Genomic DNA, 70,733 nt, shown 5'->3' with positions numbered 1-70,733 from the left:
CACTTGACCACCAGGGAAGTCCTGTTCCCTGGGAAGCTTTTAAGACTATGTGGGAAAACTGGGCACTTCAGAGTTTGAGAAAAAGAAGGGAACACTATATCTGTGTTGTGGATGATCTGAAGACTTTGCCTGTTGATTTTTAAAATGTTATTTTTGGGCTTCCCTGGTGGCTCCGTGGTAAAGAATCCGCCTTCCAGTGCTGGAGATGCAGGTGTAACCCCTGCTATGGGAAGATCCCACATGCTGTGGAGCCCGTGTGCCATAACTGCCGAGCCTGTGCTCTAGATCCTGGAAGACACAATGCCGAGCTCACATACTGCAACCACTGAAGCCCGTGAGCCTGTGCCCCACAACAAGAGAAGCCACTGCAGTGAGAAGCCTGCACACCACTAGTTATGGCCCACGCTCACCCGAACTAGGGAAAAGCCCACACACGAAGACCCAACACAGCCAAAAATAAATACAATTGTAGAAAAAAAAGAAAGAAAAGAAAAGAAAAAAAAATGTTATTTTCAGGTCCTTTACTTACCAAAGGAGACCCAATTTCACTCAAATGTTTTGAGAACTATGTTTAAATAAATGCAAATGAAGAAAAGAGAAAAAAGCAACAAAACCACCACAGTCACTTAGCTTTCCTCCTGTATTTTCTTTTTTTTTTTTAAAGATTTATTTACTGGCCATGGTGGGTCTTCAGTGCTGTGCGGGCTTTCTCTATTTGTGTTGAGCGGGGGCTACTCTTTGCTGAGGTGCATGGGCTTCTCTTGCAGTGGCTTCTCCTGTCCTGAAGCAAGGGCTCTATGTGCACGGGTTCAGTAGTTGTGGCTCACGGGCCTTGTTGCTCCACAGCATGTGGGATTGTCCCGGACCAGGGATTTAACCTGTGTCCTCAGCATTGGTAGGAGGATTCTTAACCACTGGACCACCAGGGAAGTCCATTCGAGGTACTTTAGAAGCAATGCCTCTCCTCTCCCCATCCCACATGCCTCACTCTGATATTGTCCCCCTACTAGATATTATCATATTTCTAAAATTTGCATTAATTATTCCCTTGTGTGTGTGTGCTAAATCGCTTCAGTCATGTCCAACTCTTTGCAACTCTATGGACTGTAGTCCACCAGGCTCCTCTGTCCATGGGATTCTCCAGGCAAGAAGATGAGTGGGTTGCCATGCCCTCGTCCAGGGGATCTTCCTGACCCAGGGATTGAACGCACATCTATCTCTTCAGTCCCCTGCCTGCAGGCAGGTTCTTTATCACTAGCGCCACCTGGGAAGGCCCCCCAATTCCCTTACTTTTCTTAACAGTTTTCCCTCTTGCATATGTAATTTAAAACAAAATATTAGGTCAGACCACATGAAATTGAACATAGGCCATCCACTTCCTCTTCAGTAAGGCCATTTGGGTTGGTTACAGTTATTTTTTTTTTTTTTAACATTCCTACATGGGTCCAGGTACACAGAGTTCCAAAGAATAGCAAAGAGAAATAAGAAAGCCTTCCTCAGTGATCAGTGCAAAGAAATAGAGGAAAACAATAGAATGGGAAAGACTAGAGATTTCTTCAAGAAAATTAGAGATACCAAGAGAACATTTCATGCAAAGATGGGCACAATAAAGGACAGAAATGGTATGGACCTAACAGAAGCAGAAGATATTAAGAAGAGGTGGCAAGAATACACAGAAGAACTGTACAAAAAAAGATCTTCATGACCCAGATAATCATGGTAGTGTGATCACTCACCTAGAGCCAGACATCCTGGAATGTGAAGTCAAGTAGGCCTTAGGAAGCATCACTACCACAAAGCTAGTGGAGGTGATGGAATTCCAGTTGAGCTATTTCAAATCCTGAAAGATGATGCTGTTGAAAGTGCTGCACTCAATATGCCAGCAAATTTGGAAAACTCAGCAGTGGCCACAGGACTGGAAAAGGTCAGTTTTCATTCCAATCTCAAAGAAAGGCAATGCCAACGAATGCTCAAACTACCACACAATTGCACTCATCTCACACGCTAGTAAAGTAATGCTCAAAATTCTCCAAGCCAGGCTTCAGCAATATGTGAACCGTGAACTTCCAGATGTTCAAGCTGGTTTTAGAAAAGGCAGAGGAACCAGAGATCAAATTGCCAACATCTGATGGACCATCGAAAAAGCAAGAGAGTTCCAGAGAAACATTTTATTTCTGCTTTATTGACTATGCCAAAGCCATTGACTGTGTGGATCACAAGAAACTGTGGAAAATTCTGAAAGAGATGGGAATACCAGACCACCTGACCTGCCTCTTGAGAAATCTGTATGCAGGTCAGGAAGCAACAGTTAGAACTGGACATGGAACAACAGACTGGTTCCAAATAGGAAAAGGAGTACGTCAAGGCTGTATATTGTCACCCTGCTTATTTAACTTATATGCAGAGTACATCATGAGAGACACTGGGCTGGATGAAGCACAAGCTGGAATCAAGATTGCCAGGAGAAGTATCAATAACCTCAGATATGCAGATGACACCACACTTATGGCAGAAAGTGAAGAGGAACTAAAGAGCCTCTTGATGAAGGTGAAAGAGGACAGTGAAAAAGCTGGCTTAAAACTCAACATTCAGAAAACGAAGATCATGGCATCTGGTCCCATCACTTCATGGGAAATAGATGGGGAAACAGTGGAAACAGTGACAGACTTTATTTCTTGGGCTCCAAAATCACTGCAGAGAGTGACTGCAGCCATGAAATTAAAAGATGCTTGCTCCTTGGAAGAAAAGCAATGACAAACCTAGACAATATATTTAAAAGCAGAAATATCACTTTGCCAACAAAGGTCCATATAGTCAAAGCTATGATTTTTCCAGTAATCACGTATGGATGTGAGAGCTGGACAATAAAAAAAGGCTGAGTGCTGAAGAATTGATGCTTTTGAACTGTGGTGTTGGAGAACACTCTTGAAAGTCTCTTGGACAGCAAAGAGATCAAACCAGTCAATTGTAAAGGAAATCAGTTCTGAACATTCATTTGAAGGAAGGATGCTGAAGCTGAAGCTCTAGTACTTTGGCCACCTGACGTGAAGAGCTGACTCACTGGAAAAGACTCTGATGCTGGGAAAGATTGAGGGCAGGGGCAGAAGGAGACGGCAGAGGATGAGATGGACTGACTCAATGGACATGAATCTGAGCTAACTCCAGGATCTGGTGAAGGACAGGGAAGCCTGGCATGCTGCAGTCCATGGGGTTGCAGAGTCCGACATGACTGAGCGACTGAACAACAAAAGCAACGTGAGGAGTGGAATCCTGGGCCATACGGAGGCACAGTGCTGTATGTCCACCTTTACTAGATGCCGTGTCACAGCGATTGCTGCATTTTACAGTTCCACTAGCTTTGTGTGAACTTTTTTTTCCTAAGTCTTCTCTATATTGACAGAGATTTTAATTTTTGCTAATCTAGAGAATGTGGACTTGTATATCATTGTTTTTATGTTTCCTTGAACATAGGTTGGACATTTCTCACACATATTCTGGCCCTCCTGGTTCCTTTCTGAGGAAGTAGGAAGTTTTAGGTTTTAAGCTGTTGTCTTTTTCCTCTTGCGTCATAGACTAAAAAAAATTACGTATATTCTGGGTTTGAATCATTTTTCAAGTATATGTATCACAAATATCTTTCTTTTTTCTGGTTTGTTGCTTTCTTTTCATTTTCTTTACAGTGTCTTTTAAGGATCAGAATTTATTAATTTTAATGTAGACAAGTTCTAAATATCAATCTTTTCCTTTTTGTTTATGCTCTTTTTTTGTCTTAAGAAATCTTTATTTGACCCAAGGCTGTAGAGATCCTGCTCTCTATGCCCTTTTTAAGTTGCACTGGTATGTCTTTCATATTGCTACTTGGAGATGTGCACACTCTCCAAGTGCTTCCACCCATGGCCCCCCTCACTCCTCTTACAACCTCCCTCTGAGTGGTCAGACAACTGGTTTTGTTGTGTGGGTGAAACGAGGCCAGGGAGCAGCCCCCGTCACTCCTTCATGGGCCAGAGTCACTGTGCCAGCCTGGGCCACAGGTGTGGGGCGTGAAGGTGCAACCACAGCCTGGCAGATGGCGCCCATGCCTCTACGCTGCCCACCCCCTCCAACGAGCGCTCCGCTTCTTGCTTTGTCATGCTGGGCTGTTTCCCCTTTTCCCTGTCTTCTAAGCGGGCCTGCCCTCAGGGTTTTCATGAAGATTAAAGGTGAGCTTGAGCTGGAGAAGCCGCTTCCTGCAGAGCAGCTGGTTCTCTGCAGTCCTCACACCGCCCTATTGCCTCGTGCTCAGTTCTGCCTTCTCGTTTACCCAGCTCACCAGGCACCTGAAAACATCTGAGTTTGGGATCCCCTTTTTCAGACTTTAGTCCTTCTAGATGGAGAGGAATGCCCAGCTTTGTGAGAAAACCATTGCTTTAAAAAGTTTATTCTGGTGATAACTATGTAATTTATAAAGTTTAGAGAGGTGCAGAAAAACAGCTTATATTCTCACTTCCAAAGTAAATACTGTGAATACTGCTTGTATATTTTTTGTCTTCATCCTGTGTGTTACTGGCTCAGTCCTGCCTTACTCTTCGCGGCCCCATAGAGTGTAGCCTGCCAGGCTCCTCTGTCTATGGGATTTTCCAAGCAAGAACACAAGAGTGGGTTGCCATTTGCTTCTCCAAAGGATCTTCCAGGTTCAAGGATTGAACGCGGGTCTCCCACACTGCAGGCAGACTCTTTACCGGCTGAGCCACCAGCAAAGGCCTCACGCATTCTGTGTAGTCCGTTCTTTTAAACGTCTTTAGAGCGTCTTCTGCGTCCCCAGCTGTGTTCGTGGCCCGGGCTCCAGCCCTGGATGGAGGCCGCGGACACACCCGGGCCGGTCCTGGTTTGTGGGGACCGCACGGTGGACCATGCCTGGCTCATTGTCAGAGAGACTCTGGTCTTGGATTTGTTGCCACGTGGCCCAGAATAGGGCTGCCCGCGGTCCCCAAAGTCCCTCCGGCCCGCTCTCGGCGGTGGCCGAGGACAGTCGTATTCCTCTCACTCAAGACCCTTCCGAACCCAGTGCGCGTCCCGCTCCCGCCCCAGCTCTGGTGCCCGCCGGACGCAAGCGCCTGGGGACAAGCCGCGCCCAGATGGGGTCCCGGGTGCAGAGGCCCCGGCGCCTGTACTCTATGCTGGCGACGACTGCTGAACCAGACTCCTGCCTGGGTAGGCGACATCCCAGCCCAGGACCCGCCTCTGCTTCCAGACCCTACCTCATTTCTGTGGGCACTAGCGGAGGGATGAGTGGTGTGGACTCCGAAACCCCCAGGGGGAGGAGCTGGGCCGCGCATGCTCAGTTCTGGGGACGCGCAGCGCCCTCTGCTGGCTCGAGGTCGTGGCCACAGCAGGTGACCCCACGGCCCTTTGATCCTGAAGATGCGTTTCAGTGCCACGTGGAAGTCATCGTGGGGCAGACGGCGAACAATCTGCGAGGACTGAGAGCCTATGAAGCGTCCAACAAGTCCACATACCCCGTTAGTAACTAATGGAAGTTATGTAAAAATGAAAGAAAAATAGTACCCTTTAGAATTTATGTATATAGCTTTCAGACAGCTAAGTTATTAGTATATACATACTTGCTAAGTGTTTTGACCTGCTTGATAAATGGACTGCTTAGGTATTTCTGAGAGCCAAGATCTCTCTGATCTGAGAGAGTATAAAGACGTCTGGTTTAGATGGTTCTGCCTCTGACAATTGACACTGGCCCTCAGAAGGGGTGGCCACAAGTGTGGTTTGGCAGCTCCCTCTGGACAAGCAAAACATCAAAGGGGCCGGCAGAGGGAGAGGCCCAAGCTGCCCTTGTCCCCTAGACCATTGATGGGCAGCATTTCTTCTCTGAGAGTAAAACTGTACAGAGGAATTTGGGTATGATTTTTATCTGCACCTAGTGGTGTTGATCCGCTGATGAAGTTTAGCTGGGCCTGAGGCTCCAAAATCACTGCAGATGGTGATTGCAGCCATGAAATTAAAAGACGCTTAGTCCTTGGAAGGAAAGTTATGACCAGCCTAGATAGCATATGCAAAAGCAGAGACATTACTTTGCCAACAAAGGTCCATCTAGTCAATGCTATGGTTTTTCCAGTGGTCATGTACGGATGTGAGAGTTGGACTGTGAAGAAAGCTGAGCGCCGAAGAATTGATGCTTTTGAACTGTGGTGTTGGAGAAGACTCTTGAGAGTCCCTTGGACTGCAAGGAGATCCAACCAGTCCATTCTGAAGGAGATCAGCCCCGGGTGTTCTTTGGAAGGAATGATACTAAAGCTGAAACTCCAGTACTTTGGCCAGCTCATGCGAAGAGTTGACTCATTGGAAAAGACTCTGATGCTAGGAGGAATTGGGGGCAGGAGGAGAAGGGGACAACAGAGGATGAGATGGCTGGATGGCATCACTGACTTGATGGACGTGAGTCTGGGTGAACTCTGGGAGTTGGTGATGGACAGGGAGGCCTGGCGTGCTGCGATTCATGGGGTCACAGAGTTGGACACGACTGAGTGACTGAACTGAACTGAACTGAACTGAGGAGAGTTGAGGGGCTTCCCAGGTGATGCAGTGGTAAAGAATCTGCCCACCAGTGTAGGTGATGCCAAAGACTTGGATTCAATCCCTGGGTGGGGAAGATCCCCTGGAGTAGGAAATGGCAACCCACTCCAGTATTCTTGCCTGGAAAATTCCATGGACAGCGGAGCCTGGTGGGCTACAGCCCATGGGGTCATAGAGAGTCGGACATGAATGAGCAATTGAGCATGCATGCATGAAGAAAGTTGAAGAAACAATGGGATGTGGTTTTGCAGAAGGCTTTGTGCAGACCTGTGGAGCATGTGGGGAGCTGGAGCAGGCTGGTTCTGTGTAGTTGTGACAGCCCTGCACACTGGGTGCCAGTGTCCACAGCAAGAAAAAGCACAGGTCTTACTGGATATCAGGCCTCCTGAAAAACAGTTGAGCTGGATCTGTTAAAATTTAAAATACGTCAAGCCCGGCAGCCACTCTGGGCCATCATAATAGTTGGTGTGCAGCAGGTGAAAGCTATGCACAGAGAAGATATGCTTTCCTCATGTGAAATATGAAGCAGCCATGGAAAAGATCCAGTGAATGCTCTAACAGAAGATTTCACAGAGATTTCTACAAGATATCACTGAGTGAGAAAAATCAAGATGCAGAAAAGTGTGAAACCGGATCCCTCTTTGTAAAAGAAGTTTACCAAAATCCTCTACCATTGGAAGAGACCTTGATGCTGGGAAAGGTTGAAGGCAGGAGGAGAAAGGGACGACAGAGGATGAGACGGTTGGATGGCATCACCGACTCGATGGACATGAGACTGAGTAAGCTCTGGGAGTTGGTGATGGACAGGGAGGCCTGGCATGTTGCAGTCCATGGGGTTCCAGAGAGTAGGACACGACTGAGAGACTGAACTTAACTGAACTGTACAGATATACAGATGTCTATATGTATGAAAATGTGTAAGTATGCCTGATTATTCAGTTCAGTTCAGTTCAGTTGCTCAGTCGTGTCCGACTCTTGGCGACCCCATGAATCGCAGCACGCCAGGCCTCCCTGTCCATCACCAACTCCCAGAGTTCACTCAGACTCACGTCCATCGAGTCAGTGATGCCATCCAGCCATCTCATCCTCTGTCGTCCCCTTCTCCTCCTGCCCCCAATTCCTCCCAGCATCAGACTCTTTTCCAATGAGTCAACTCTTCACATGAAGTGGCCAAAGTACTGGAGTTTCAGCTTTAGCATCACTCCTTCCAAAGAACACCCAGGGCTGATCTCCTTCAGAATGGACTGGTTGGATCTCCTTGCAGTCCAAGGGACTCTCAAGAGTCTTCTCCAACACCACAGTTCAAAAGCATCAATTCTTCAGCGCTCAGCTTTCTTCACAGTCCAACTGTCACATCCATACATGACCACTGGAAAAACCATAGCCTTGACTAGACGAACCTTTGTTGGCAAAATAATGTCTCTGCTTTTGAATATGCTGTCTAGATTGGTCATACTTTTCTTCCAAGGAGTAAACGTCTTTTAATTTCATGCCTGCAGTCACCATCTTGATTATTATTACACACAAATAAGGGGGGGATATGGAGAATAGATGGAATAAAATTATGATATAGGACAGGTGGGAGATGAGATGGGACAAGAGGGCCATATGTGGAGTCAAGCAAAGAAGAAAAATGATTAAATTAAAAGAAACCCTGTCTTATGCATTTCTGTAAAGTGTTTTAAACACACACACACACACACACATATATATTTACACACACACACACACATACTTTTTATGTAATTCAAGGTGTGCTAACCATATGATCATGGCAGAATGGCAGATGGGACTATCAACAGGCCTGATGTAAGTGGTGTAAAACAACTGTATCTCATGCTCACAGACTCTGTGCATCAGTTATCTGGGGAAGGCTCAACGGGGTAGTTTCCACCTGATGTCAGCGGACAGCTGGGGCCTCAGTCATCTGCAGGCTACCCAGGCTGGAGGATCCCCATTGCACATGGTGCCCTCATATGGCTGGAAGTGTGGGGCTGGCTGTTGGCTGGGGGTCTTGGTCTTTCCAAGTGTGCTTCTCCATGGGGCTAATTGAGTGACTTCATGACAACATTTAGGGTGATCCCAGATGAACCCTTGCAGCAGGAAATCAGCCATAGATTCCTTCACACACATGACTGAATGTATGTGACTGTGTTCTGAATTGTATTTAAACATTAATAATACAGTTTACTGGAGGATCTTGAGCAGAGAAATAACTCAGCATGGCTCAGTGTACTGCTGTATGGAGGACACATGGGGGAATTCAGAAAAAAGCCAGAAGCCCAGGGAGGTGGCTCTTGCCATGACCAATGGAACTAGATTGGTGGCAATGGGGGAGGGAAGGATGTGCTTTGTTGATTAATTAATCCGCTTACTTAGAAAGAAAGACAAACCAAGATGCCTCATTAGTGCTTGACCTGTGCGGCCATCCTGAGCTTGGGGCTGCTGGCCAGGAAGCTTGGGGGGCCGAGGTGGAGTTGGCCACTCTGGAGCATGACAGGGCAGCTGTGGCTGAGGTCACATTGGATGCCTCACTTATGAGTGGAGGCCAGCTCTGCCTAAAAGGGAGACCAGGTGTGTGCGGGAGTGGTGGGTGCCAAGGCCAGGACGCCTGAGTGCCAAGCACTGTCCTCCCAGGAGGCTGTCTGTGCTGCCAGTTGAATGTATGGAAATACACAGCCAGGAATCAGGGTGGCCCCTTCTGCAAGGACTGACCATCTTGGCCTGCTGAAGTGCAGTGGCAGGGCTGTTCAGCTTGAATGGGCCACAACTGGCTGATTCCTGATCCTTGGGCACTGTTCTGTGAAAAGGAATATGTAAACACATAATGAAAATGAAGTTGTGTGTTTTTCGATTCAAGGAGTGATTCATGTTATGCAATTGTTGGTCAGTGTTATGTTTAAATAAAACTGCAGATCCAACACTTTTCCCCAACTTCTTCTCCCAAAATTTTTCTAACATGTATCAAAGTTTAAAAAATAGTTATTAATAGATGAACACCCATACACCTATGCTCCAATCAGGGTATATCTGAACATGCTGTCTTTTCCACGATAAACCTTTCTCACCCTGTCAGCCTTTGCGTCTTTACCAAAATGCACCTCATGGTGTGTTTATTCACCTGCTACAGCATTTATTCCTCTGAATAAATGACCTTTGCCAGTTCTTTATTGGAAGGTCTTTGTTTATTTCCACAGTGGGATTATAATTTCTTTGGGGGTGAAATTTATTAGGTAAATCTACCTTTTAAAACCAGAGAAGAAATGGTGGTCCCCAAATTGGACCCAGGGGCCTGGAAGATGAGCAGATATTGTTGGGGGGAGGGGCTTGATTTGGGGTTGGTTGTGCCGAGGGACCCCATGGTGCCAGGCCTTCAAGCAGGAGGGGCAGCCCCACTGGGGTGAGAGTCGAGCTGTGTGATCCACGTTGTGCTCTGGGGACACCTCACTTGCCATGCCGGCCACCCTAACAGTTCAGAGCTCAGGCTGCACAGGCACTGCCTCAGTCTGCGAGGGCTGGTAGCAAAATGCTATAGACTGTGACTTGAGCAGTAGAAACTTCTTTCTCACAGTTCTAGGGGTTAAAAGTCCAAAATCAAGGTGTGTGCAGGTTTGGTTTGTCCTGAGGCCTCTGTCCGTGACTTGCAGATGGCCGTCTTCTCAACGTTTCCTGCGTGGGCCTTTGCTCTGCGGGTGCACAGCCCTGGTGTGTCTGCTCTTCTTACAAGGACACCAGTTCTATTGGGTTAGGGCCCCACACGTGTGACCTCATTTCACCTTAGTTACCTCCTTAAAGACCCTTTTCCAAATACAGTCAGTGTGGCCGTTACGGTTTCAACATACAAGCTCCAGGTGGTGAGGGGGCCTCGGCCTTGATCTGGGCTAAGGGTGAGGCTCCGAGGGACAAGGCTGTGCATGTGGCCTTGAGGTGGGACAGAACCTCCATGCTGTGCCACAGTGATGCCCGGAACGTGGCTGGATGCAATGGACAAGTCCCTTTGAAGTCCATGGTCTTATTTGGCTCTCACAACAATTTGGGCACGAGGGAGGTGTTATTTGACAGGAGCATTTTGCAGAAAGTTTTCACTTTCATCTCATGCTCAAAGGATTTGTTAACAAAATAAGCCACTTGTTATGTACAAATAAATAATACCAATATTTACTAGAGAATTATTTACCTTACTTCCAATATACTAATATACTTAATTCCAATATACTAATATACTTACTTCCAATATACTAACATTAAAAGAAAAGATAAGTAGAAACAGCAGAGGATACATCACCAAATTTTTGACCAACATCCAGACTTCAATAGCGCTGGGAAGTCTGGTGTCCTGGTACAACTGGAGAAAGGTCCTAGGCGGCACGTCCGCTCTCAGCACGTCTCTTTTGAAGACACTTCAAAAATTGTGGTTCAGGGTTCCTCTTATAATCCTAGGACCAGGACTCAAACTGATATCATCATCAATCTGTGAACAAATTGCAGCTCTGGTTTCATGTTAATGATGTTTGTTTTGTTATGTACAACTTGTAATGTTGTTAAGCCTGGGGCTTGGCTGGCCTGACCTCCTCCAGGGGCTCAACAGTCTCAAGAATCTTCCCCTATCTTATCTTTTCCAGCAGTCATGTATTGTAAGAGTTGGACCATAAAGAAGGTTGAGTGACAAACAATCGATGCTTTCGAACTGTGGCACTGGAGAAGACTCTTGAGAGTTTCTCAGGTAGCAAGGAGATCAAACCAGTCCATCCTAGAGGAAATCAGCCCTGAATATTCACTGGAATGACTGATGCTGAAGCTGAAGTTGAAGTTCCAGTACTTTGGCCACTTGATGTGAAAAGCCAACTGTTTGGAAAGACTCTGATGCTGGGAAAGATTGAGGGCAAGAGAAGAAGGGGGTGACAGAGGATGAGATAGTTGGATGATATCATTGACTCAATGGACATAAGTTTGAGCAAACTCCAGGAGATGGTGAAAGACAGGGAAGCCTGGCATGTTGCAGCACCTGGGGTTGCAAAGAGTTGTACACAACTGAGCAACTGAACAACAAAATCATATCTATGGTGCTGCAAGGCTTGCACTCATAGCAGACAGTCAGGACACTCACTGTCTGTCTCATATAGAAGTCTGGAAATAAACAGTTTTAGGGCCAGTACGGTGCTTTCATGCTGTCTCAGGCTTCATCTCTCTGTGGCTCCTATTCTCAAAATCACTTCATTGTCTGAGATGGCGGCTGGGGCTCCAGCCATCACATTTGTGTTCTAGATACAACCTTTTTAGAGGAACGAAAGATGAAGGGGTCTGTCCTTTTAAAGAAGGCTTCCTGGAAGTCATATATAACACTTATGCTTACATTTATTTGGCCGAAAGACCAAAAAAACACTACCCACAAAACCAACAAAAATTTAATGATTTAGACTTCATTAAAATTGAGATGCTGTTGTCAGCAAAAGAGTAAACAGTCAAGCCAAAGGCTCAGAGAAGATATCCAGAATTCATACATCTGACAAAGGATTCCTATGAGGAATACATAAATAATTCTGACAGATTAAGAAGAAAAAGACAACACAAATTTTAAAAATGAGCAAAAGAGACATTTTACAAAAGAAGATTGCCAACCCACAAGCATATGAAAAGGTACTCCACATCATTACTTATCTGGGTAATAAAAATTAAAAGCCACATGAGATATCACTATTCAGCTGCTAAAATGATGAAAATGGAAACGATTGACATCAACAAAGGTTGGCAGGATGTGGAATGTGTGGGGGAAATTAGTTCAAACATTTTGAAAAACTGAAAGCTTTTTTAAAAAAAAGAAACTGGAAATTTGTTATAAAGTTAAAATGCACTTTTATATGGCTCAGAAATACCACTCTTTGGTATTACCCAAGATAAATAGAAACATTTTTCACGTAAGTAATTTAACAGCAAGTGCATTTATAAATAATTAAAGCTTAGAAACAACTCAGTGTCCTAAAACAGGAGAATGGATAAAGAAATGATGTACTTTCGTTTGTCACTGATCTACAAAAGCGCGGCGGGGACTTGCTGTGGGTCGGCTTCTCCCCAGGCCCAGCCGGGAGCAGGCGGCCCTGTGGGCCTGATTCGCTGTCATGTGACCGCACCTTGGCCGGCAGAGCGGGGAGTAAAGGGATCTCAGCGTCAGGGAGGGCACGGAAGGCAGCAGCCTGTGGCCCCTCCTCCAGGCAGACTGGAGGACACTGCCAGTGTCCGTGAGGAGTTGCATATTAGCACATGGTGTATAATGTGTATAACACACAGCACAGGTCACATATAACACACAGTGCAAAACGTGCATAGCCACACATGCACATGTGTAACACAAACATGCCCTACTGTACAGAAAATAGACGACCATAACACAAACATGCCCTACTGTACATAAAATAGACGACCATAACACAAACATGCCCTACTGTATGTAAAATAGATGACCATAACACATAACATGCCCTACTGTACAGAAAATAGACGACCATAACACAAACATGCCCTACTGTACAGAAAATAGACGACCATAACACAAACATGCCCTACTGTATGTAAAATAGACGACCATAACACATAACATGCCCTACTGTACAGAAAATAGACGACCATAACACAAACATGCCCTACTGTATGTAAAATAGATGACCATAACACATAACATGCTCTACTGTATGTAAAATAGACGACCATAACACAAACATGCCCTACTGTACAGAAAATAGACGACCATAACACATAACATGCCCTACTGTATGTAAAATAGACGACCATAACACAAACATGCCCTACTGTATGTAAAATAGACGACCATAACACATAACATGCCCTACTGTATGTAAAATAGACGACCATAACACATAACATGCCCTACTGTACAGAAAATAGACGACCATAACACAAACATGCCCTACTGTATGTAAAATAGATGACCATAACACATAACATGCTCTACTGTATGTAAAATAGACGACCATAACACAAACATGCCCTACTGTATGTAAAATAGATGACCATAACACATAACATGCCCTACTGTATGTAAAATAGACGACCATAACACAAACATGCCCTACTGTATGTAAAATAGACGGCCATAACACAAACATGCCCTACTGTACAGAAAATAGACGACCATAACACATAACATGCCCTACTGTACAGAAAATAGACGACCATAACACAAACATGCCCTACTGTACAGAAAATAGACGACCATAACACAAACATGCCCTACTGTATGTAAAATAGATGACCATAACACATAACATGCCCTACTGTACAGAAAATAGACGACCATAACACAAACATGCCCTACTGTACAGAAAATAGACGACCATAACACAAACATGCCCTACTGTATGTAAAATAGATGACCATAACACATAACATGCCCTACTGTACAGAAAATAGACGACCATAACACAAACATGCCCTACTGTACAGAAAATAGACGACCATAACACAAACATGCCCTACTGTATGTAAAATAGACGACCATAACACATAACATGCCCTACTGTACAGAAAATAGACGACCATAACACAAACATGCCCTACTGTATGTAAAATAGATGACCATAACACATAACATGCCCTACTGTATGTAAAATAGACGACCATAACACAAACATGCCCTACTGTACAGAAAATAGACGACCATAACACAAACATGCCCTACTGTATGTAAAATAGACGACCATAACACAAACATGCCCTACTGTATGTAAAATAGACGACCATAACACATAACATGCCCTACTGTATGTAAAATAGACGACCATAACACATAACATGCCCTACTGTACAGAAAATAGACGACCATAACACAAACATGCCCTACTGTATGTAAAATAGATGACCATAACACATAACATGCTCTACTGTATGTAAAATAGACGACCATAACACAAACATGCCCTACTGTATGTAAAATAGATGACCATAGCACATAACATGCCCTACTGTATGTAAAATAGACGACCATAACACAAACATGCCCTACTGTATGTAAAATAGACGGCCATAACACAAACATGCCCTACTGTACAGAAAATAGACGACCATAACACATAACATGCCTACTGTACAGAAAATAGACGACCATAACACAAACATGCCCTACTGTATGTAAAATAGATGACCATAACACATAACATGCCCTACTGTATGTAAAATAGACGACCATAACACAAACATGCCCTACTGTATGTAAAATAGATGACCATAACACAAACATGCCCTACTGTACAGAAAATAGACGACCATAACACATAACATGCCCTACTGTACTGTACAAATAGATGACGTAAAACAGATGGCTGTAGAGCACAGGGACCTCTACTTAATATCATGTAATGACCTGCTTGGGAAAAGAACCTGAAAGAGAATGGATATATGTATACGTACAACTGATTCACTTCGCTGTACACCTGAAGCTAACAGAGCGTTATAGATCAGCTATACTCCAACAAAAACTAAAAAATATATGTAACACGCAACACATACTGTAATCATGCATAGTATGCAGTTCAGTGCGTGTATATGTATAGCACACAACACAAAACATGCAGCAGAGTATAATGTGTAACATGTAACATATAGGATGTAACACAGTGAACAACATGCAGCAGGAAACACACACAGCAGTCATGTGTTGGGCTCCCTGGTGGCTCAGCTGGTAAAGAATCTGCCTGCAGTGCAGGAGTCCTGGGTTCAGTCCCTGGGTTGGGAAGATCCTCTGGAGAAGGGGACGGCAACCTAATCCGGTATTCTTGCCTGGAGAATTCCATGGACAGAGGAGCCTGGGGGCTGCAGTTCATGGGGTCAAAAAAAGTCAGACATGGCTGAGCGACTAACACTTTTACTTTTCATAACATGTAACATATATAGCACACATGGCATAGTATATAGCACATACAGCACGTGAGACATGTTACAGAGCATGCTGCACAGTACACACGGTATATAACATGCCTAACATGACACACAACAAACACATACAGCACGCAACAACACACGTGCGTACATGTCTAACATGTAACAGAGGGCGTCTAGTGTGTATAGCATATGCCGCGTACAGCATGTAACATACGTGGCATGAATCACTCAGCCTATAGCAGAAACCGCGTGTGCACACACATGGCGTGCAAGGCACCTAGCACAGCCCCCCCGTGTGGCTTGCCCTCCACGAGGTACCTCCCCTGGGGGTCTGGGCTAAGGCAGAGTCACTTTTCCGTTGCGGGTAACTAGGCTTGTTTTGCCCCACCGCTCACCCTCTACCCTTTATTTTGCCCTGGCCCGAATAAGCTGGGATAAAGGGGGCATCTGTAACATGGGAGGCATGGGAGGCACGTCTGTCCTAGTCCCTGAAGCTGTGTGAAGTGGTCACCCTCAGAAGTGCCAGACCTCTGGCTGCCTTGCAGACTGCACCCTCAGGCTGGCCCCCTCCCCCCAGTCCCCTTGTGGTTCCACCCAGGGAGAAGCAATGCGGAGAGAGGCCTTTGGGGGATGGCCCTGGAAGCAGGGTCTCTGGGCATGAATAGGCAGGCCCAAAGCAAGGATTCCAGTGCAAGCAGCATGGTCAGGGGGTGCTTCCAGGAAGGTCCAGTATGTGGATTAGGACGTGGCCTGGACAGAGAATGGGGTACGGGGCTCGCTGGGACCTCAGGGCCAATCCTCTCTGTCCCAGAGCCACTGGTTCTCCAGCTGCAAACAGCATCTCACAGGGAGCTCCAGGCAGCCACTGCCTACCTGCGTCTCAGCGCCAGTCTGAGCCCTCATCTTAGAGCAGAAGGACAGGCACAGTGAGAGCTTCAGTCGTGTCTGCTTCTTTGCGACTCTATGGACTGTAGCCCACCAGGCTCCGATGTCCATGGGATTCTCCAGGCAGGAATACTGGAGTGGGTTGCCATGCCCCCCTCCAGGGGATCTTCCCAACCCAGGTATTGAACCTGGGTCTTTATGTCTCCTGCTTTGGCAGGCAGGTTCTTTACCACTAGTGCCACCTGGGAAGTCCAGTGAGAGCAGCGTTCTGCCCCAAAGCTGGCAGGCAGAGGGTCTGGGGGTCCAATGTCCACACTGGTTCCTAGGCTGGTGGGTTCAGAACCAGAGTCATGGGCAAGGGTAGGCGTGGAAGGGGAGTGTGTGAGGAGTGGCCGGGGGTGGGAGGATGGGGAACACTCAGGGGAGCCCCTTTCTTACCAACCTACGAGCGGGTGAGTTGAGCTGGAGCTGAGGGGCAAGCCTGTCATGCCCATGTCCTGGCTTAGTGCCCTCTCCTGTCCCTTGGTCCTGCCCAGCCCTGAAGGGGGAGCCGGAGTCTCTGCAGGGAGGCCCAGCGTGTGCAGCTCCCGTAGTCAGGAAGGGCAGCCAAACCAGCGGGAAGGAGGTAACTGGAGGGGTTCCGCGGAGCTGACTTGGGAGGGAGTCAGGTCTCTCTTGTGCTTGGGAAAGTGAAAATACTCAGCTCAGGAGGGCCTGAGCCAAGGTTGCTGCTGGCGTCGACCTAAGTGAGGGCAGCAAGGGTGCCGGGTGGTCACTGCTCTGCCCTCATACCCACTTTCTCGGGGCCCGACGCCCTTCTTATGGAGCCCCTCTGAACACTGGCCAGAGGTTCTGGGTGAAGAATGCTGCTGCTGCTGCTGCTGCTACGTCGCTTCAGTCGTGTCCGACTCTGTGCAACCCCATAGACGGCAGCCCATCAGGCTCCCCCTTCCCTGGGATTCTCCAGGCAAGAACGCTGGAGTGGGTTGCCATTTCCTTCTCCAGTGCATGAGCATGAAAATGAAAAGTGAAAGTGAAGTCGCTCAGTCGTGTCCGACTCTTCGAGACCCCATGGACTGCAGCCTACCAGGCTCCTCCATCTGTGGGATTTTCCAGGCAAGAGTGCTGGAGTAGGGTGCCATTGCCTTCTCCAAGGTTAAGAATAACTGTAACCACTCCCAAAGGCAGCTTGGTTATAACAGTCTTCCAGACAGAAAGCTTCTGCTCTGGGAGTATGGAGTAGACACGCTTTCCCCTATTCTAAACCATATGTATGTATCTATATAGAAAATCTATCTATAATATATATTATACATAACATATATCATCTATATATCCTTCTATTATATCTAGCTATCATGCATGCATGCTAAGCTGCTTTTTGTGACCCCCATGGACTGTAGCCTGCCAGGCTCCTCTGTCCATGGAATTCTCCAGGCAAGAATACTGGAGTTGGTTGCCTTGTCCTTCTCCAGGGGATCTTCCCAACCCAGGGATTGAACCCGCATCTCCTGTGGCTGCTGCTTTGCAGGCAGACTCTTTACCACTGAGCCACTGGGGAAGCCCATCTATCTCTCATGTGTATCTATCTATCGAGGCTCTAAATGGCAAAGAAAAGAAGACACAACAGCTAAGGACTTTGAAACCCAAGGAGTGACATGGTAGTAAGTTCCTGAATTTCCTTTTTGCCTCAGAGTTAGAGCAGAAACAGCCAGGAACCCAGAAATACCAGTGGGCATAGGAAGCAAAGTCCTAAGGAAACCTGCTGTCATAGTCAAAAGGCCAGGAAAGGGGCAGCCTAGCAGAAGGGAAAACCCTCAGGCGATAACCATCCCATTCCAGCCAATCCTCACGGAAGAACCTGTGGCCCTGCCCCCGCCACCACTGGCCAAGGCCAAGTGGGGATCCTAGTTTACTCAAGGTCCCTGCCAGGAGGCAGGAGAAAAGGAAGGCCAAGCAGGGAGCCAGGACTTTTTTTTATCCCCATAGGCTGGTGATAAGCCCCCTCACGAGGGTCAGTAGTGAGGAGCCCCCTGACTCCAAGTGTCAAGAGAGGCCAGTGTGGGAACACTTAGAGCTTCAGTGAAAGGGACAAATGGATGTGTGGGCAGGCTGGGCCCACACCAGGGACCATTGCGACGGCTCCGTGAATCATCCAGCAAAATGATGTGAAGCAAAGTTTCCAAAGCCCACATCCCTCAGCCCCGCATCTCAGCTGGGAGTCCTCGGCCTTGTCTGTCTCCCTGGCTCCTTCCTGCATTGGGAGTCTGAAGCCTGAGTTACCTGAGCTTGGTGCCTGCCTGAGTGCAGGCTTTTCATGATGATGATTTCATTTTGAGAGACATAAATCACACAGAGAATACAGAGAATAACTTGACAACCTCCCTGTCCTGTGCCCACCATCCAGAAGTGACAAGTTATTCTTTGATGTGCCTTGTTTTCTGTCTGTAACACATGAAATGTTATAGACTAACTTGAAATTCCCTTATTCCTCCAGCCAGAGTCCCACCTGCTCTCTGCTCTGTCAACTCTGAGAAAATCACAGTTTTGAATTGTGTTTATCTTTCATTTCACTTTTGTTTTTATTTCGGCCATCTATATTTTGAATAGGTAATTCATTCACGTGTTTCAAAATTCAGAAGGTACCAAAGTATATACGGGAAAAAGGCTCCACCTCCACATGGGTGGAGCCAGGCAGCCCTGGGGCAGCACACCCTCAGCAGCCAGTGAAGGGGCTGTGTTGCCCCTTGGCTGGTGCCTTCAGCTGGGTTCCCTTTGCAGGAATATCACCTTCAGGGGTCATGCCATATGGCCCATGGTAGATAGGACTAGGTTCAGCTGAGGGTAAAGGAAGTTGTGGGCAGCAGTTGCCCATGTTGGGTACGGGTCCATTCTCTCTTACATGGAGTGGACAGCTCAGAGCTTGTAGGGCAGTTTCGTAACCATCAGAGACCAGTCCTGTTGCTCTGTCATCTTCAGCACAGGCTTCTACCTCACGGGCTAAGATGGCTGCTTGAGCTCCAGCCATCACATCTTCATCATAGCCAATCTGTAGGAGGAAGGAAGAAGGGTCCACTGCTTCCTCCAGTATTATTTCCTAAAACTGCACAGGTCGTCTCCTCTTGCATACTGTCAGTCAGCATGATGTGGTATGGCCACGTGTTGTTGTAAGGGGCTGGGAGGTATAGTCTTGACCCTGGCTGGTTGTGCTCCCACTGATCCATGGAGGAAGGAGGGGAGGAACACAAATATTAAGGGGTAACCAGTAGGCTCTGATGACCGAGTCTGAAAATCTTTTGGTGTGGAGATCGCTTCCTGTGTGGAGTGCCAGCTGACAAACGGCAAAGTCCAGGCCGTGGCAGGTGTAGGGAGCACAAGGGCACACCGCGCCTTAAAGTCCTTCTTACAGAGCGATGTGTGAGTTGTGCAAGCCAGCTGCTGCTGCATGGGAAGCCCTCTGCCAGAGCCCCCTGGAGGCACCCCCCGGAGATGGCATTGAGAAAGTGCCAAGCTGGACACTTCAGCACACAATATTGTCTGGAGCCTCTGAGTCCTGAATCTGGGCCTGTGGCTTCCGGGGAAGGGCACGCGTCACACAGAACAAAGCAACCCGCGGAGCCCCGGCCACAAGGCTCCAGGCTGGCTCCCTCGAGTCTTGGAGAGGCTGTGCCTTGAATGCTTGGCTTTTTGTTTGCTAAAGAAGTGTTTTCCAGTCTCTTCTTTTCACAGAGAAATCTCAGGGTCCTGTGACGGGTTGAAGAGCGGGGTGGGGTGGAAGGTGGGGTGGGGGTGGGTAGGTGAGGACAGGCTCTTCAAAGGGAGAAGCTGCTGGGGGCCTGGGGTGGAGGTCCTCTTAGGTAGAGATAAAGGGGAGACCCAATGGGTCTCAGTGCCCCATGCCCATGGCCTTGGCCAGGGCCAGGTACTGGAGACAGAGTGGCTGGGCTGAGAGGGAGTAGAAGAAAAGGGGACCTTGTGTGACCTGTCTGGGGCCTTGGAGCTGTGTGTTTGCTGGATGGGTCAGCTGAGGTGGCCTGGTGGGATAGCCAGGGCAGTGAGCTGGCCTCCCATGACTGGGGATACCTGTCTGGGGGAGTTTAAGAACCCTGTCCCTATGGCAGGGGGAGGGGCTGGAGGGCCAGACTTGGGGGAAATCTCTGTGTCTTGTCCAAGCTAAGGGGATCACCCCGCGTTTAGGCTGCTCTGGACACCTCACAGTGGTTGGTGAGGACAGAAGCTGGCGGTCCTGGCTGGGCCTGATGGCCTTCTTGACAAGGTGTTGGGGGGATGGCAGGAGGCATGCGTGAGCACCTTGCCACCCATCACTGGGGGATAGGAAAGTCCCCTGTGCCTACACGCTTCCCAGAGGGGCGGGAAAGCAGGAGAGGATCCCTACACACTGTTTCTAACTGGGAGAGTCTGTTAACTTGAATGGACATATTTAAAAAATTCAATCATACTTCAAAGGGAATGGAAATTTAAAGTGAGTATACGAACAATTTCTTTAAAAAGGGCCTGTTTGGGAGCAAGTTGGGCAATGCTGTGTATTCAGACCCCTCCTCTGGGCCTATCAGGAACCTGGGTCCCACCTGCAGCCTGAGTAGAGAAGCCCAGGGGCTGGGTGGGCTGGGCTGGAGGTGCAGGAAGTTGGGCACCCAGCAGGGGTGGGGCCAGGAGACCAGGTGGACCTGACGAGGTGTGGATGGATGGTGCTGTGGCCAGGGGACTGGAAACTCATCTTGGTCCTTTGAGGGGAAGAAAGCAAGAGGACCATCCTTGGATGTTTCTGCAGCGGACCCTCAGCCACGAGGCTTCACTCCTTGCGGGGGCAGTGCAGTGGGTGAGACTGAGTTGGTCCTGGGGAGGGTCAGGAGTCCCCAGTGGCTGGCTTGTGGTTCGGTGTGGCCCCACTCTGGTGTCTTCTCTTCCAGAAGCAGGTGAGCCCTTTCAGCAACCCTCCCTGTCATAGAGATTGGCCGACAGCCGCCACTTGAATCTAAACCTGACCTGACAACAGGCTGTTCTCCCGGAGGCTATATCTGTGGCTGCAGCACGGAGGGGAGCCAGACCCAGCCCCCATGCCAAGGGCAGGCCCTCTGAGCCACACCTGCTAGGGCAGGAGCTTGTGTGTAGGGGGCCTGGCCAGTCAGGGGTGCTGGCCAAGGCTCCCCGTGATCTTCCCAAGGCCTCTGGTCTTGGAGGTCCCTGAGACTGGGTGCATGCTCTGGGAGGGGTCTCTCAGGGTTGGTGATGGCTCCCAAGGACGCCCTGGGCTCTGGGCTGGGAGGAGGGTCCTCTCATTCCCATGCAAAGGGCCTGGTCAGGTCAATCAGGACTTCCTCCCCAGCAGGAGCATCGCTTGGAGTGCTGAGAGTCTGTGAGCTCGCCCCGAGGTTGGGGCCGAGGATCTACCGCTGGGGTGTCTGGTGTGAAGAGGAAACAGCAAGGGATACAGGGGTGGGAGGCTGGGCTGGGGGGCAGCGGGCTGTGGGGGTGGAGGAAGGGGAGAGGGTCGGGGGGTGAGATCGAGAAGGAGCAAGGTCAGAGGGGAGGGTTGAGGGACCAGAGAGGTGGATGGGCTCGCAGGCTGCAGCCAGGGCAGGAAGACCTGGATGCGACCTTCACCTTCAAACAGAAGGTGAAGATACCTCTGTGGGGAGGTGTCTTTAGGACTGATCTGGCCTCTGTCTTTTCACACTCTGGCCCTGCAGGGCTGCATGGAGCTGCTGCAGCGGGAGGATCCCCTTGGGTTTGCTGAGGGAGGTGTCCGGGTGGGCTGAAGGGGGGCTGCATGGGGCGTCCACTCTGGGCTCCCTCGGGGAGAGTGGGGGCTGGCAGGCTCTGCCCCTGCCCAACACTGTGCTTTGCTCTGAGAGGACACTCCCTCGCAGGCTCAGGTGGCTGAGAGCACATGCTGTATTTGGGTCTTAAGGCACAGCTGTGTCTGCTCCCCTCTCTGCCTCTCCCACGTAGGAGAGGGAGCTCGGGGGACCAGGAGGTGGCCACCTGTGCCCACTGGCACCTCTGTGGTCTCAGCTGTGACCGTCTTGTGCTCCTCACTGAAGGCAGGGGTGGGGAGGAAGCCTGGGCCACCGCTCTTTCTCCTGCACGCATAAGGCAGGAGTATCCAGATACAGAATGTGGGAAGGGGAGGGAGGCGGGCCCCTTGGGCCTTGGGGTCAGGACATAGCCCTTCTAGAGTCTGCATGTGGCTGCGCCTGCGAGGGGAAGTGCAGGGGCTGGTACTCTGGTCCCTGGCCCTACACCCTCCGGCAACAGCCAGCCTAACGGACCCATGTCCACAGAGAAAAAGCCAGGGAGGCCTGTGAGCACATCGGGAGCCAGAGATCAAGCAAGGGCCTTCCTCCCCATCCTGTGGGACTGAGAACTAAAATTCACCAGTGCTGGCAGCCAGGGAGTCACCACTTCTGTGCAGCAGTGATGCCCCAAACCTTTCACTGAATCTGATTGTGAGAAAATGCGCTCTGATCTTGGAAGAGACAACTGGCCTATGTTAAAACGTCAAGGCTGAGAGATGCAGAAGAGGGCCAGGTGGGACTCTGCCCAGCTTAAGGACACAGGAGAGGCAAGACAGCGCCATAAGGATCACACAAACATTCTGGACACAGTGTGGGGATAATCAGAAAATCTGGATGTGGCCTGTATATCAGCTATTATTGTATGTTAAATTTTAGAAATACGATGTCTGTGTGTGTGTGAAAGAATGTCATTTTTAGGAGGTACACACCGAAGAATTCAGAAATATTCTGGGGATATTTTATAATGTTATTTACTATTTTCTAATGTTTTGAAACGTCCCTGTGCATGTGTGTGATGCATGTGCCACAGAAGGATAGTGGGAGTGCAGGATAATAAAACACGACACAGTGTTAACCCAGGTGAGTCTCGGGCAAGGCTTCATGATGCCCATGAACTACTTTTTCAATCTGTCACTTGCAGTCTTTTAAAATTAGAAGTTGAGGGGAAATAGGTACTGAGAAAATAAACATATGGTGTGGGCCTTCCTTTAAGCTGGGCTCATCTTTTCAGTGGAGAAGGAAATGGCAACCCATCCCAGTATTCTTGCCTGGAGAATCCCAGGGGCAGAGGAGCCTGGTGGGCTGCCGTCGCAGAACTGGACACGAGTGAAGAGACTTAGAAACAGCAGCATCTTTTCAAGTCCTATAATTAATGAGCTTCTTTTGGCCATGCTGCGAGGCTTGTGGAATCTTAGTTCCCCAACCACAGAACAATTCTGAGCCCTTGGCAGTGAGTGTTGAGTCCTAACCATTGGACCGCCAGGGAATTCCCGAAGTTATTCTTTGCGGTGATGACAGTCACATCTCTAACGTTCACAAAGCAAGGCGTAGTGACACAGTGTGTTAACTCCTCTTACTGGGCCTCTTTGGCCCTGAGGGAAGCCCATCTGCTCCTGTGATTCCTGGCTCACAGACACATTTCAAAAATCAAACTGGGATGGGCACCACGCCACGTGGGCGGCTATGTGACCACAGACCACACACACCAGTGCTCCTTTTCAGGGTTTATTTCATCTGCTAACATTCATCTTGACCTAGACAAAAACAATTAGATGATTATGACTTGCGTTTCCATCAACTCATTTTTTTGTATGAGTCACCAAAAGGTTTCTTCTCAACACTTTTTTTTTTTTTTTTTAATAAGAAGCTATAAATAAATAAAGCTTTAAACGCTCCTGGGTTCAAGTTAAAGACTTCCAGTTCCCAAAAAAGTTCACAGACTCATTGCTCGGACAGTACTGCTGTCCCTGACTCCTCCTCCGAGAGAGGGCGCTGCAGGCCGGCATGGGGAGGGAGCTGTCCGCTCTCCGCACGTTTGCTTCTGTCCCTTGGCCCTGGGAAGAGGCCGGGAGGCCACCTTTCCTGAAGCCCCAGCCCGTGGTGTCGGAGGAGATGCTGCAGGTATGAGAAGCTTTCGCCTCAGAGCGGGTGTTCTGAGCAGGCAGTGCAGGATGGGAGGCCCCAGCAGCTGAGGGTGACGCCAGCTGTGACCCTCACTGGCACCCATCAGGGTGTTGGCCGGAGCCGGGACCACCTCCTCGATGCAGTGGGGAAGCCGAGGAGACCGTGTGACTTGGGACAACGGGCCATAAGCTACAACGTTCCATTATGTACAAACAGATCCTGCACTCAGGCCCTCACGCTCAGGAGCCCGCCTTGAGGAGGGTTGATGCAGCCAGGTTACTGGCTGGGTGCCAGGGGCTCAGGCAGAACAGGGCTGAGCTCTCCTCCTAGTGGGAGGCCACTGCACATGCTTGAGTGAGCCCTCAGGGCGCTTGTGAACCTGGAGCACGCCCACCTCACATAAGTATCAGCAGATCCCCACGCTGACTCTCACATCCCTTCAAAAGAGCCACTCAGTCACCTGGCGCTCACTCCTCAGCATGATGCGTCCACTCTGGGGGTCTGCTGACTGCTCTGCCCTTGAACTGCAGGATGAAGTGGCCAGTGGCATAGGAAGCCCCTGTGCCAGACAAGCGATAACGATTCTGCCTCCTGGGTAGCCACCTCATTTGACAATACCCTAACTTTCCCAGTGCTGTGGAAGGGTCCCCGCTCCCACTCTCTCACTCCACAGTAGGGCAGCTGGGGTGGCTGGGGGAGCCTGAGGCAGAGAACCTCAGGGGGATCTGCCCAGGAGGCTGCTGTGGCCCGTGGCCCTCACCTCCTTGAGTCACGTATGAGTCCTCTGTTGGACAGAAGAGCAGCCTGTCCACCTCAGGTGTGGGGCTCACACTCAGCTCCCCAGATCTCAGGTCTCACATGGATGGGGCTACTTCCAGAGGTGACGCTGGCCTGGCCCCCTCGAATATCAGAGGGATGGGAATGGGGCAAGCGTTTGCAATGGACTGAACATGGCTTCTCCAATCGGCAGGGCTGTGGGGACAGGCCTGACCAGCTGGTGTGGGCAAGGGCGCAGGAAAATGCGGGGAGAGGCTGGGATGGGGGTTTGTGTATCTGGGCATAATGAAGCCACCCAGAGTTTCTTCCAACTCTAGCTGAGAATCTGAAAGAACTGTGTACCCTATCCTGGCTGTGCTGAGACAACATGACCCCAAACTATGGCTTGTGGGCACGGCCATAGTCTGCAGTGTTCTAGCCAACGGAGGCCTGACTGAACTTTATACACAGGGTTCTGGGGGCAATGGGGTGTAACCTCAAATAAACGTCCAAGTGGTGGGCTTGGAGCCAGGGGCAGTCCACTAACAAAGCCCAGAGGGTCAGGAGGGAGACCGGGGTCAGGTGGATCTCCTGATTTCCACCCCCTTCCTGTCTGAGCTGCAGGCTGGGTGGTCTGCTCGGTCACAGGCAGCACCGTCCTCAGCCACGGCCTTCCTACTCCTGGGATGCCCTCTGCCCGTGGGAGGGGGGCACTGCAGTGTGGGGCTATCCCCCCACAGCTCCCCTCAGTCTAGGGACTGCAGACAGTGGGGTGGGGGACCCCAGGCAATGTGCTTTGATCTCCTCACCCAAAGCATGAAGCGACACTGTGGGTTTTGACCTTGGGCTAGAGAGGGGAGTGGGCTGCCCAGGGGCTAGACTAGAAACGTCTTGGCTTTACACGAGGTGCGCCCTGACCTTGAAGACGGGTGAGCTGAGAGCTCCGTTCCTGAGGCCACCTCAGAGGGCTGCCTGTGTCCCCCAAAGGCCCTCGGGCAAGGGTTTCCCTGGAGGCTGAGGGGCTGCTGGGTGGCCTGAGGCTGGGGGAGGTGGCCGTGTGCCTGGCGGACATGCCACACACCTGACCTGGCAGGGCTGTTCTCCACCACACAGGCCTTTTCTAGTCTTCAAACCTGTGGCTTTTGTCACCATGAGGTGGGGGCCAGGACAGTGGGTCCCCGCTTGCTCCCAGCCCTGCAGGCCAGGTGGGGTGTCCTTCAACACACTTCCCATGCTGATTTCACAGACCCCAGCCTGGCAGGGCGAGAAGAACCCACCCGCCTGGCTTACTCCTCCACCGCTCAAGGCGCGTCTGCCTTCTGGCTAGCGGATGGGGGTCCTCTTCCCCGAGTTCTGGGGGCCGTGTGTGCTGGTCAGTCTGTCCAGCCCCGCTCCCCCCTGCCAGCCGCCACTACCACTTCTCGATGATGTGGCTCATGTAGTCCTCCGTGGGCACGCGGCCGGGTTCCTCAGCGTCCCCCCGCGACGGCGCTTCCTTGGCCCGGTGCAGCAGGCGCTCCTCGCGGCTCCGGAGGCGCTGCTGCCGGCGCTCCAGCTGCCGCTTGTACTGGTAACGCTGCTGGAAGAGGTCCCGGGCATAGTCGTACAGCTGCATGTCCAGGTCGTTGAGCTCCTCGATGCGCCGGATGGTGTCCTCGCCCACCTCCACGCCGCCCGCCCGCGTGCTGTTGTATTGCATGAAGGGCCGGATGAACTTGAGGTTGAACGTCCGCTCGAACAGGTACTGCGTCTTGCGCTGGAACTCGGTCAGGCCGAAGAAGGCCATGCCCCGCAGGTTCTTCTTGGCGCTGTCCAGCAGCAGCTGGGCCCGCTTGCCCTCGGGGATGAAGGACAGGTTGTAGCAGCCCACCAGGCTCAGGTCCGCCAGCATGCGCACTTGGCGGTTGTTGGCCAGGTTGTAGGGGCAGTCCATGAACTCCTGCAGCGTGCAGCCCGACCAATCCGTGCCTTCGTAGCAGGGCGGCAGCTCCTCGGGCGTGGGCGTGCGCCCGTCGCACATGTGCAGCGACGTCTTCCACGTGGCCCCCCGCTGCACGTGCCGCCACTCGCTCAGGTACCGCGACACAGGGTCGCGCAGCAAGGTGATATAGTAGAACTTCCTGCAACGAGACAGGGAGGGGGAGGTGAGGCTGGGTTGCCAGGAAGGGGCTGGAAACACAGGGGCCGTCTGGGGGTGAAAGAGGGGGCAGGCTGCAGTCCTAAGTCTGACTGCTCAGCGTCTACTCTATAGACCTCTGGGGAGTGCTGGCCCCCACATCTCAGTTCTCCAAGGGCCACGGCCAGATGAGAAACCCAGGTGTGAAATGTGGCATGACCTGCAACGATCATGGACCGCCGCCTCTAATGCAGAGTGTGACCACTGCAGCGTCTTGCAGAGCCCAGCCCTGGCGCCCTCTCGAACTCTGGTCCAGGGTCCTCTCTAGGACCTTCTCCTGAGCCCTAGATGTCATGCCTTGCTAGGGACAACCTGACTCTGCTCCCCAGGGGGTGGAGGGTGGTCCCAAAGCCATGTGGATCCAGCATTTTAAAGGAGCTGTTCATGGGGGCAGGCTTGGTGCCACCCGGGGGGCCACTCAGAAGTCATTCACACACCCCCTAGATCAGGGCCCTCCCTTTGGGCCCACTCCATTCGGCTCCTGCAGCAGTCCAGTGGGGGAGGGGCACCAGGAGCTCACCCAGCTCAGGACCCACTGGGTGAGCCATAACTTATCATTTGTATTATCTCCCAGCAACTGTTCCAACCCCCACGTCCCTCAAGATGCCATCTGCCCAAACTGTAAGGAAGGGGCATCTGTGCCACAGGTCTGTGCCTGGCCAGCTGCTGTCCTGAGCCCCTGCTCCCATCTCTGCCCTCCTTTGCCCATTATATGTATCAGCAGACACATCAGCTGTTTATGTGCTGGCTTACCATCTTTGGAAAAGGGAGTGAGGGCACTGATCAAAGTGAGCAGAGGGCAGGTGCAGCGTGGGGTGGGGAGGGCATAAGACCCCCAGATGACCCACCCCTGCTGTCCCCACATCCAGGCAGCTCCCTGTCGAGGATGAGACTGGATGTGTGTTTTCTGGAGGTGCTCATGAATCAGAGACACGAGGAACTGGGCAGGCCGCACGTTCATGGGAGACCAGCCCCTGCTGCCGAGTGCCCAGGCTAAGCTGGCCCTGCCCCAGCCCCACACTAGAGCAAAGTGTGGAGTCTCTGCCCAGAGCGAAGCTCCTCCTGCACTCACATCTGGGGTCCCTCACAAACAGGGGGCACCCTGCCTCTCACCCGCCAGCAGGATCTGCCCATCCAGGCCGTCCAAGTGCTAGCCTGTAAGAGTCCAGAGGAGGGGAGAAAGGACACGGGGAGGAGGTGACGAGAGAAACAGCGAGAAGTAGGGCATTCAATTCATCTAGAGTGAAATGGCTCACCCACCGCCTTGCGAATGAATGTGGAGACCAGACCCAGGACCACAGAGATGACCCATGAAGCATGTGGACAGAAAACCAGAATACGTAGAGGGCTGGCTGTCAGAATGGCACTCAGCTTCTCTGTGGACCACCAGATGCTAAGAGTCAACGGAACAACGGCTTCAAAATGCTGGCAGGAAATGACCAAATGGGGTCTAGCCAAGCTATCAACCAAGTGTAAGGGGAGAGGAGAGACATTTTCACACCAATGAAGGCTTGGGAAATGTATTTTCTGTGAAATCCTGCTCTAGGAAGACACTGGAATGTGTACCAAATTTAGTAAATTAGAAAAAAAAAGTGTAGCAGACAGGAGCTGGAACCCAGGGAGACCCTAGATATCCCCTGGGCATCCCACTCGGCCTGTCAGGAGTAGAGGGACAGGGCTCTAGAAAAAGGGGTGCAGACAGATCACCTCACACCACAGAGCATTTGTGGAAAAAATCACATGTTATGGAAGATACACGGCAGGTCTTTGAAATCATTTGGAAAAACCAAGACTATGAAGATGGAAGACAAACCAAGTAAAAAGTAGGGCAATCATTACATCCAGAAAAAATGAAAAGTTACACACAAAAGAAAACTAAGTGTGCTACTGGACTCAGAAGAAAAACACTGGTTTTTGAGACATCAGGATGTAAACGGTGGTTACTAGTTTAATAAAAACTTGAGCTTTAACCCTCCTTGGAGGATGGGTGGGGTGTGCAGAAGGATAAGGGCGTTAAGAACCTACCTCATCCGCCAGAACAGAAAGCGCACTGATAATGTCTAAAGTAATCAATCAAGAAACAGCTCTACAGGACTTCCTGGGTGGTCCAGTGGCGAAGACGCCGCGCTCCCAATGCAGGAGGCCTAGGTTTGATCTCTGGTCAGGGAACTAGATCCCACGTGCCACAACTAAAGATTTTACATGCTGTGACAAAGATCCTGCATGCTGCAACTAAATATCCTGTGAGCTGCAATGAAGATGGAAGATCCTGCAACCAAGAGCAGCTAAACAAATATTAAAAAAAAGAAATAGCAATAAACATTATTTAGAAACATGACAGTGAAAACATGAAGGCCGTTCTCCATCTATTATTTTTGGTTGCACTTGGTCTTCGTTGCTGTGCTCAAGTTTTGTGTAGTTGCAGTGAGTAGGGGCTCCTCTTGCACGACAGTGCACAAGCTTCTCATTGCACTGGCTTCTCTTGTGGAGCACAGGCTCTCGGTACACGGGCTAGCAGTTGTGGTGAATGGGCTCCGCTACCCTGCAACACATGGAATCGTCCCAGATGGGGAATCAAACCCATGTCCCCTGCATTGGCAGGTGGATTTTTAACCTCTCTGCCACCAGGGAAGTCTGACATGAGACTAGTGAAGAGAGCTGCAAGAGGTTCTTTGGGGGAGCTAGAAAGGAAAAGCAGATCTGCTGGTTTTTATCATAAACCTCTTGGAGCTATTTGTCTTTAAGCACTGTGTGAATTCTTATAACTAAAACCATTAAAAGTAAAACAATGAGGAAACTGGCCAAAAAGACATATGGAGAGATGCTCCCCTTCTTTAGGCATTGAGGAAACAGCACCCTCAGCCACAATGGGATACCTGCTGGAATGGCAAATCAGAAGAGGGGCAGTGATAACTTTCAACAACTGCTTCTGGGATGTTTACCGGGGACAGCTGCCATGGAGTGGCTTCACAGGAAGGCTGACGGCACACACAACCCCCCCATGACCCTCGAGTCCTCTCCTAGGCACACATCCTGGGGAAGCCTTGTCCATGAGCTCTGGGAGACATGGACGAGACCATCGCAGCACACTGCTGGTGACAGCCCCGAATATCCCCCGCAGAGGCATGCATTCACAAACGGGGTGCATTCTTCCAACAGAGCATGGCTCAGTGACAGAAGGAACAAACCACAGCTACTCCCAGCAGCGTGGGTCAATGTGATGAATAAGATGTCACAGGAAAAAAGCAAATTAAGAAAACATAGAAGAGTACTACCGTCTGAGCCACCAGAGAAGCCCTAGGGTTTATCAAGCTTCTAAAAATAAAACCAAAGAAAATACTCTTTAGTGGCACAAGAAAAGGTGATGTTAAAAGATTGTTAAAATATTAACAAGATGAGATGATGTGATACACAGGAAAGTTCAAGCCAGAGGTTAGCTTTGGTCTGTTGGGGGGAGGTGGGCACGGTGGCTCCCATGGCATTGTTCATGTCCTTGTGCTTAAGACAGGCAGCGAGAGGTTTACCTTTATACTTTATTCCTTACGTACATTCAGGCAATTTATGTTTGGGACGTATTTGGGACATATTTCTTTTGTGTGTCCCAAACACTTTATGTTAAGGAAAGCGGTTTTAAAACCAAAGTTCTCCAGGGCAGCCTGCGAAGGCCCTAGAGGGCTTTGTCAGTGTGTGCTGGTTCCCCTCCACTTCTGTGCCAGCCAGCTCCAGGTGTCTGCGGCTCCTCCCTCACCCACTCTGTCACACCTGCTAACGGGACTAGGCAGAGGCTCCATGGGGAGGGGAGGACCCCTGCGGGCACCACCTCTGGGGACCGTGAGGGTGGCCAGCATTCTGGGTCAGCCGGGGCTGCCCTGAGGCTTGTGAACTAACCACACGATCAGCAGCCAGCTGCTCCTGACTCGGGGAGGAACCACAGCTCCTCTGGAGCTGCAGGTCTGGGCTGCTGGCCAGCTTCCCGTCGAAGAGGGCTTTGGGGTGCAAACAGGGCCAGCAAACAGTGCACTCCACTCCCTGGAGCAAAGGGAGGGGGCCGCACGCTCAGCCTGTCTGCCTCCAACACTGAAGCTGCCCATGGGACTCAGTGGGCCGGGGTTGGTCTCCTGTGGGGGGAGGATCCACAGTGGGCATGACTGCAGCTGGGTGGGGAAGTGAGGAAGAGGAGGCAGTGGAAGCCCTGGTACTCAGGCTCCAAGGCACTCCATGAATGCACGGCAAAGGACATGAACCAGCAGCGTCCCCAGGGCCCCAACGGCCACGACCACCATGCCCACCACAAGCCAGGCACAGCCCAAATCCAGACACTTTCCCCCTTCAGGCTCAGAGCGGGCAGGGCTCTCAGAGTGCGCTGGGCTGGGAGGGGCAGAACCAACAAGCATGCGAGGAGGTAATGAATGGCACGGCTCACCAAGGGGGAGGTCAGGAGGGCTTCTCAGAGACGGTGGGGACACGGCCTTTCGTGACTTGAGAAGGGGGCAGTACAGGCTTGAGGCGCAGGCAGGGCCAGACAGAGAAGGGTCTTGTTCACTTACAGGAAAACAAGCTCAGATGGGAAATGGCACAGCGTGTGAAATTCTCATGGATTTCAAAGACAGAACATGGGACTTCAGAGAAACTTCAGGCTTGAAATAATTCTAGCCTGCATGGGCTGCAAGCAGCCGACAGCCCAAACACGAATCTCCCGTGTCATGCTTCCTTGCGTTTAATTGCGCTTCGTTTAATGCTTTCTGCAACCTTGGCTGTTCGGACATTTTTGTGTGCCCTGGTTCAGTGCATCCCACAGTCACAGACGTCCTAGCGGACAAGCAGTGCGTTTTGTTCTTGGGTGCAAACACCGCTAACAAGGAAGGGCTAGCTCTACAGTTTTAAGAGTCTGAGTTCTGGGACTGCCCTGGTGGTCTGCTGGTTAAGACTCTGTGCTTCCACTGCAGAGGGCATGGGTTCAATTCCTGGTGGGGGGACTAAGACAGCTCTTGCTGCGCGGTTCAACAACAACAAAGCCTGAGTGATGGCCTCTGGGAAAATTCTGCAAGATGCAGCTTTGTGATCCTTCCTTGGAAGGTGACAGCTTCGAAGTGACTGAATGGCAGGGGCTGGGGAGCCGACCCTACTGCAGGGCTGGGATCATGGAGAGGACCCTTCTCACTCTGTCCTCATAGCCTGCTCCCTCCTGCACCTGCAGTGGACATCAGGCAAGCTGGAGCCCACGTCCCAGTTGGGAGGCCGGCTTTGTATCCCTCGCACTTTATCACTGATGAGGAAACCAGAGCCGGCACCTGTGCTCTGAAGCAGAAATGGCCCCTCCCCTTCCACAGGTCATACCTACAGCGAACGGGCTTTATTTTCTCTCTTCTGCCCAAGTGTGGGTTTGACCCAAACCCCACTCCTGACCCTCCTTCTGGAAGCCCAGAGCCGAGGTGGGTACAGAATTAGAAGGTAATCTGCCCTAAAGAGAAAGGTTGAGTAATGGTGAGGTTGTTGCATGTTGGTGTCATGTTGGCATCATGGGAGATATAGATGCATAAGTTGAGGGCAGACCCACATGGCAGACAGTCCTGCAGCCAAGGGCACAAGGCTGCTGGCATGGAGCAGGGCCTGTGCCCACCTGTGTGGTGATGACTCGTGATCCCCATCCAGGATGGGAAGGCACTACAAAGAGGCTCTCAGGATGGTGAGACTATGGATCTTTTCTAACATTTTATAATGAAAAACTTCAAACTTAAAGAAAAGTGAACACTCATATGCCCAAATAGGTGATTTAAAAATTTTCTTTTTTATACTTTGGCATTGCCTGCAGTGAGCACACATTATTTAAGTAACTGAAACAAGTAATAAAGGTTATAAAACATCCCTGTTGCTTGGGGTGCAAAGAGGCCATCAAAAAGGGCCAGCTTTGCAAGTCTGTGCTCCTGTGTGCCCTGTGACAGGATGCCAGCCGCCCTCTCCCCTCCTGGGTGGCGGGCTCTGCAGGCAGGCGTCTGTGAACAAGGTCTAACTCACAGAAACAAACTCGGACCCTGAAACAAAGGTGAATTTTTCTACCTGCACTAACAGAGCTGTAGCTCCCTAATTGCAGGTGAGGACACTGTTATTTAGGATTAGAATGATAACACTCCCTCTTTTTTTTTTTTTTTAATACTGTGTATTACTTCCAGATACACAGTCAGTGAAAATAAAAAATTAATGTATAGGGGGACTGGCTTCACTGCCACTTTCTCCCCCCAGGACGGGCTTTGGGGTTCCAGAGCAGCAAGGGAAACTCTGTGAGGGGCACCCCAGCTGTGTATCGTGGTCTCTCAGGGCCCAGAAGTCTCTTCATGAGGACAAAGGCCACACCGTGAAGCCAGGATCCAGACGGTTAGTTGTTTTTAAACCACACTCTGAGAAGTCTCTGGAACTTCAGAAGGAGGACCCAGGGGAGAATTTGCCATGGGGCCTGCTCGGGGGAGCCAGCTCTCTCACCAAGCCCTGGGTCCCTCTCCCAGCAAGAAAATGACAACCTTCAGGGGATCATGGCATGAACCACCTCAGTTAATTAGCTCACCCAGTTGAGCTCCGGCTGGCAGTCAGCACTGCTGACCTCAGGCCAGGTGCTCCCCAGGGCCTGCGGCCTGGCAGCACCCCACCCGCCACGGTCCCCTGACTTTGGAAAATGCCGCATGTGGGTCCGGCCAGCTCCAAGGAGTGCATTCACGCCATAAAACAATGCAGCGCAGAACTCAGATGAGGGGTTTGGTGCCTTAAAAAAAGCCCAGGCCTGACCTAGCTCTGATTCCCATGGTCAGGTGGAAGCAGCTGAGGTGCGGGGCTGGCCGCCCCTCCCCTTCCTGTCATGGGAAGGGGCCACGGGCAGAGCTCCCTGGGGGCATGTGACCTCCCTCTCCTCACCACGGCTGAGTGGGCTGCGCGGGCCCAAGCAAGTGGAGTCTGGTGGGAGGAGTCTGGTGGGAGAAGAGGTGGGCCCCACTCTGATCAGAGCGGCAAGGATGGGGCACTGGACCATTCCCAAGAGCACAAGAGTGAAACCAGCTGACGGGTGAACGGCCAGCCTCCACTGGCGCCGACCAGCACTCGCCTCCGTGCACCAGAGTATGCCCCTGCCCCGTGCCACCTGCAGACCATCAAGTGCTGGGCTGGCAGCACAGGTGGGGAGCCCCATCCATATGCAGGAAAGGCTGGCCCAAGGCCGTCCTTCCTGGCCCACGTGTCTGCACAGCAGCTGTGAACTCACAGCCGTTATTTTAGTCAGTTCACTGACTCTGCTTCCCAAAATACCTGGGGTAGGAGAGTGACCCCACAGCATCAGTGGCTGGGTGCTGTGTGCAGGCAGGCGGGCCAGTTCCCACACTCCTCCCAGAGCCCCTGTGCCCTGGATGCCCAGGGTAGACAGAACTTAAAGCTGACACCATCTATGGCAGAACCAGAATGGAAGCTCTGAGACAGGCCTGGCCCTTCACTGGTCATCCTAGCTGGACAGGCGGGGAGATAGATGATGGCCCAAGGCCACCTGGGCATGGGAGCCCAGTCTTCCTTCTCCAGCAGCAGGCACACCTGGAGGCACGTGGCCTCCTGCAGGCTGGTGCCCAGCCGGTCTCACAACTCTGCTCCCTGCCCCACCTACCTCCAGTAAAGTGGGGAGGCCCTCCTCGGCTCACCCAGTGAGCTGAATTCTTACAGACAATGGGGAAAGTCCAGCTATAGGGAGTGGTGCTCACGTGGACCCCCAGGTGACTCCACAGGCTTTGGAAACAGCATGGAAATCCCTGAGGAGGAAGACACTCAGGAAGTGCCTTGTAGCCAGGGGTGGCTGTGTGACTCAGCCTGGCCATCAGGATGTCCTTAGAGACACCTCCCCATTGTTTTGCTTCTGCTGGCTGGAATGTGGATGTGACTGCAGAGTGCCAGCAGCTACCTTGGGCCACGAGGCAGAAAACTGCTTTCTGGGGATGGTAGGGCAAGAGAAAAGGCCTGGGTTCCTGGTGTTTCCTGTGGCTGCACCACCTACCTGGCCTGCCTATGCTGGGCTCCTTTTCAAAGACAGAAAAAAAAACTGCCACCCTATCTTGGTCTCTGAACCTTATCCATCTACTCTAGGGCCAATGCGTGAGGACCCAGGCGTGATAAGAGGTGAGGCCAGCCAGGCCTGAGTGTTAGAAGCCCAGTAATAACTTGCATCATTTAAGTGAACCCTCAAGGCTTTACCCTGGTTGTTCTGGACACTCCCAGATACTCTTTGGGAAGGAAATATCCCCATTTTGCAGATGCGGAAACTGAGGTCCAGGAAGGTTAAATAGAAGACCCAGCCACAGAATTGGCTGGTGGCAGTGCTCAAGCCCCTGGACCCTCTCACTGCCTGGTGAGAACTGTTTACCTGCTGAGCTACACCCTCCTAGAAGGCACACAATCATATAACCTGGCACGGTTGGTCCTGGCCACCTGCTGACCACTTGCCAAACAACAGTCAGCAGTGGTGGCATTTTAAACTAAACCATGGACACAATTTATGATTCATTTTCTTTAAAGAAGAGTAAGCTAATGAAGAGTCAGAATGGTCTGCATAAAGGAAAAACACATCCAGGACGAACTAGCCGTGCTGAGCAGAGCCCCTTTCCCCGGCAGTGGGGGCCATCCTCCTGACAGCTGTCCTGGATGGGGAAGAGCCAAGACCCCGGATTTGGGCGCCTCGCCACAGGATATTGGGGAGGGTTTTCTCTGGTCACAGCCTGCTCCAGCCCTGCCTCCTGCTGGCTAATGACCCCGATGCAGGTGCAGAGCCTGGGCAGGGGCAGGGCTTGACTCTCACGAGGGCCCCGTGCCCCTGCCAAGGCAAGAGCAGTAGGGCTGAGAGCCAGGCTGCCTGAGCCCTCACCTCAGTGCTTCTGCGGCTCTGCCCCTATGGCCTCGCTCCCCACTCCAAGGAGAAGCCCGTGCCCCCAGGGGCTTCTGCCTGAAGGAGGGGGGCCTGGCTGGAGGCCTAAGTGTGGCTGGCGACACGTGAGTCCACAGCTCTAGATACAGGCCTCTCTGAGCATCTGGCTTCCAGAGCCTCTGGGATTCTGCGTCTCAGGGGATGGAATGACTTGTGGGGGAGTGCCAGTATGGCCCTGGAATGCAGTACGCCCCCTACCGGCCAGGGCTGGTATGTTCAAGCTGTTGGGAGGGGGCTGACAGACTGTGTGGGGCTGCCTGAAAGGGGAACAGGGGAGGGGGCTGTTGGCCTCCAGGCTGCGGGACCTGGGATGGGGCCGTCCCACAAGTCCACAGGAGCAGAAGGCCCTCCCCAGGCACCTGTGCCTCAAGCCTCCACCTGGAGGCTCATACATTGTCTTCGTACCCCTGTGGGCACCCTGGCCGTCAGTGACGCCCAGTGCTGGCTCAGGTGGGCGGTGCTGGGAGCTAAGAGCCCCAACCCGCTCCCTGAGCCAGGACAAAGGCCCCGGCAGCGCCCAAACAGCTGTCCCGGCAAGGAGGCTGTGTCTGTAAGAGACAGGAGGGTGAGCAATGGGGGCTCTGTGCCCTGGCGCTGCGATCCGAAGCATCAGACTCGCCAGCCCCCCACCTCCACCCATGTGGCCTGGGGAGGGTCACCTGCCCCTCTGAGCCCGTGACTGTTTCCAGCACCTCCCAGGTCCCTTCAAAGATCTGGCGAAAGGTTACATGTAACGGACCTCGTAGCCCAGGCAGGTATGGGTGTGTGAGCTCTGAGACTGCATCCGTGTCTGGGATCGGCACCCTCTGCAGGAGCCCCCGGCCCCCTCGGATAGGACTGCTCTTCTCCTGTCACAGAAGCACCTGCAGGACCAAGGCAGCCCTGCACTCAGGCAGCATCGGAAGGGCTGGACCTGTGCCCGTGAGACGCGCGGACGAACACACACCAAGTGGTCAGGTGCCTGATGCCAGGGCAGGGTCAGGTGGGCTGCCAGCGTGTGACACCTGACCTGAGATCTGAAGGACAGGCAGGAGCAGGCCTGCCGGAGGGTGAGGGGTGGGAGGCAGCATTCCTCACGAGCCTCCAGAACACAGTGGGTAGAGAGGAGGGGTCCAGCCAGGTCAGGGTGGGCGCACTAAGAAAACGGAGCGGCTCATCAAGGGCACGGGCGGGGGGTGGGGAGCGGAAAGGAGGCTGCGGTTTCAACAAGGCAAGGACATTGTTATCATGGAGAAAACAGGAAATTTTCGTCCTTATTTCAAAATTCCAAGTTGCTGAAAAACACGTATGAAGAAAAACAAGTCTTCCTAGTTGAGGCGGAGGAAATATCTCAGCAGTCCCTTCCTTCTCCCCTGACAACATCCAGAGTTTCACAGGCATGTGAACATCTTCCCTCAGTTTATAAACAAGGTTAGCACAGTTTCAGGAAAGCAGAGCAGGCTATCTTAGCCCCCAGCTCTGTGGCACAGAGAATCCAATGAATTGCTGAGCACGCGGGGATGGCAAGGTGTTCCTGAAGGCTGGGAACATTCCCGTGTGCATTCCTGGGGCTGCAGCCCTGCTTTCCCCCAGAGGCAAATGACCAGGAAAAGGGATCCCCATGGAAGCCTGGCCCTCTTTTCCCAAGCTCCCTGACCTTCATGATCCCACTGGACCCTCACAAGGCCCCCTCAGGACACTAATGGGGCAAGGGTGTGTGTGACTTAACCCCCAGGCCAACACACACTGGGGGCGGTGGGGGGCATAGCCCTGGGCACACGCAGTGGGGAGGAGAGGCCCACAGCGAGAGCTGGGTGCTACGAGCGGCAGGCCTCCAGTCAGGCCCCCGGCTCAGTCTGCCCTCCTGCTTCCAGCCTGTGGTGCCAGTCGCTGTCGAGTCTTGGTCAGGGCGATCATCCTTCAAGAACCTCTCAGGCAACACGTCCAGCGCTGGGGGCTTGGGTGCTCTGCCCGTGAAGGTGCAGGTGAGGCCGCCTGCAGATGCAAGCAGGAACAGACCCTGCTGTGCTGGTCAGGGCTGCACAGACCCGCAGCAGGCCTCCCGCTGTGGACGCACGTCCTGCCATCCCTGACACTGACGGACCCAGCATCGACGCCCAGCCCTGACCCCCCCCCCCCTCCAGGCAGCTGAATGGAAAGGCTGTGGCTGACCTGCCTGAGGTCTCAAGAGGATCCACCGGTCCTGTCCTCCCAGCTGTGGCCAAGCCTGGGGTTACATGCCACCTACCCAAGCACAGGTCTCTCCAGGGATGTCCTTTCCACCAAGCAAAGGACTGACTGACGGCTTTCTGGGAGTTTGTCCGCTGTCCCCAAAGCCCCCATGGTGAGGGTCAGTCCCAGCCCTAGACTGCTGACTGATCATCAGAAGCGGTGCTCCATCCGGGGCCGTCCAAAGGCAGTAGGGAGCCTCCCCTGCCCTCCAACTCCACCAGGCTCCCACCCGCGGCTCCTGAGCAGGGCTCTGGCCAGGGAGGTGCTGCTCAGGTGACCAGCCTGGCACTGGCAGAGCCCCATGGGGCTGCTGTTCACGCATGCCTGCCCCCTGGCACTTTCTGGCTTCTGACACTGGCGGGGAGGTTCCACTCTCACCTGAACATCACATGTGCCCACCTCGGGGTAAAGTGAAGGTGCCCAGCCTGCTCCTTCCCTGGGAGGGGCTGTGTGCTCAGTGATGGGGCCTGAGACCTGCCTGCAGAGCCTTCGTCTCCTGTCATCAGCTTGAGTCTCGGCCAAGAGCTCTCGGGGTCACTTTCTGCGCCTCCCCGTCTCTGCTGGTCCTCCCATGTCTTCTTAAGCTCTACCTGCAGACCCACTGTGGCCTGAAGAGGGCGGCGTGAAGGATGGAGAGTGTGGCCTGGGGGCAGTGTCGGGCCCTGCCAGGGCATGCAGCACACATGCCCGGCTCTACCTGCTCCCATCGTCTGCCAACCATGCCAGCCTCTGTGTCTCTGTGCCAGGAACAAACCCCACAGCAGCCAAGAGCAGCACAGAAGGGGCACGCAGTAGGGCCCAGCTCAGCGGACACCGGCCCTGCCAGGTCACACAGTTCAGGGCCTAAAGAGAGCTCAGGGAGCTTGAAACCTACATCTGATGACCCCATGCCAAGTGGGACAGCCCTCCTGGGGACCCTGCAATGACGCAGGGGCACACTTAGCATACGCATGATGAGCAAAGGCGCCGCATCAGAGTCCGGGTTACAACCTGACGCCAGCTCTGGGCCACACACAAACTGGGCACAGAGGAAAGGCAGGGCAGAAACACAACACACGCCAAGGGTGCAGGGGGCTTGGCCCCAGGCTGGAGCTCCAGGCAACTTTTTCTTCTGCTTCCGATTTTTTTGTTATTTTCCCCGTTTTATATAACCAAGCATGTATTACAGAGAAAACAGACAAAAAGATTAAAGGCCCTTTGTGCGCCTGATCTAACCTGATTCTCTCACTAGAGGTGTGAAGTCAGAGGCCTAGGAAGCTCTGGGCCTCCCCGGCAGCCATGCAAACATCTCCAAAGCCGTGAGACTGGCAGTGACTGCTTATCTGGCAGCCAGCAGGGCCAGCACTCGTCGGGGAACCACTAGGGGCGGCCCGATACTCCCTCCAGGCTCAGCCTTCTGATCCCACAGCTGGCGGCTGGCTCCAGGCTCCACGACACCCCTCTTCCCGGATGAATGCCCCTGGTCCCTCCCTTGTGGCTCCACGAGGGCTTTGAGCAGAGAGGAGGGGCTGGCCCGCACCCCCTGCTCCGTGCACACACGTTCTCCCACAGGAGCATAGGGCACAGGGTGGGGCAGGGAGGACGGTCTGACGGGCTCTTTGAATAGGAACTGCTCTTCCCTGATACAGAAAGTCAGAGCCTAAACGGCACATGCTCCAGACAGAAGCCACGTGACGCCCACACTGACTCAGAGTCCTGCTTTCCCCTGCGGTGTGGTCTGCATGTTCTCAGGGAGGCGACCACCCGGGAGCTGGGAGGGTGGCCACCTCAGCAATGAACCTTGGTCCCTGGTCCTTTACAGAACAGGGACGCCCAGGCCACCTCAGAAGCCCCTGCAAGGGCTTCTGTGGCCGGGGCCCACCTGGCACTCACTTGCTTTATTCCCACGACTTTCGGGGTGGGCACCACTGTCAGACAGGCAACCTGAGGCTCAGGGGGTCCTCAGCCAAAGTCACTCAGTCACGAGAGCGATAACTGGTGTGTCTGCCACTGACCCTGGATGCAGGATCTCCAGGAGCAGCTGGGGCAGGATGCACCAGGAAAAGGGGTCCCTGCTTGCCGGGAGCTCAGCCACTTAACTGCTCTGTGGCCCTGACAGGCAACCCAAGGAACATCTCTGTATCCATTTCCTTACCACGCAACACAGACCCCACGCCATCCCAGGGACCCCCACCTGGCCAGAAGGCAGGAGAGGAGGGCCACGGGAGAGGAAATAGCCAGAACGAACTCACCTGCTCTTGCCGCCCGTGGATAGGGGTGCCAGGAGAACGTGCGAGAGAGAGAGAGAAGCCGTCAGTCAGAAATAGAAAACTCACAAGTAGCCCCATAAGCTTAAAAAAAAAATCAAAGCAGCAGTTAAAAATCTTCCTACAGGTTTTCGAGTACTGAGGAATGTCTGCAGCCTAGGTTCACACAGTTCTGCCAAAATGCAGCAAAACAAAACCAAGCACAGACACACACACGGTACAATGTACACACACGCACATACGTGTAGACGCACGTACATGTAGACACACGTATATAGATATACACATGCAGGTACATGCATACACAGATACACAAGTACATGTACACACACGCACACACAAGTACATGCATACACAGACACACAAGTACACGTAGACACACGTACATACACACACACAAGTACATGCATACACAGACACACAAGTACATGTAGACACACATACATGTATTCACACGTACATGTATATACACACAAGTACATGCATACACAGACACACAAGTACACATAGACACACGTACACACACACACAAGTACATGCATACAGACACACAAGTATATGTAGACACACGTACATGTAGACACATGTACATATATACACACACACAAGTACATGCATACACAGACACACAAGCACACATAGACACACAGACAAAGCACACGCATACACAGACACACACACAAGAGAACAAGGGATAGTACACACATCTACACATGTGCCAAAATGACAGACATTAACAGCAGCGTCTTTCTAGGGGAAAGGTCTAAAGTTTTACTACTATTTTAGTAGCACTTTGTAGGTTTGACATTTCTCAAAATAAAAAGTGAAGGGACAATTCCTACAGGAAAAATTTCTACCAAATTTTAAAAGCAGATTACCCAACTTTATGCAAACTCTTACAGATAATAGCAAGGAAATGCACACTTCCACCTGCAACTCATTCTATGAGGCTAACATAACCCCAATACCAAAATCAAACATACACAGAAGAAAGGAAAATTGAAACTCTTTTCATTATCAATATAGATGTAAAAAAACTGTAAACAAAAATCTTCTCAAATCGAATCTAGCAGAGCATATAAAATATATGACACTATGACTAAATCAGGTAATCCCTCATATGTAAGGATGATTTAACATGAGAAAATCCACATATGGATTTTCACACCAACAGATTACAGACATCAACAGATATGTAAGAAGTTATGTAAAATTATATTGCTGCTGTTGCTGCTGCTAAGTTGCTTCAGTGGTATTCGACTCTGTGCGACCCCATAGACGGCAGCCCACCAGGCTCCCCTGTCCCTGGGATTCTCCAGGCAAGAACACTGGAGTGGGTTGCCATTTCCTTCTCCAGTGCATCAAAGTGAAAAGTGAAAGTGAAGTCGCTCAGTCGTGTCCGACTCTTCGCAACCCCATGGACTGCAGCCTACCAGGCTCCTCCGCCCATGGGATTTTCCAGGCAAGAGTACTGGAGGTTAAATAATTATTCATGATTAGAAGAGAATTCCTATAACCTGAAAAAGTATCCAGAAGAACCTAGAATGAACATGGTCCCAGTGGGGAAACAGTCCGATGCATTTTCTCTGCGACAAAAAATGGGGCAAAGAGGCCCCTCCTCTCCCAGCTGCATCTCTCCAGTTTAATGATGAAATGACAGGAAGGAGTCTGTCTCCCGTGTCTCTGCTGAGCACCTGTGTGCAGGCTTCACCCTCAGAACCCGGCTCGGGGAGGGGGCTGCTTTGCACGTCCAATGCTCTCTGCTGGGACCTGGAGTGACCCACAGGTAAGGTCTGGCTTGCTCTTGGAGGGCTGAGGGTTCTGGAGACTTGGGGCAGCTATGCACCGGGAGCAGCTCTGCATGCTCCCTGTGCCGAGCCTCCTGGGACCTGGACCTTGGGCAGGGAGGGCCCCTGGCCCCACGTGAGCTCAGTAAATGCGTCAGCTGCCTGAGTGCCTGCTTCCGAGTAAGCTCAGTGGGCTGGCTTCCGGCCCCAAGGAAGAGCCCCTGGCTGTATGACCTGGGGTCTCCAGAGGCTGCTGTGTCATCTGGAGCAAGTGGCCCAAGAGTGCCCCCATGGTGGCAGGAAGTGGGGCCAGGCCTCTCCAAGCTCATTTCCTGCTTCCTGGCACCGGCCCTCACTGCCTCAATCAGCTGGCCCCTTCTCCGTTTGTGGGAGGGCTGGGTTTACTCAATAAACACAGGAGGCATATGGACCGACTGGAGGGGACAGCCCCTGTGAGGATGAGTCCCAGCTGCTCTGCCCTGAGCTCAGAAGGCTCTGGCCCCAGGGCCGGCTCGCGCTCCATCTAGTTTGGCTGAGGGGCCCACAGGCACCCTCCTGCTCAAGCGGAGCTGTGCCTCCTAGGAGACGGTTCTCAGCGCTCCCTTCCCTCCCTCTAACTCCATCATGGCCCAGGGTCACCTGGATCACACTCTCCTAGACCCACCCAGGCGAACCCCCGCTAAGCTCCTTGATCCCAGGGTGGCCGCAGGGAGAGGTTCTGGCCTGGGAGAAGGCCCCTGCATGCCCAGCAGAGGAGCCCTGTCTCTCTGGGGTGGAGGGAACCAGCTAAGGGAGGCTGCCCTGGGCAGCACTGGAGGGAAGGGGCTGCACAGGAGGCAGGTGGGCCGGCCGAGCAGGCCCCAGGTCCTCCACCAGCACAAGGACGAGCTCAGGTGAAAGGGGTGAGCCCTGAGAGGGGCTGTCCTCAGTCACCCACGTCTGTCCTGCCCTAGAGGCCGAGCCCGGCTGCATTCTGGCTCCCCTACGACCACACACTCAGGCCAGCAACTGAGGCGGGGACACCCACACCACGTGCTGACAAGGAAGCGCTGGGCCCAGGTCCACACGAGCCTGGACACAGAACCACCCAGGGTTGGAGCCTTGTACTAAATTAGGGCAAAGAGTGTTCAGTGTCCAGAAGCTCAGGGGCCTGCTTCCCAGGAGAAGCAAGGTCAAACCGCCCATCAGCAGGGCTCTCCAGGTCTGGCGATGGGGCAGGACAGGGCGGATGCCAGCATCTGATCTAGAACTCTATCTCTGGTGGGGGCACTGCCAGTCTACCCAGAAACCCTTTGGTATTACGCCTATGTGAATGGGCAGTAGCAGCACATGGGTCCCTCTGGGCTGTGGGCACTGGGCACAGGCCCAGGCTGTCCTGCAGCACAGGGAGCAGCGTCTGAGTAAGTGAGCAGGGGCCCGGGTTCAGGGATCTCCAAGGGCTGTGGGCCAGGCCATAGGGTGTGACTCACTGGGCATGAGGGTGGGGTGGGGGGCAGCGGTGGGCAGGGTACAGTCAGTCGACAGGCTCCACCTGCAAAGGACGGCTTGACTCATGCGGGACGATGTGGAGACACAGATCCCAAAAAAGAGTGTGCGAGGGAGGCAGCCTGGCAGCGGGGCTGTGGTCAGGGCTCTGCCTGTCCCGCCAACGCCTCTGGTCACCCGTGCTCCGCTCCACTGCAGCAGTGGACATGTCCCAGCACTGACAGTCCGCCCACCATCGCACTGTGGCAGCAGGCAGGACCTGGGGGCCCCCTCCCGGCTCAGAGGCAGGGCACGGCTAGCACGAGGGACGTGAGGAGGGAGAGGTCACAGCCCAGCCCTAGAGATCAGGGCACTGGGGGGCCCCGACTGGGGGGCACCCACCCCTTCAGGGCCTCTCTAGACAAGTCCAAAGGGCTGCAGCACAGGTTATCCCCCCGCCGGAGGGCAAGCCACCTTATCTGCTTCCCCCAGACACGCATGGTCACGCCAGCGTTCCCCTCTGGTCATGTCTGTCTCCCCCAGGTTCAGGGCAGGCAAAGCCCACGGCCAAGGCCTGTCTGTTGGGCTCCATGTGGGCCTGGCCCGCTGGGCGCTTGAGGCGGGGCTATGCAGAGCCACCCCCATTGCTGTCGATTGCTGGGCCCATCCCAGCCCAGGTCTTCCCAGCGCTTCCAAAGGACTCGGGCCCTGCGAGTCCTCTGGAGACACAGGTCCTTTTTAGGACCGAGGTCCCTGTGCCATGGGAGCCCACTCAGCCCATCACCACCCTCAGAGCTGGGCTGACAGATCGAGGGCAGGTCCCACACGCCTGCCAGAACGAGCGTGGCTGATGGCTGCCTTCTTCCTGCCAGGGCCCTGGGGAGGGGGCTCCCTCAGGGATCTGAGTGCAGGCTTTTCACCCACTGTGACACTACCTGCCTCTCTTTCCTAACTCTGACCCCACTCCTGCCACAAATGGTCCCTGGAGACTACCCTAGATGACTCTGGGGACATCCAGGCCCAAGTCTGGGGTCCTCTGTGTGGCTGCAGGTTCCTAGCTGTGCATGTGCAGCCTGAAGTTTTCTGTCTCATGGGCCCTGGCTGAACTGCTCCCCTGCTTAGTAACCCTCCATACTGCATCCTTCTGCCCCAGTAGGCAAGCCCTCTTTGTGCAGCAGGGACCCGCGTGAGCCAGGCACCCAGCCCCAGCTGCACGTGCATCTCCATGCCAAGAAGCGCTGCTCCCCAGTCTTGTTCGAGGGACCCTCCTTCTCCCCTCCTTTCCCCTCAGACCGTCTCTGCCCTTGCCTACCTCTCAGCCATTGTGTGGTTTTTTCCTTCTCCTGGCCTGTCTCCCACTAGCCTGGCCCATCTGCCCTAGTCCCCAGGGCCAGCATCGGGCCTGGGCAGAGCAAGGACTCAGAGAATGACTCAGGCTCTGAGGCTAGAAATGAAAGTGATCAGGGAGCCTGACGCTCACTCCCTGAGGCCCCGAACAAGAGCAGTGAGTGGTGGTGGGCTCGGCCACCATCGTTCACCCATCAGGTAGCTTCTGTGTACAGAGCAGGCGGTTGGGAGCAAGCTCCCGGACTTGCCAGAAACCACGCTCTCCGACTCCTAGAGAGGAAGGACCCGGAGGCTGAAGAGTGTCAGCAGCAGGAAAACCATGGGCCCCCAGGCCCTGGGGGTGGACTCCCTGCTGGCCAAGAGCACGTCAGGCTGTGTGTAGCCTGCGTGGAGAAGCAGGGTGGGTCTGGGGGTGGACGGCACCCCTGGGACCCAAACGAGGGCGCTGCAAGATGGAGTCTGAGTGTGTCCTGAAGGGCAGAACCATGGCCCCTGCATGGGCTCTGGCGCCCTTGCTTTCTGTACACCACAGTTGACCCCACAGGGGCTCTGGAGGGAGGGCTGGGGACCCACTAGGGGGCCTCGCTGCCCGGCAAGCTTTCCAGGCTCCAGGAGGACTCAGAAGTGGGGATGCACACTTTGGAAACGTCTCACGAGGAAGGAAAAACCATGGCCTGAACTGCGTCTGGACAGTTAGCCTAAGGGCCGTGGCCTCCAGGGCTCTAGGGCGCTGCCATCCGGCCTCTGTGCACCCAGGGCCTTGGCTGCTGAGCGACAGCCTCAGAGGCAAAGGCCACTGCGTGGCCCTGATGGGGCGCGAGTCCTGGTGGGAATCGGGAAGCAGGAATGTGAAGGCAACAAGCCTGCGGGAGGTGCCAGGGGCGCTGTAAGTATTCTGACTGCCATTCAAAGCCCTGTGCCCAGGAAAGCAGCAGCGACAGCACTGCGGCCTGAGACCCCTGAGCCACGGATGGCCCTATGCAGCGATGCCGTGTGAGTCCATGGTCCCCAGCACCCTCAAGCCTGGCCAGCATGGTGCCCCGGGGACACACACACAGAGAGGACACTGGGGTGGCCTGACTCAAGAAGCCCATGTGTGCGCCACCGCAGGTCACTGGGAGAGGGCAGGCCACCCACTGGAGCAAAGACAGAGCCACTGCCCGGCGTGGGCTGGGGCTGGGGAACTAACCACCAAGCGAGCGAGTGGGGAGGGACCTGCCTGCCACACAGGGCAGCGGTCCATGGCCAGGACGGGGCCTGCTTAGTCTCCCAGCTGCCCTTAGACGACGAGACGGCCACGCTGAGCCCGGCACAAGCGGACTAGCCACGCTGGGATTCCCAGGGTGTGCGCCTGGCCCCGCCGTGAGTCTACACGGAGATCACTGCAGGGCCAGGCACACCACGCAGCTGCCAGTCATCAGCTCAGTGCTGGAGCCAGGGTGGGGGGAAGTGCCTCCTCCTCTCTGCACCTACCCAGACCCTCCGCTAGACACCTGCCGCCAACTCCACACAGCACTGTCCCCCACCCTCCAGCCTTCCCCAACTTCCAGGCGCATGGAGTTTGAACTTGGCTTTGCCAGACTCCTCCTGAGACCCTAAGCAACTCCCGTGCCATCATTCTGCACCACATTCTAGACCGTCCTGCCCTAGGTCACGACCAGCCAGTCACCAAGCAGCAGAAGGAGACATGTTGGCAAGGATGTGGAGAAACTGAACCTTTACGTATGTGCATTCTTGATGGGAAAGTGAGGCAGGATGGCGGTTCCCTAAAAATATTAGACATATAAGTATCCCGTGGCCCAGCAGTTCCACCGAAACAATGGAAAGCAGAGACGCGGACAGATACTTCTGCACCCATTCCCAGGAACAAGAGGTGGAAGTAAGCCAAGTGTCCATCAAACGGTAAGTAGAAAAGCAAAGCATGGTATACACGTGCAGTGGTGCGCTGTTCCATCTGAAAAGGAGAGAGATTCTGTCACCTGCCACACGGATGGACCTTGAGGACATCATCTTCAGCGAAACGAGCCAGTCCCCAAAGGACAGATGCCATCTGATTCCACTTACATGAAGACCCTTGAGGAGCCAAGTTCACAGAAACAGAGAGCAGAAGGGGGACCGTCAGGGCTGGGGGACGGGAGCGGGGAGTCTGCTTAATGGGTAGAGCTTCAGCTGGGGGAGGCAGCCAAGTTCTGGAGACGGATGGGGGTGCTGGTGGCTGTACAAGAGGGTGACTGCACTTAATGCCACTGAGTCACACACTTAACAACTGTTAAAATGGTAAATTTTATGTGACGTGTATATCACCACACACACACACACACACACACACACACACACACACACACACACACACAGCTCTTCTCCAGTGGAATGTCCGCAGCCTGTCCTGGCTGAACAAGTTTCAGGCAAAACCAGACCAGGCTTCTCAGGAAAGAAGGCAGCCCTGCTCTGTGTACAGCCACTGCAGAGAGCCTCAGCGACGGGGTGACAAGTGGAACTCGCCCCGTCTAAACCTGCCCCCAACCATGGTTGATGGGGCACATCCACAGCTCTCCTGGCGGAGGAGACACAGGACCAAGATGAGCCCAGGGCGTGACCTTGCTGAGAATCCCGCTTCTGTTCCTTGGCTGAACAGAGCGAGGGGGCAGCAAGTACCTGCCTCGTCTGGTGGGGACAGGGGCACACAGCCACCCCCTGCACACCACGCCAGCAATGGGGTCCCTAACCCCGCCTGCCTGTGAGGTGGGGCTCTGCTGTCCCACCCTCCTGACAAACTAACTGGGGCTCCAGGCCTCTGCCCCGCTGGGCGGCCCAGCACTCTCAAAGCCAACATGGCACAGACCTCAAGCTCAGCCCAGGGCAGCAGGGAGACAACTGGTAGCCCTTTCAGGGTTCCCTGGTCTCAAACCTCTCACACAGGGGTGGACAGAAGGGATGGCGGGCAATGCCCTCTCCTCTGGGACCCTCCCTGGGTGCCAGGTACCCCAGCAGGCCACACTTCCTGCCCTCAGGGGTATCAAAGAGTAGCCCTGGCCCCAATGGACAGATGGAGAAACTGAGGCACAGACTCATCACATTTACCCAAGAGTGCAACTGGTAAGGAACACAGAGCCCTTGAGCTAGGGTGCCTCTAAAGGTCACGACCTACTCTATGCTCAGGTCCTTAGCCAAGACCCACAGAAGAGTTCCGGTGGCCTGGGCCTGACTTGAGGGACCCCGACTGTAGTGGGACAGAGGCCAACAGGCAGGGGGCTATGGTGGAGAGAAGCTCAGGGCCTCTTCCTGACCTCCGGCTCTGCAAACACTGCCCATCTGCCAGGCAGAGGCTGGGGGCTGTTGCAGGGGGCTGCACACCCCACCTTGGGGCCAGGGGTCCTGCTGGCCTCTTCATGCCCTCCACACCCAACCACCACATTTCCATTTCATCATGACCCAGGCCAGGGCAGCAAGGGACATCAGACCCCAGCCAGGCGGGGGCTGCCCAGCTCTGCCTGGCAAACGGACTCTAGGGCCCCTTCAAGCGAATTGTGACCCTGAGTTCTCACAAATTCACAGGCCCCTCACCCCAGTCACACTTGCCTGAAACCAGGACAGATGTCATCAGCCAGGGGCCCTACTCCTGGGAGGCAGGAGAGAGGCAGGGAGCCCCGAGGCCCAGCTGTTGAGGAGTCTGGCCTTTCACCCCTAGAGGGCCTCCTGCAGAGCCCAGGCCCAGGTCTCTGGGGGCAGGGGACTGAGGGCTCAGCCCTACTTTTACGACAAGAGCGAATTTTCCATGAACACACTATTTCCTTAATGTCCCAGCCTGTTCTGAGGTGGCAGGGATGAAGGGGTGGCCCAGCCACGGAGTGGAAAAACCATTCAGCTCTTAAACATGGCTAGTGGGAAGGAATCAAACGGGAGGAAATGTCTCAAAGTGCCAACCACTTGGAAGGAAAGAGGAATTCTTGTTCCAGGGTGTTTCTGAGTCACCACTGGCCCTGCAGCACAAGCTGTGGCCAGGCGCGTGTTCGGGTGCCCTGCACAGCCTGTGGTCAGTCCTGGGAGGCTCCCAGCCCCTCAGCCTGCCCTCTCCCTGGGGAGGGGTGCGTGTCCCTGAGGAATTCCGGCCCCAGCCCGAGGTCACTGCTCCACGAGCTGGAGCAGACATCACAAAAAGGGCCTCTGAACTAGAGCAGGGGTCATGCCGTGCTCCCCAAAGACGCGCCCGTCGGCGCTTACCCTGGAAGTGTGCAGGGCAGGTGTGGGGCTGGGAGCCAGGTGCAGACCCAGAAGGATCAGTCCAGGAGCTGCCCGGTGTGTGCATAGGATGTAGGGGGGAGGTGCTGGTTCTGACCTCAGGAACACCAGTGTGCAGGTCCAAGGCTGTGGCCCTGCCAACCAGAGCCTGGCCCCTCCGTGTCCTTCAGCACCTGTGGAAACTGCAGTGCTGAGTGCCCTCGGGATTCGGCTCCCTGCGTCTCCCCAGCCAGACCCACTGAGGTCCCAGTTGGGCCTGAGGGTGGAGGCAGGGCAGAGTGCCAGCCCGTCCATGTGCCCACCATCCTCTCCCTGGGTAAAGTCAATTCCCAGTCAGTCAGAAAAGACTCCCGCCTGGCCCCTCACCGTACAGTGTGGCCAGAGTGCAGAGGCCTCCCCAGAGAGGCAGCGTGAGAAGGAGGCCCTGTCCGGGCCCCACGACTCCCAGGCAATTCCTGAGCTATGATACATATTGCTGTTTCAGGGAGAAAAACGGAAAGTAAATATTAAAAAAACTAGTTTTCAGGCCCAACACAAAATTTTCCACAACCACGAGCTTCCCTTTTGCTGTACATGGGACAGAGTGGACTGGCTCCAGGCACCCTCAGACCCCACTAGGACACCGGCTGCCTCCCTTTGATAGCCTCTCCCTTGGCCGCTGCTACCTGGGCAGGCCCAGCAGGCCATCTGAGCACGGCCCCTGATGAGTAACAGCTGCTAAGGGGATGCAGTCATGGGTGTGGATGGGAAAGATGGGATCACACCTATCTGGACACTCGGGTCTGAGCCTGGGGACCCTCGGCAGCTCCCTGACTGTTCTGTGCCTCCGCTTCCCCACTGGTAACAGGAGAACAGTGGAGGCATCTCACGGTCTACCTGGGGCAGTGCCCATGGGTCCCTGCAGGCCAGGGCCAAGTGCCCAGAGTCCAGCAGAGCCACTGGGGGTACAGCGTGTGCATGTGCAGGGACCCTGACTGGGTGTCACTTGGAGAAAACCAGAGTGTAGGTTGGCAGTCACCACCTGAGGGGCCAAGGCCCTCGTGCTGCCTGGGAACTCGAGGGGAGCTGCAAGCACTATCCGACGGTGGTGCTGGATGCCGTGAAGCCTGGGGCCTCCTACTTCTGGATGCCTGTCAGACACAGCTGGGCAGCCCTGCCGGGGATGGCTGGGGGCCAGGATTCCACACCGGCACCCTTCTGGAGACTGCACGGAGTGAGCACTCAGTCAAAACTTCCTAAACGAATTTAAGGACTCAAAGAGGTCCATGCACAGAGCCCCAGGTGGTCGAGGCGACAGCTGCGGGCCTACAGATCTGGGACTCCTGTGCCAGCTGACTCTGGGGTCAGGGGTCAGAGCTGGCATGGACTGGCGGGGGGGAGCGACCGAGTGCCACACACAGCGCGGGCCATCGCCCTGGGCTCCGTGCTCACACACTGACCCTTGGAAGGGCAGTTCCTCTGCAAATGCTCTGCTCGGGTGCTGTACTGGCTCCACACGGCAGCTCTGCAGGAGGCCCACCCCTGCCTGCCACCCCCGCTCTGGCCCACGGTGGGGGCTGCTCGGTCAGTCCACCTCCCCGCCCAGCAGCTCTGTGACTGCCCCTCCATGCCCGGTACCACCTCAGGCTGCCTCTGGCCTGACTGGCAGAGGGCCAAGTGGCCAAAGACAGCAGGGCTCTGGCTGGGGGAGGGTGACAGGGGCTGGCACACTAGCCCGGCTCTGCCATGTGGGGTTCAGCCCGGGCCCTGTAGCAAGTCCTGTCTGATGCCCACTGGGCCCCCTTTTGATCCAGTGATTGGGGTTGGGCATCCACTTCGGCTCTGGGGCAGCCCTTCCACCCCCCACCATCCCACTGCCTGTCTCTGACCCACTTGTCTGAAATGTGACCACATTTGACTTGATAAAATCAGTATTTTCCTCTGGGCACTCTGCCAGCCAGGCTTCCAGGAAAGCAAAGGACGGACCTCTCCTTACAGGCCTGGGCTTCCTGATTGAGGCATGGTCTGAAAGCAGGACGTGGTAGGCCTTGAACTTCTGCAGGGTTCAGACCGCGGGCCAACGAGCAGCCTTCTGTCCAGGCTTGTCTGAGTGGAGCACCCTGCCCAGACCTGCCTGTCTGCCGACCTGCTTGCTAAGGGAATGGGGGGTGGGTGGCTGTGCCCAACCTGTGGTCTCTCCTTTGGGACAGAGGCTGGGGGGCTATAGCAACAGGGGGAAGAGGACTCCAGAGCGGCAAGGCTGGGAGGCTGGATAGGCGAGGCTGTGGTGCCCCAAGCAGGTGGGAGCTGTGCTCCCAGGCTGTGTACTTGCCTGGCAGGGCCCCTCCTCACAGGAGACATCAGAAACCTCCAAACCCCTGGAGCCCATGTGTTCCGCTTGCCCTGGTTCCACCTGCCTCCATTCCACCTGCCTGCAACCTTTGGGGAGCAACCTCACGGCTCAGCTGCTTCCAGAGGGCGGCTACTCGCCCGGCTGGGCCAGAGGAGGGGGGGTCAAAAGTCACCAGAGGTCTCCCCCCAGGACCCTGTACCATCTCGGGCTGCTGAGAAAGCCCACCCTCAAAGCAGCCACGTCTCCCTCCATGACAGGCAGGCAATGTGGGGAGTTTGAGCCCTATCTGCCTGGGTGATGCCTGGCTCTCCCCTCTAAAGGGACCCTCCCCTCTCCCTGCCACTGGGGAGAGGTTAAGAGGAAACCCTGGGGCCACAGGCCAAGTGTGAGTCCCAGCCCTGTGACGTGTGACGTGGGTGATGAGTCATTTAGGCTCTTGGTACCTTGGTCTCCTCATCTGGAGGGGAGGGCCCTAATGGTGAGGTGGGAGTGAGGCAGGCCTGGCACCCAGGCTGCCTGTCGTCACAGCCACTCTTTGTCCCCGGACTGTGTCCTCTGGGCGAGGACACCTGCTCAGCCCGCTCCCAGCACGAGCACAGCACGCTGTATAAGCGGGGTGCTCAGGGAACGGGGCTTTCCCAAGCCCCTGCCTCCCCGACCACGGTCTGGCTGGAGGACTTCCTCTCGCTGAGCAGCATCCCAGAGGATCCTGCTTCACCCAGGGCTTGGAGGAAACTCTCACTGCTTCAAGATGGTGAGCCAGCCAATCCCACCTCCTGCAGCGGAGATGCAAACAGAAAACATCCACGTGCGCAGGTCCTCCTTTTCCAAGGACACCAACGCTCCAGGGAGGTAAATATTCACATGCGAGCCTTTCAAGCGCGTAACTCTGAGGGGAGATGCTCGCCCACTGCCCACGGGCCGCAGTGCCTGCTGTGCTCGTTCTAGGGGCCCTGTTAGCCCTGCAGTGGCTGGAACGAACTCTAGATGAACGGCGTGGGAGGTGGTCCAGGCGGTGGCCAAGTTGGGGGTTGCATGCCAAGGCTGCCCTGCCCCGAGTGCCTTTGCAGGAGGATGTGGGAAGCTCTGTTCTAGAGAAGGGTCATGCAGGGGTTAAGTCCTGGGGTGTGGCTGCTGCAGATGGGGGGACCAGGCACCTGGCTGGAGGTATAGTAGGCTGGGGGGTGCTGAAGTCAGTCCTCTGGGAAAGCCCTGTCCAGATTTCCATCAGGAGGGGAAGGGAGGTGCCACGACTTCAGAGCAGGGGGCTCCAGCTCTGGTTCTGGTGGCAGGATCCTTCTTCTAGCCTGTTCTCACCGGGCCCTCACAAAGCAGAGATGATGGGTGTGAGATGGAAGACCGCCTGTGTGGCTTTCTGGGCTTGCGCAGCTGCTGCTCTGGGTGCTGCTGAGGACAGACTCAGATGAGGGTCTGGGGCCTCCCTGGTACAGGGAGGACGGCCGGTCAGCCGGGCACCTGTCTGCCCACTCCCTTCTGGGCCTCTGGCTGGGTCCCCACCACAAAGGGGTCCCGGAGAAGTTCCGAGGTCGGCAGGAACGTGCCCCTCCCTCCCTGGCAGGGGTACTTGGGGCTGTCGGCACGAGGATAAGGACATGTCTGGTCCACTGGGCCCCTCCGGGTCCAGGCACCAGCACACCAACGGCCCAGACCCACAGGCTGGTCAGGAGGACAGGCCCGGCAAGCACAGCATGCACAGGACTTCGTACCAGGACACACAAGGGGACGAGCCACCTCCCCGGGAGATACAGCCCAGAGACGTGAGCAGGTGAGCGGCTGGAGGGAACCTCCGCGGCCAGGAACCACACAAGGGGATGCCCATCTCGTCTGTCACGGGAAAAGAAACGTGTGCTAAGACCACAGTGGACGATCTCCCTGGTTTGGCAGAAATGGCAACACCTCACAAGCCAAATGGTGCAGCACTCAGGCACGGCTGGGGTAGGGACAGGGGTGGTGTGTCAGCGGAGCACATCTGGAGAGCGCTGGCTCTCCAGCAGAGCCGAGGATGGGCCGCCTTCCCTTGCTTCACCCCTGGGGACACGGAGGGTGGGCAAGTCTGGTCCCTGTCACCTGGTCTGCGAAACACACCTACTCTTGGAGTGAAGCAGAAGGAAGAGGATGTGTCTAGACAAACCCGGGAGTCGATGCACCACATGTGCACGTCACGGAGCCACACAGACCAATCTCACCAGCAAGGCTGCGCGAAGGGAGCGAGGCGCAGGCCGAGCACAGCCTGACACAGGCTCCAGAGTGTGGAATAGCCAGCGGTGCTGTGCGCTCTCCACACGACCGTGTCCACACTGAGTGAACGTGTGGGAGGGGGCGCAGGAAAGACAAGGGACGCAGACAGCAGAGTGGCGGAAGTGCAGTGGCGGGCGCACGGTGCACGGCGGTCGCCATGGGAATACACGAGCCTGCCGCTCCACTCCTGTCGCTATCCGCGGTGACTGCGGACCAGGCCCAGAGCAGACGGGGGCCAGGGAGGGGGACGGACCACCGCACCCCTGGGTTCCTGCGGGGGAGGGGGGAGCGGAGCAAGACCCAGGGACCCACCTGGCCTTTCTGCCCCTCCCTGCCCTCTCCACTGAGCTCTTCCTGGCTGGGTCTCTCGGGGTTTCAGGGAGGCAGGCAAGAAAGTTGCTGCCAACACAGACCAGACACCAGGCCTAACCTGCACTGTCCCCACAGGCGATGATCACAGGCAGGCAGGGGCTCTGTGGCGATCCAGGGAGCGAACAAACCCTTTTGTTAGAGGTACCCAGTGCCACAGCCTGGGTGGGCAGGAGACCCCTATGGCAGAAGCAAAGCACAGCCCAGGTCATCCTATTAGAAGGCCCCTGATGCCTGTGGACAGCCCAGACAACTGCCCAAACTTTAGCGGCTGGCCCCTAAGCTGAATGACTCTGATGGAGGCAGGAGCCAAGTTCCCGGCAGCTTCTGAAGGGCTCTTTCCTGTTCCCAGAGAGAAGGGATATGCTATAGCCTCTTGTAAAAAAAAACAGAGTCCCCAGCAATAGGCACAGTTCCAAGCCCTTACCTACAAGGCAGGCACTGTCGACAGACCCATGTTACAGCTGGAAAATCAAGGCACAGAAGTCACAGAGTTGGCAGGTGACAGAACTGAGAATTCAACCTAGCTGCTGTGGCTCCAAGCCTGGGCCCCCAGCCTGGCTCTGCTGCCATCCCTGGTATGGAGCTGGAGGAGGCAGGGCCTGGCCACTGGCTGCTCCCGCTCCCCCACTGGTGGGCGGCCCAGGGACGACCTCTGTCCTTCCTTGTCCTGGAGGGCAGAGATAAGCTGATGCAGCTGACAGCCTGCTGGGGAACAGCACACTCCACTGAGTCCTCCATGGCTCCACTAGGCGGGTCAAGAAAATGATGCTCAGAGCCGCGTGAGGATCCAGGTGAGGAGCAAGGCCAGCCCTGGAGCCCAGACTGGTCCGACTCAGGTCATGTCCACCTGGCGTGCTGGGGCCAGCACAGACTTCCGTGGAGGGGCCTGGCCTGCAGAGAGGCGGGGGGCCCAGCTCCTGCCTGTGACCAACGGGCAATGTGCGTCTCCCACACCACTGACCTGCTTCAACTCTACAGCTTTATAAACCGCTAGCTCCAGAGTTTTTATTTTTTTAGTTACAATTAACACATTTCCAGACAATTACTGATTTGCTCTGATCGCCCGCCCTGGGCCCCTTGGGGCCTTTTAAAGTTCCCCACATAAAAGAGGCTACTGCGCTGCTCACAGGGGACTCTCACAGACAGCCGGACGCTCCCACGGGGCCCCAGGCCCATCCCCCTTCCACACTTGTGCCGTGGGAAGCTGCTGACAGCCCCCTGCACGACTGAGGACCTGGACCTTGCTCCCGGGCACTGAGGCTCGCATGCATCCCTGGACTGAAGAATTCTGTGGGGTTACCAGTGGCTGTGGCTTCAATAGGACACACACAATCTGGGGCTGGAGGGCCCAGGGGCCATGGGCTACAGGCTCCCCTACAGACTCAAATGATAAGCTCCCCATCCCCATTTTAGAGATGGGGAAACTGAGCCTCAGATGGTTGTTTCTCTGTGCCCATGAGACCCACCAGCTCCAGGCACAAGGTTAGAGAGGATCCTGGGGCTCCTCTCTCCTCCTCTGGGTCCCAGTCTGGGCTGCTGGGGCCCGGAGCTATGGGCTGGGCTTCCTGAAAGGAACCCGAGGGCTGAGTCCCCACGTACCTCAGGCCCTGGAGCCTAAGCCCCGGGGCACACAGAGAGGGCGGCCTTGCAGAACTCAGATAGCCCTGGTGAGTCGAGGCTCTGGATCCTGGGTAGCTGGCTGAGTGACTACAGCCAGGGTGGGGACAGGGCCTCCAAGTGGTCCAGCTGTCCTGGGGGAGCCTTGAGAGAGATGCACATGGGCAGCGCTGCAGGAAAGGCTGCTGGCCAGCTGGGGAGCTGCATGGCCTCAGCAAAGCTCCCAGCACCCAGAGCCAGCTGGGAGCCTGGCTGGGGTCTGTTGATGGTGGTGGGAGCGCAGGGCTGCCCGGGATAGTTTCTGTGTCCCCAGGTCCACACGGAGGCTGGGACAGGGCGTGTGTGGTCCCCAGGGGCTGAATGCCTCCTCCCTGGGCCCACCTGCTGACCCTGCATCCTCCAACGGTACCCACCTGGGTGGGTGGGAAGGGGCAGTCCGGGAGCAGTGGTGTAGGGATCTTCACACAACACTTTTCCAAAATAACAGGCCTTGTAAGCTGGGGACTTGGGACAATGCCACACCAGGAAGGGAACACTTCACCAGGGAGGAACAGAGAGTTCAGGCCGCATATCCCATAGCCAGATGTGACAGGGCCCTTCTCCACGCACACCGCCTCCCTGCCCCCAGTGCCCTCTTTCCTTACCACCTGCTCCCGTGACTGCCCGTGGGTCTCAGACAATACGAGTAACCTTGGTTCTAGAGCACTGCTTTGGTCTGCACTCCTAGTGACCCTTCTGCAAAGCCCCGTGCAGAGGTGCCCCCTCTAAATCCCTCAGATACTGCAGGTCACACCTCCTGCTGTTACCTCTCACATTCCTGTTTTTGTGATCAGGAGAAATTTTTTTCTGTTATGCAGAAAAAAGGTCCAAATGCCACCCCCCTCCCCCGCCACAACCAAAAAATAAGACAAATTAAACTGACAGCAAAAATGTAACAGCAAGAGAAAGAGTGAACTGAACTCTAGAAGAGTCAGGACTAAGAATCTTGAAAGACGGAAACTCTGCAAATGTGCCTTCTGCCTGTGAGTGCTGGCCAGTGAGGCCAAAGGACAGGCCCCCAAAGAGGAGAGTGGGTGGCCATGAGATGGATCTCTGTGCTGTAAATCCCCGCCAGGAAGACCGTTGTCAGGAGGGCCCACAGCCCCTTCCCGTTCTGTCCGCCCCACAGGCCCACTGAATGAGGTCCTGGCCTGAATCCCACAGCCCTTCCAGCAGGGCCGGGGTGGGGCAGCAGCTGCAGGCCCAGGACCGCGTGGGGAGGATCTGGTCCCCAGGATAGGTGGTGGAGCGCTGGCTTCACTGGGCTGGGAGCCGCTGCGCTGTGCCTGGTCTTAGCTGCCAGCAGCGCTGGTGCCCCCAACAGATCCCCCTGCGCTGCCCGCCAGAGACAGGAGCATGTGGCCTGATTCCCACCTTGCTACTACACAAGTCAAGGCTGCCAGACGTCCTCCGATAAATGGACAGTGCAGATCTGCATAGCAAACTGCCCGTGTCCGCCCAGGGTCTGGGGAGCCCACGCCTTCTGCCTGGGTGGGATGCCCGACAGTGGGCAGCGGTTCTCACCGCAGCCAGTCTTTCCAGGTGTGGGCACCATGGCTGGGGGTTGGTGCGCAGGGCACACAGGCCTCAGGACAGACAGACATTGGGACGCCAGCTCCTTAACTCTTCTGGGTCTCGACTTCCTTGCGGAGGAATATGGGGACAACTGTTATTCACTTGCTTTGTGGGAGTGGGGAGCTAAACAAGATGACCCCCCGCTCCCCTGTTCCAAATACCACTGAGCACTCGGGGGACAAGAGCCAATGTCTCATCTATACCCATCCGTCTGCTGACCCTGGCTTCCCAGACTTGGGACCTCATGGCCCATCACCCTCCCCTTCAGCCCTACGTGGCAGAGAGCTGCACCCTTGCTCTGGGCAGAGGTGAAATGCAGACATCTGTGACCATACGGACTGGCATTTGGGGTGGCTGGGCACACCCTGTTCACACTCTCCACCTCCAAAGTGATGCACCGCCCTCAACGGTACACTTGTCAGGCAGGACTTCTCAATAAAAACCAGGTACAGTTTAGTCATTTAAGAAAGTCAACTCTTTAAAAACCCAGAACATATTTAATACCATAATCATTACTTTATAAAAAGAACAAAAAATGAGAGAATGTGGGATTCTCCAGGCAAGAATACTGGAGTGGGTTGCCATTTCCTTCTCCAGGGGATCTTCCTGACCCAGGGATTGAACCCGTGTCTCCCGCACTGCAGGCAGACTCTTTACTGTCTGAGTCACCAGGGAAGCTAAGGGTGATGAGGCCAGGCCCCTCCTGACGGCCTGCCTCTCCAAGGGCACAGCAAACTTCTCAGTCCTGCCACCGAGAAAGAAACCCTGAGTCCACAAAGACCAAGGCCTTCACCGGGCCCTGGGCCCCAGGGCTGTGCCCACTGGGAAGGTTCTCTGACCTAGTGGGGGGCAAACAAGCCCCCCACCCTGCGTCCAGCCCACTCTGCACTGCTCAGGGTTTTATACGGGAAGTAGCTGGGAGAATAGAAAACCCTGGTCCTACACGCTCTATGGTGCTTCGGTGACAATAGTTGTCAAGCCTGATGACTTCGCAGTCCGGGCATTATTTAAAATGATTGCCAGAAAGTCATTTAAAAGTTTGTCTTACACGTTTGCTTAAAAAGAAGAGGTTTCTTTTTCCAAGGAAAATCTAGCTCTGGATGTCTTGACCTTAGATTCCTTTTGTCTCAACCCCAGACCTGTCTGGGCGACTCCCCCGGGGGGCCAGTCCCTGCCACGTGCTCCGGTGCCGTCTGCCCCCCTGCAGGCAAACGCAGATTTTGTCTTTTGACTGCATTAAGACTATGTGAAGGCAAGCTGCGAACTGTCGAACTGTCGGGTGCCATAGCAATGCTCCAAGCTAGCCTGTGTGGGGCCACTGAGGTTCTCCGGTAACAGCAGCGCACTCAAGGCTGACTCCTTGAACCTGACTCACCAGAGGACACTGGGGGAAGGGCAGGCTGAGTGCAGCTCCCAGAGAGCCTGCAGGACCAGGCGGTGAACTTTCTTCTTGTCAGATTGGGCAGCACCGATCTGGCCTCCGGTGCCCAAATGCCATGGTCACACCAGGATGGCAGATGGAGAGCGGCCAAGGGCACCTAAGGCAACAATGGCGCAGCCAGGGAAGCCTTCTTGGAGGAAGGGGCAGCGGAACTGAGGCTGGGGTGGGGGGCAGAGCCAGCAGAACAGTGGCAGGGAGGAGGGTGTGCTGGGCAGAGGGCCGCACAGAGTCAGCTGCCGGCACCAGATCTCTGAACCCAGAGAGGCCTCTGGGACAGTGGAGGCAGTGTGAGTGGCCTGAACGAGGCTGCAGCACTGACACGGAGATGCCTCCTTCCTGCCCGGAAGGCTCTGCCAGGGAGGGTGGTGGGAGCTCAACCAGGGGCTCCCGGGGTGGGGGGGTCCTACTGCAGAGAGGACCCCATGAAGGTGGCCCAGAAGCCTCACTCAAGTCCCAAATGTCCTCTGTGGCTCCAAATGAAACCTGCCCAACTTTAGGGACATGTCCAGGGCAACTCAGGCAAGATCCTGACGGTGGCTCCTCTTCCATCTCCTCTGGAAGAGGAACTGGGGCCATTCTGGCTTCTAGGAGCACTGTCCTGACCCTACAAGGTGACAGGGGAGCAGGGGGTGCTGAGACGCCCTAACCAACGTGGGCCTTGGCAGCGCTTCGCCACCAGCCTGCTGCCATGGACAGCCACACCCCTCTGAGGCCAGTCCTCCCTGGGGGCCTCACAAACACTCCTGGCAGATGCCAGCAGGTGTGGCAGTTCCCACCGTGGACACAAGACCAAAGAGGGAGCTGCCAATGCTTGTACCCACACCTGTTCCTCTCTGCCAAGTCAGGAAGCACTCACAGATGCTGGAAGTGCCAAACCATATTCCAGCAAAGCGTTGGAAACCCATCCATCTCCACTTGTCACCTTGACGCATGCCCAGCTCAGAGGCACCCAGGCCGATGCCGTGTGGCAATGAGGCGCGGGAGCCGTGAAAACCCTCACTTCCCTGCACCACAAGCCCCAGAGCACCGCAGACACTGGCACCAGGAACTGGGAGAGACTGGGGAGAGCTTCTAGTGGCACACCTCACAGCAGTGAGGTATCTGGCCACCCTCCACCCCGCCCCTGGCCCAGAGCAAAGTGCTTAGCTCTGGGGACTAGAGAGGAGGAAAGAAGGGCTCCTGCCCAGGGCCAGACCCCAAAGTGCCAGTCACTTCTCAGTTCAATAGTCAGGTGGTCATTCCAAGCACAGGTTGAAGGAGGGCGAGGGTGACATCTGAGCCTCCTGAAACCAGGCACCGCTCAACACCAGGCACCCCTTGGAGGTTGGGCACTGCCACTGCCCTTCTGGGTGCTGGGTCCCTGGGCAGATGAGGGAGCTGCACCCTGACCCCCGAGCACTCTGGCCCAGCCCCAGACTGGGGGAGCAGCACACAGGCTTGTAAACACACAAAGCAGAGATTTCCCTGGCTCCTCCAGGAAGCTTGTTAAGAAAGCCATCTACCTGGCGCCTGGACCGGAACTGAAGGGAGAGGTGGGAGAGAGTGACAAAGAGTGCCGGCAAGGCTCCGTCACCTGCCTGGAGGCACAGCCCACTCCCAGAGCAGACAGCAGAGGGCGGCGCGCAAGGACCCTGGAAACCCCTCCTCCACGGCCGGCCGCCGGAAGCTGCTGAGCTCAGCAACTTCCCAGAGTGGCGGGCAGCAGGCCAACTGCGCATGGAGTCTTCCATTCCTGCTCCTCACGTCCACCTGGAGGAGGGGGTGCCAGGCATCCCTCCCTCCTGCAGCACCTGGGGACTCTAGTTGGCTTCCCCACTTCCCCCACTCCTGTCTGTGGGGGTGGCTGGGCCTGTTGCTCTGGTGGACAGGCTCTGGAGAAGAGAGACCAGGGGCTTTTCACCCTGACGACCCAAAGAGAAAATCAGCCTCAGAAGATGGGGCTGTAGGAAAGCGTCCTGGAGGCCAACTAGGGCCGAGGGATATGTCTGCTGGGCAAGCTCGACTCAAGCCTCTAGACAGTGCCCAAAGGGAGGCTGGCACACTCTCCCCTCCAGGGCTCTCCCTAGCTAATTCCCTCTGGCAGACAGGACCCTTCTGACTCCCACTCCCCACTGCTACAGGCAGAGAGGTGCCTGTGTGTGTGTTAATCACTCAGTCATCTCCAACTCTTTGCAACTTTACGGAATATAGCCCACCAGGCTCCTCTGTCCATAGAACTGTCCGGGCAAGAATACTGGAGTGAGTAGCCATTCCTTTCTCCAGGGTGAGAGGTGCCTACTCAGGCCTATTTGGGCTGCTCAGTGTCCAGTTCTGGGGGCCTACGGTCCTGGTGAACAGGATGGATGGGCAGGTAGCTGCAAGACCCTATGCTCAGCTCCATCTAGCACAGAGTGGCTGGACCCTGAATAGCAGGGGGGGGACAAGGAGGTGGTACAAGGCCAGGAAAGTGCACCTGTACAGATTAGACTGAGTGCTGGGCAGGCACCAGTGCTTTAAAGACCCCAGACAGGCTGACCAATAATTCATGTAGCCTTAAATGACCCAGCAGGACACTTCTCAAGCTGAGAGCTGCTGTTGGTGTGGGGACAGCCAAGGGAAAGTGGGAAGACCCCTTCTCTTCCCCTCAACTCGACAGCCTAGGAAACACTACAGGAGGACTAAGAGTCGAGCAGGGAATCCAGAGCTGGCCAGATACCAAACCCTCATCTTCCAAACACACCCAAGACCTTGTACCTTTGACCCAGGAGTGCTGCTGACAAACAGCTATCCAGGTCACACAGCTCCCGAAGCCCAGCCTTCCCATGAACGCAGTCTCAAGGCAAACATGGAACATAAACAAAAGGCAGGCAAGAAGACCTCCCTTCTGGCCCTTCCTAGTCTAAACGTCCTAGGGAGAAGGCCCCACAGGGCATGAACACAAACCGGAGAAAAAGAGACCCAACTTTAACCCTTGGAAACCCTGCACCGTGGGGAGGGAGGGTGTTTCTGGCTAAAAAAGTCCTTCCCATGAAAACTATCCCTGCGACAGGTCAGCCCTGTGTCCCCAGTCTCCCAGGGGAGGTGTCTGGGTGTCCAGGTGCCTCCAGCCAGCTCAGCTCCCCCCAGCCTGCCCTTGGCCTGCTTCTGCTCCTCTTTCAGAGGGAGTTTGCCCCTAGTTAGGGCTCAACTCGCAGGGGCGGGGCGGGCAGCACTGCTTCCTCCCCGCCCCCAGCCCCAGGTGACACTCGGGTCTTTGTTCTTCCTGCACACCTGGGCACTGCAGAGCCAACCCCCTTCCCTGGCAGCTCCTCCCTAGCCCTCTCAAGGCAGGCTGGCGGGCCGGGGGGGGGCCCCCGCAGGTGCAGGGGGAGAGGCCCCTCACTTCTCTCACGTTCAATTTGGGCGCGAGAGCCGCGCGGGGAAGCCAGGTGGGCTACACGCGCACAGAAACCCGCTATCCCGCCCGACGACACAGGCCAGCCTGGACGCAGAGCTGAGGCATGACAGGTGACAGTCCATGGGCAGGGGGCGGTGACCCCGGGAAGCCCAGACGCCGCGCGGCCCGGTGGGTGGTGGGGAAAAGTAAAGAGATGCCGAGCACGAGGGGAGAGGGGGCATTCGAGCACGGGGACCACAGCGGGCCGCGGCAGACGGACAGCGGGCTCGGGCGCCCAGAGGCAAGGAGGCGGTCCAGAAGGCTGCAGCGAGTGGCAGCCCCGAGAGGGCAGGAGTGCAGGGCAGGGAGCAAAGGGCGGGCCCAGGACCGTCCGGCGGGGACCCGGCCCGTCGGTGGACGCTCACCTGGGCGTGCGCAGCGCGGCGGGGTCGCGGCGCTCCAGCACGCCGGGCACGCAGTTCGTGAGCTCGGTCCAGTCGGCGTGCAGCCCGCAGCTCCAGCCCGTGGAGAAACGGGAGAAGAGCCAGGTCTCGCGGCGATTGGGCCGGTAGCAGGTGCACTTTTTCTGGCCTGGCCGGCAGTCGCAGGGCACCTCCAGGCGCACGTTCTGCACGAGGTGGCGGCCAAAGGTGGTACCGCCCGTTTTCTGGATGTGCAGGAAGACGATCACGTCGTCGCCCTTCATGTCGAAGTGCAGCGAGCGCTCCAGCTCGCGCACCGGGAAGTAGTACTTCTTCTCGTAGTGCGGGTCGGGCGTGGGGAAGAGATCCAGGTCGTCGGGCGGCGCGCGGCCGCCGGGCGCGCCCAGGCTCAAGCCCGGGCCCGCGTACTGGTAGAGGATGAGCATGAAGCACGCCGAGCCCACCACCACCAGCAAGAACTTGCTGGCGCGCTCAACCATGGTCCTGCCGCCGGCGCGCCGCCGCCGCATGTGTCACCATTGCCAGCGGCCCGGGCGCGGGGCGCGGGGCCTGGAGGGCGGGGGGCGCGGGCGCAGCTGCTCTGCCGCCGCCGCCGCCGCCCGCGCTCCGGCCCGGCCCGGCTACTCGGCGCCCAGGCCGCCCGCAGCGGCGCGCGCCCCGGCCCTCCGCGGCGCCATGGCTGCTCTCCGCCCGGCCCCCGCCCTCCGGCCCGACCCCGGCTGGGCTCCGGTTCGGCTCCGGCCCTGCCCCAGCTCGCGCCCCCTGCGGCCCCACGCCGGTCACTCGGCTCCGCTCCGCGCCTCGGCCAGAACGCTCTGCGCCGCCCCGCGCGCCGCCGCGTCTCCGCAGTCTGCCACCGCCCCGCCCAGGCCCGCCCCCGGCCCGCCCCCGCCGCGCCTCTTGCCGTCGCCGCCCGAGTTGATCCTCGGCCCCGCCCCCAGAGACCCGGGGCTGCAGGCGGGTCCGACCCGGCGCTCGGACGCTGGTCTCTGGCCTTATCGAGGCCCCTCCGAAGCGGGTAGCGAAGACTGGGAACTGGTTGATGTCCGCAGAGGCGTGGGGAGCGACTGGAGAAACGTGTAGCAGGGCGCAGATGGCCCTTCTTGGGTGTATGGGGGGGGGGGTGGGGCTCGCGGCGACGGGTTCCTCTGGGGACTGGATCCCCCTTCCCGCTTCACGGGAGGGAACACCTTACTTTGCAAGCCGGGCACTCTGAAGTTCCAAACGCGAGGGGTCGGGTGCTGGATGGACTTGGTGGGATCTGGGGGCGGTGGGGCGGGGCGCGGGTCGCGAAGGAAAAAGGGAAAGTTGGGGGCGGGGAGCCTGGGGTCCACGACGGCAGTCGACCTTCCTCCTCTATCCCCGGCACCCCGGTTTTGGGACCTGGACCCGGAGCCCCTCGCGGAGAGATGCTCCAGTGTCCGCGGAAGACTTCGGGCCAGCCTTATGCAGTCTTTCGTTCTTTAGCCAACGTGCATTTTTTTTCCTCCTAGTTTAATTATAATCTCAATGAGAAAGTTATATAAAGTTGAGCCAATATTTAAAATTGTGAGCGTCCACCAAAACATTCCAACTTTTGGCTTTGGTACATGGGTCAGAGGGTCTGGCGGCCCTGGGCCTTTCCTGTCCGTGGTGGCGCCCCACCGCCCCCGCGGGCCTTTCTGCCGCATAGCCCAGCCTGCCCGCACGCCTTCCGGCTTGGGCCCTGAGCCGCACACCCTGCGCTTGCCCCGGAACCACACAGCCTGGTCCTGACTGGGCTCAGACGCTCTGGCGTCTCCATGGAACAGGAAGTGGGCCAGATTGTGAAATGACCTGTTGAGAGTCTCTGCCCTGCCTCGCTGAGGGCGGGCGCTAGTGTTTGGACTCAGGTCCGGTGGTCTCAGAGCGATTCCGGCCGTCAGGCCTGGGTTTAAGTGTCCGCATAAACCTCTGCCACGGCCTTCCCTGGTTTCTGTGATATGGATCCTGAAGAGGCTTTGTGAGGGTTTATTGTGTCAATCATAATTCAACTAAACTGTTGAAAATATTAATATATAAAATCACACCAGAAATCCTTTCTGGAAGCAAACCCAGAGAACTGGAAAACTAACCACCGACACCCCAAAATCCAACTTAGAGGGGAGCATGCTCTTTTCAGAAGGGCTGAAGGCACATCTACTCTGCTGCAGCACCCTGAATATAATACAGGGTGACCTAAGGCCCACTCGGAGTGTGGTGGGGTGGCCAGGCCCCAGTGTGACCCAGGGCCTCAAAATCCCTGCCCCCTCTGTAGCTACTTTCGAACTACGTGGTCCTGGAGCCCTGTGGGTGGCCTGGTCAGACTTTTCCAGTGAGGATCCATTCTTGGCAGGAGTGGAGGCAGGCCCAGCGGTGACTGTCTGCAGTCACGTGACCCCGTTTTGGCCTGAGGCCCGAGGAGTCTTCCTGCAGGACCCTGGAGGCGGCAGTCCAGACCTGGAGGGCAGAGCTGCCCTGGGGCAGCCCAGTGGTGTCCTTCCCCAGATGCCAACACTCTATCATGTGGTGAATAGTAATTAAGGCTGCTCTTTATCTAGAACCACTGGGTACCAGTCACTGTAGGTGTGTCATTTCTGATCCCATCAGCAAGTCTGCAGAGAAGACCATGACATACATTTTACAGAAGAGAAAACTGAGATCCGAGAGGTGAAGATGTTGGCCAGGATCACGTGGGTGGCTGGTGGTCTCTCTTCCTGACCCACGAGAGTAGGGTGAACAAAACCTGAGCAAAAGCCCCCCCCTCAGGCACCCTGCCCCCTCAGCCCTGGATGTCTAGGCCCCCCGTGGAGATCCCAGGTGTCCCCCAGGCCTGGCTGAGCTCCTTTCTTGTGAAGTCAGCAGAGCTGGGATTCTGATCCTGGCCTGTCTGGCCCTTACTCACCCCTACACTCCACTCAGCTCCTGAGATCAGGGGCCAAGGCTGGAGTGGGGCGCAGAAGGAGGTCTGGAAGGACCACTCCTCAGCTCCTCGTGATGATCTCCGCTGCCACATGGGAACGTGGTCCAGAATATTCACAAGAAACCTGGACTGTTACCAAAAGGCCACCCAAACCATCTGTGCTTGGCCTGTGGCCTCATCTTGTGACAATCTGATTGTTCCAATGGAGAAACTGAGGCCCAGAGAGGGTAGAGAGTCCCAGTACAGGGTCCCCAGTGGGTGGTTGCCTTGCCCAGAGCTGCCTGACCCATGCATTAGCAGCTGCCCCAGGGAAGCTGGAGGCCTCCCTGGTGGCTCAGTGGTAAAGAATTTGCCTGCCAAGCAGGAGCGGAGAAGGTGATGGCACCCCACTCCAGTTCTCTTGCCTGGAAAATCCCATGGACAGAGGAGCCTGGTAGGCTGCAGTCCACGGGGTCGCTAAGAGTCGGATGAGACTGAGCGACTTCACTTTCACTTTTCACTTTCATGCACTGGAGAAGGAAATGGCAACCCACTCCAGTGTTCTTGCCTGGAGAATCCCACGGACGGGGGAGCCTGGTGGGCTGCCGTCTATGGGGTCGCACAGAGTCGAACACGACTGAAGCGACTTAGCAGCAGCAGCAGCAGCCAAACAGGAGACATGAGTTTGATCCCTGGGTCAGGAAGATCCTCTAGAGAAGGAAATGGCAGCCCACTCCAGTATTCTTGCCTGGGAACTCCCATGGACAGAGGAGCCTGGTGGGCTACAGTGCATGGAGTTACAAAGAGTCAGATATGACTTAGTGATTAAACAACAATAGGGAAGCTATTTAATCCAGCTTTGTTTCTGCCGGAATGGTCATAGGGAACCCCATATTTAGCTTAGAAGCCCTTTCTTCATAGAAATTCTCTTAGCGGGGAAGAAACTCTTCCTAGATGGCCATAGGATTTTACTCAGTTATCCCCTTTATATTGCACACACATTATGAGATCCCATGCCTGTAGGTTCTCCATCTCAGAGCTGACTCAGAGGAGCCGTGAATGGAGTCAAGTTGCTTCAGTGACTCAGTGGACTTGCAGGAAGGGATGGAATCCTTTCCCTCTCCCCAGCCTAAGCCTCATCAACTGTCACTGTCATCCCCTGACAAACGGGCAGAGGCACGCACACCAAAGGGCAGTGTGCGTTTCATGTGACGTTGCAGCATTGCCAGGTGCCTGGCGCTCAGGGGATCCTCCTCAGCCACTGTTTCCTTTGTCTCCCCACTTGATGAGCTTGGTAGCCAAGATTCCCCATAGTTCTAAGATCGGGTATGAGTATAAGGAGGGCTAACAGTTTGCTGGAGGCAGTGCCCAGCCTTGAGTATTTTCAGAGTTCAGGGAAAAGCAGTCGCCGCCCTCCCGTCTGTGATTTTCTTTGTCCTCTGAATATTCACTTCATAAAGTTTAATGTATGATTTCTGGCTTAATGTCGAAGAAAGGGGAAAGAACATGGCTAATGGTAGGATGTGATGATCAAATAAAAACAAGTCACTGTACGTCTGCTTTGGGAAAGTGCAAAAAGTGAGACGATTCAGGCTTTAGGAATAAAATGTAATTTCCCTTGAGCCTAAAATAGCCTTAAGAATCCAAACGCAAGCTTTCCCTCCCTCGCTGCCGTGCGTCCTCAGAGTCTGAGAACCAGGAGATCAATCTACGGCGCCCCTCTCTCCCGGGCTTGGAGTTCCACCGAAGGGCGCGTGGGGGCAGCACCGCGGCCGCGCGCCCGCCTGCCGGCCGTGTACCCAGCACTGACATTGCGGGACTGGGGGATTTTCCACACTTGATTCCCTCCTTCTCTTTCGGCCGGTCGCCTATTGTTGTTTCTGAGGCGGGTGGAGGAAGGCAACCCGCCTCTGTCCTCAGACCCTCTCCGGGTATGGCCCCGCTTCCCACGGAGGGGCAGAGAGAGAGAGGGGTTTGACTGGGGACAAACTTTTAAAGCCGACCCTGGATCGCGGTGGAATTGGCGTAGCTGCGATTGACCCCACCTGCGGGGACGGGAGACGCTTGTCTTGACCCCAGTGGGTCTGGGTGGGTAGGGTGGGGGCGCCAGAGGCTGAATTGGGCGACTCACGGCCACTCTGGTTTAACCTCCCCTCTACGGAGGCCTCTCTCTGCAGGGGTCCCCACTTTGCTTGCTCCATCTGTGCCTCCAGTCTTGGCGCCATCTACCCTCTCCCCTGGTCTGGGGAGTCCTACCTGCCTAAGGTTTCCTCCTCCAGGAGCCTTCTCACCTGCCCCTTACACCGCAGGGCTGTCCTCTTGTCCAGGGCTGGCTGGCACTGCAGGCTCTGCGCGGTACCCACTTCCTTTTATCCCAGCCCAGGGTTATGGGTGGAGAAGGCAATAGCACCCCACTCCTTTACTCTTGCCTGGAAACTCCCATGGACGGAGGAGCTTGGTAGGCTGCAGTCCATGGGGTCGCTAAGAGTCTGACGCGACTGAACGACCTCACTTTCACTTTTCACTTTCATGCATTGGAGAAGGAAATAGCAGCCCACTCCAGTGTTCTTCCCTGGAGAGTCCCAGTGACAGCGGAGCCTGGTGGGCTGCCGTCTATGGGGTCGCACAGAGTCGAACACGACTGAAGCGACTTAGCAGCAGCAGCAGCAGCAGCAGCAGCAACAGGGTTATGGGTTGAAGGGCAGTCCCCACCTCTGCCTGAACTTTGGAAGCCTCGGGGCCTGTCCGATCTGGGGGAGGGGCACCCGAGCCGCACTCTCTCTTTGCGTGTCCTGAGTGCTCAGTGGCCAGTGTCTGGAGGGCATAGCAGAGCCTGACAAGCAGGACTTTGCAAATGCCATTCTGAGATGAAAATGAATTAGTCCACATCCTCTCCGTGCCCCTGAAAGCTGAAGTTTGTGAACTAGCTGTGGCTGAGGGGGAGATGGGTGTGAGTGACTCTTCAGCAGCTCCCGCTGGGGTCAGGGCTGCTGACAGCTCACACCTGGGAGCTTGGCCTGCTCCTCTGCCTGGTCCCTGCTGTGTAGAGGGGACTGATGGGGGGACGGGGGGAGGCAGGGACCCACTTGGCCTGAGACCCATTTCTGAGTCTCCCTCCTCAGCTGGCCCACAGGACAGCTGTGAGGCCCACCCTCCTCCCGGGGGGGCCCTTCATCCGCCTGCCTCAGATTGTCGACAGAGCAGTGCCTGAAGCAGTCAGGGCCAGGTCCAGCCAGCTTGGGGAGGCGTGGATGGGCGTCACCTTATCCTGAGGGCATTGTCCCCTTTCTTCTATGTGGAAACTTCTCATAAAGGGACACACCTTTGGAAATTCCAGGGCAAAGGAAGGGTGACATGAGAAGTGTCTATTTGTGTGTCCAGCTCCAAATGGGACCTCATTCCAGATTCATATGATTTTTTTCTTCCCAGAAGGGGCCCTGGCCTAGCTGGTGTTGGAGGAGCCGCCTGGAAGGGCAGTGAATATCCCCTTGTGGGGACAGCGGCCCTTTTGAGGGCAACATGGAACAGATGGGGGTGAGCCCCCAGGACCACGGCTCAGGGCCAGGGCACGGGGTGGGGGTGAGGGAGGGTGTGTCCAGGGCCCCGATGCCTCACAAAGCTGGGGGTGTGTGGTCAGCAGCCTCCACCCCATGCGAGGCTCATAACCAGCTCGCGTCTCTCTGTCTCACTTAGCGTATGCCCCTCCACCAATTTCTCTGGGGGCCTCGTGGGGGTGTGTTTCCCACTTTTGCCTCAGCTGTCCTTCCTGCCAGATAACGGCCTGCTCCTCCTGTCTCTGCCTGACTCTTTTTTTTTTTTTTTTAACAGATTCTTCTGTTACTTTAGGCAGTTATTTAAGATTCACCCTCCTGAAAGATATTCTGGCCTAGAGAATTCCATGGACTATACAGTCCATGGCGTCACAAAGAGTCGGACACGACTGAGTGACTTTTGCTTTCGCTTTTCGCTTCTGATAGATTCAAGTTGGTGTGACATTTGGTTGATTTTTCTAATGGTAGCTTCTCTCCCTGACAGGCCCAGGGCAGTCAGTGGGGCCTTGAGCCGGGGTGGGAACACCCAAGTGGGGTTGCTGGAAGCTTTACGGAGAGGGCGGGATGGCAGAGAGGGTCCCTGGGCTGCTGCTAGTGTGGGCGGGCTGCCCCAGTGGCCTGTGGGGAGGGGGCTGGCCTGTCCTGGAGACTGGACCCTGGGAGGCATGGCCGCTCTGTTCCCCAGAGCAAGCAGCTGGGACCTGACTGGCCACGGTGCCCGCTCCCTGCTCCAGATGGGAATGTTCTTGCCACTCATTTTTCTCTCTTCACTTCTTTAACCTCTTCCTTTACAGGGGAGTGTTTTGTGACCCAGGCCTAACTGGGCCCTGGCCGAGGGGTTCTGAGCAGCTAGTAGGAGGTAGGTGACACCCCTCTGGGCACCACAAGAGGGATGAGGGTGCTCTTCCCTGGCCACAGCATCAACTTCAACTCTGTGGCTGCTAGAGGGCAGGGGTGACGTTGTGGGTGGGGTGAACTGGGACATCCGCTTGGCTGAGGCCTGGGCTGTGGACAAGGCCCGGCGGTGGCTGCATGCAGCAGGTGGTCAGGAGAGGGGTCTGCTTCTGGCTCAAGCAGGCAGCAGAGCCTGGCAAGCACAGCACAGACCCTCTGGCCCCAGGTGGTCAGCCTGCTTCTGTGCCCAGAACCAGCCCGACCAGCCTCTCAGGGAGCCTTTCATGGAATCTGTCAGCGCACACAGCAACTTTTCGGGCAAGTCTGGTTGTTGCCCCCATCTCTACAGATGAAAGTGAGACTCGGGGAGGCCAGGCCAAGGCCACGAGGCCAGCTAGAGGAGGAGGCAGGCAGGGAACAGGGGGCTTTCTTTGCAAGGCAGGGAGAGGCTGACCGTCAGAAGAGGAGGCCCGGGGAAGGTGGCCGCCTGCACACCCTGGCT

General features: G+C 55.1%; 1 protein-coding gene across 1 annotated transcript; it reads right to left on the bottom strand.

Annotated features, from left to right (window-relative positions):
* Nucleotides 1–23,872: 23,872 nt before the first annotated feature.
* Nucleotides 23,873–63,701, bottom strand: HS6ST1 (heparan sulfate 6-O-sulfotransferase 1). The gene is made up of 2 exons (XM_019968847.2): nucleotides 62,870–63,701; nucleotides 23,873–27,160 (listed from the first exon to the last, which is right to left on the bottom strand). The coding sequence occupies exons 1-2, from the start codon at nucleotides 63,394–63,396 to the stop codon at nucleotides 26,452–26,454; spliced, it is 1,236 nt and encodes a 411-aa protein (XP_019824406.2). The 5' UTR covers nucleotides 63,397–63,701; the 3' UTR covers nucleotides 23,873–26,451.
* Between the last annotated feature and the right edge of the window lie 7,032 nt (nucleotides 63,702–70,733).

Source organism: Bos indicus, chromosome 2 (assembly GCF_029378745.1).
Source record: "Bos indicus isolate NIAB-ARS_2022 breed Sahiwal x Tharparkar chromosome 2, NIAB-ARS_B.indTharparkar_mat_pri_1.0, whole genome shotgun sequence".
Classification (NCBI taxonomy): domain Eukaryota; kingdom Metazoa; phylum Chordata; class Mammalia; order Artiodactyla; family Bovidae; genus Bos; species Bos indicus.
The sequence above is the reverse complement of the archived record's forward strand: the minus strand, read 5'-3'. Positions and strand labels throughout refer to the sequence as shown.

Bases quoted from the DNA above. Each gene is read 5' to 3' on its own strand.
- HS6ST1 (XM_019968847.2), bottom strand. From the start codon at position 63,396: ATGCGGCGGCGGCGCGCCGGCGGCAGGACCATGGTTGAGCGCGCCAGC. The intron at 27,161-62,869 runs GTGAGCGTCCAC...GTCTCGTTGCAG, and splicing joins GCCGCGCTGCGCACGCCCAG to GAAGTTCTACTATATCACCT.